The sequence below is a fragment of the Pinus tabuliformis genome, chromosome 1_2, assembly GCF_031772625.1.
Source record: "Pinus tabuliformis cultivar Carrire ecotype Pingquan chromosome 1_2, CPIR1, whole genome shotgun sequence".
NCBI lineage: Eukaryota > Viridiplantae > Streptophyta > Pinopsida > Pinales > Pinaceae > Pinus > Pinus tabuliformis.
Genome location: NC_142298.1, coordinates 441,736,766 through 441,808,854, shown reverse-complemented (window position 1 = coordinate 441,808,854; position 72,089 = coordinate 441,736,766).

The window sequence follows — 72,089 nt, the reverse complement described above, 5'->3', positions numbered from 1 at the left end:
CAAAGATATCTGCGCCAACAAAGTGACTCGAGGGTGAGTCACAATTTTTGTTTTGGGGGCCTGTTGGGCATGGAATCCCCCCAAGGCATGTTTTGGGGCTCAAAGCCCAATTTTTGACCAAATCTTGTTGTAAAATCTCCCCGAATTGTGGGTGTGAAAGTATGATAGAGTCACAGGGTTGTTCGCCCTAGTTTTGTAATGTAATTTCGGCTGGATAGACCTACCCATGGTTTGCGGACCATGGGATTGTATAAATAGAGTGAGGCTCTAAGTGTAAAAAGTGAGATAGATAATAGAAGAGAAGTATAAGAAGTCTAAGTGATTGAATCGCAGTGTAAAGTGTCTTTGGGTCGTAGGGTAGGAGAAGGCTCTACAGTTGTGTGCGCAGAGGCCTAATAGTCTGCAGCTGAGTGCGCGGACCCCTGCAGTTGAGTGTGCAGCGCGAGTCAAGTCTGTAATCATGGAAAGAATCAATAAAGAGAAGTTTGGTTATAATTATGTGTGTTTGTTCTTGGGTTAATGCATGATTGATATAATTTTCAAATATATTGTTTATTTACTGCGCGCACCTGTATGAATGTTCTATGTGGTTAAGTATAACTTAAAGCACTCAAGTAGGTAAATATAATTAACTAACATTGGAATATAAGCAAGGTCTTTGGTAATAACGCAGAACGTGGTGCACAGCTCCTGGGTAGGGTTGCACGAAGGCAGTATATCAGGCCGCGAGGAACAGGAAAGTGCGTGAAGCCACCTACACGCAAGGACAAACTGCAGACCAGTCGAACTCATTAGACATCTCCACGGTGCGGAAACCTGGTTCTAGCACCCTCCCATACTACTTCGGGTGAGACCTCATTCCACGCCCCACGAAATGTTGCCAAAGGGGCCAATGGTACTAGGATTTGTTTGGCTAATTAACTCTGAACCTAGGTCAGGCCACAACAAGCCAACACCACAATACCTCTAGGTGAACCCATGCATGCCCCCATGCATGACTCACATGACTCTTAAAGGGAGATTTAAACCTCGAGCCACACACTCACAAAGACTTCATATTACAATGATCACAAATTGAGCTTCCCCGCCCCCCCAAGGGGCAAAGGGGAAGGCAATGTTATAAACATAAATATGTATAAAATAAATATAAATGGTATAATGCAATATAACTAATAATTATGATAGGAAATGTCCTAATAGACTTGACTCTTTATAAATGGATGCTCCCAATTAGGTATATATATAGGACCCGAATTATCCTCTCATCATCATTTGTTCTTCTATCAAATACTTATATACTATTTATATATAATTTTCACATGGATTTCTTTTTATTCCATACATTTTGAATATTATGTGATAACAAACTTTGTTTATATCAACAATCCCCATTGTGCCCACATTATCAATGACAATAGGCCCTAGCTCTAAAGCCCTGAATACTTCATACTAAATTCTTTGTGGATGAAGGAGAGTGGCCTTTATCCTACACTACTAGTATCCTAGGAGAAATTTTCCCCTTGGGTGCTTGTTGTGCAGAATAGCTACACATATCTTTGGTGTAAATTTCTGAGAAAATGAGCCAGAAATATTTTTTATGGTTGGTGATGTATCCACCTAACAAGGAAATAAATATCAAAAAAGATGCTAAAATGATACAACCTTCAACTTCAATCCTTAGATCTACATAAAATTGTTAGAAACCTACAAAAGAAACTAAGAGGATCCAAAGATATATATACCAAAGTTTTGGATATAACACCTAATGTAAAGGAATTAAAAATGTATTAATAATGTTCAACTGAGGAGAAGAATGTAGACACGGATCTCTGAAGTCCTCCTTCATAGGAGAGTTCTTTTGATATCCATGTGCTTTAGTTGGTTATTTCTCTCTCTTGATTGCAAAAGAATACAATGGAAGTTGAACTCGCAGTGGGAAGATCAAAGTGATGACGATGATAATGATCATGTGTACGAAGTGAGGGAAAAACCTCTCTATTTATAATAAAATGCTAGGATGGAGCTAGATCTAGCCAAACAATAAAATATTATTAGTCTAAATAAAGATCTAACCATTAGGAGTATTTTATTATATTTAAGAGAGGAAAAGATTAATGAAATGGTTAATAATATTTACTTAGTAAAGTAACTCAAAAAATAATGATTAATTGAGTTAATTGAGAATAGCAGTTAAACTAATTAATAAATAAAAATGATTTATTAATTACTTTAAGGAGATATGGTCAAGGTAAGTTAGAAATAATTACTAAATAGTGATTTAATAATTATTTCATATGAGAAATGTGTAATGGCTAAGGAATAATAAATAAAGAATGGTGTGTTTAATTATTCTTGGGTAAGGTGGTCAAAATGGGTTAGAAATAATTGTTAAATAGTAATTTAATAATTATGTCAAGGGAGAGAAGTTAAGTGATTAAGAAATAATAAATAAATAGTAATTTACTTAATTATTCATATGGCTGGGTGAAAATATTTTTATTTATTTTCATAAAATGGGTAAATATGAAAATAACATGAAATTAATTAAATGGGTTCCTCTGTTGTTTTCAAGTGGGTAAATAGAAATAATTTAGGAAAAGTGGTTCCCTAAACTATTTCCTAAGGTGAAAGTGGGTTTTAATGTGTAAAACCCATACTATATGGTGCATTTTGATCATCCTAGTGGAAAATGTCTAGGTGGTCACATTTTAGGTGATAACAGATTTCCCCCTAATATGAGTGTTAGGAGCACATTGTATGACTGAAATACATTGTAGGTTCACTTTCGCTAGACACTAAAGGGGTAGTCAATGGAGAGAGAGAGAGAGAGAGAGAGAGAGACATTGCAGCATAAGAAAGAACTATAATGGAGGAGTAGATACCTATTTGTCATAGAAAAGTCTCCTTTATGGTGTGTACATGACCTCAATGAAGAGAGGGAGGCATACCCATACCTGCCAAGATAAACCAATATAAAGAATAATGGTGCATATAGCAATGTGGGTCTGAGAAAAATAATACATGATACATGATGTGCTGGCATCAATGGGCCAGATAATAATACAATGATACAGAGAGTACCATATACATGTGCCTAGAATACAAACGTCATGACTAACAATGAATTTTGTTGAACTAATTACATAGGACCAAATGACCCCAAGTTGATGAGAGGAGGAGATCACAACCAAATAAGCATTGTTGAATAGGAAAGGGCACTAAGTATCTAAATGAGTTGGTTAAAGGAGGGGTTAATGTGATGGGATCTACGATCAGTGGAAATTGAACCAGACAAATCCATTGAACTGCATATGAGGTTGGATCAGGAACTATTAAGGGTTAAGCATGTGAGGGGCTACTTGAAGGGCCACCCCTAATGAGGTTTGAACATATCACACATATCTGGTACATGTTGGGACAACTTATTGGAGCAATGGACCATCAAGTGTCTTATTATCAATCATGCGATAAGGAGTTCGATTTGAGAATGTGAGAAAAAACCAAGTCAAAGGGAAATGATGGTCTCCTTTGCTTGATCTGAGGCACCCAATAATGAAGAAGATGGATCCAAGGTGCACTACCCTCTAGGCCACTCTCCTGGAATAAATGTGTTGAAGTTAATAGAGGAGGGCGGCCCACCAAAGTTGAGGCAATAAGGAGTCCTCAACAAAGACCGAGGAACATAGTAATGTGACAAATAGATATTGACACCAGGGAGTATGATGGAGAATGCTAGAATGGGTGGGCCTACAACTTCCCTTGCCATAGAATAACATAAAAGGTTGACCTGGCAACGACTGATACGATTTATAGGGGATGGTAAATTACTTAGATAGAGGCTTTTCTGATATAGATCGAGACATATGGAGATCAAATCTCAGTAATACAAGATGAATATAACAAACGGAGAGGATTATATATTGTAACAGAACTTGAAGGGGTGTTGAAGAGACTCCGTGAGACATAAAGGTGACTCATCTTTGATGATATGAACAAGGGTAACTCAATAACTCTAACACTAGGGATAAACCCCAAAGGGGATCATGAAAGCATGAGTAAAGAGTGGTTACTCATGATGAAACTTGACATATAAGTCGACAGGTGAAAAGACAAAGTGGTGCCAAAGTACAGGCAACAAATATGAAGAGATTTGATTTTAATAAGGGAGACTTGACACTTCATGGAAAAAATGGCTTTGTGATGAAGTATTAAATCAATAAAAATGGATGGAATTAATTTTTCATGGAAAATGTTTGGTGATGAAGAATTAATTTAAGGAAATAATATGGGAACGAACTATTAGATGAGGTCTAGAATCATCCTCGCTCAGCAAGTCAAACAGGTGGGACTAGGAAGTAAATGTGGCATCACATGGAGTAGAATGTTTGAATATATGGTATCAATCATTTGTTATATGTGAAGTGTATATGGCTTGTCAGAGAGACTAGTAGGACAAACTATCGAAGGAATGAGAGGAAAATAATTATTATCTAGACCACTGGGGCCTGGTGATAATCAATTGAGAAGGTGGCCAAGGAGCCAACATGATCACAAGCATGAGATATTGACCCCTAGCATATGATGATGGAGGGGACTAATTGGGTATGAAAATGTGGGAATGATGCCCCCCACTGGATGTATATGTGGCATGCTATGGACATGTCATATGTTGTAACACCCTCCTCCCACATCTACCCTAGTAACCAGCCAGTTGGGGTAAAAATGTGGCGAGACGCTACTATGATGGGATTCAACCTCCTATGTGACCTTAAGGAAGTGGAATTGATAGAAACACAACATATAGACCTTCCACGTCAGCATGAGAACTCCCAAGAACCATCCCAACCTTTTCGGCAACCAGCCCCTAGGTCCCACTAAGTTTTTAGACTAATTAACCATGGGCTCTCCCATGATATGGGCATGTCAGCGTCCAAAGAGATTTGTACGCTCCCACAGCATGTCATGCCAGCATCCAGGGACAATTTTTCTCAGTGTTGTGCCAGAGTCCCCGAGATTTGAGCCACTTTTTCAGGCCCAAATCCCATGTCACTACCCAGAATGAAATGACACCTTCATAATAGAAAGATAACAAGGGAATGATTATACAAATTAAATTACTTGAAAAAGCCATTAACTAGACCCCTACTAGCCATGATAGGCATTTTGTTAAACATATCACAAATATGTAATCTACAGGTATAAACAACGTATTTAAGCATAGGGGTCTCATACTTATCTGAGAATCAATAAGAAGCATTGTTCCCTTATATCATTAGCTACATTATCATTTATTAGGTCATAGATACATTTTTCATTCATTTACAAATAAAAACATCAGGAGATCCATACATCATCATTGTCATGGTACATGCTTATAACCAGCATAATAACAACACAAATTTCAGGGGTACATCATCCATAAAATCCACATATAAACCAGTACATTTATACATAGATATCAAGGAGAGAACTTCTTATTAATGAATGCAAAATCCAACCCAAGATGGGACTGCGATGTTCCACCCGACCATAGAATGGTTGAGCCAAATATCTCTTCATCTATTCACCCCCATACCATATTCCAAGCATGAATATGAGACTCAAACCAAAATAACCAACCAGGCATCCTGAGGCTAAACCACCTCACCCTCATCAATAGAAATCGGGCTTTACCGCAATCCACACCACATCACTAGGCCAACACAATAAACATGTAATAATAGGATTTACCATAACCTCCCCGGGATCACTATGCCAAAAAAAGCATGGATGCCACCGGATATCTCAACCTACACTGTGAGGAATTTTCCTATCTCCTAGTCTCTCAGGCTTTACCACAATCCACAGTCTGATCCAGGGATCACTAGGCCCTAAACCGATACACCACCCTCTATGCTTTACTATATATCTCGTCATTCACCGGAAAGGATTCCTAGGCCTAATCAAGGGCAACCACCTCTAGGCTTTACCGTATATCCTTCCATTCACTGGTCAATGATTCCTAGGCCCACCAAGGCAACACAAAATCCGAATTTACTGTAGCCCAAAGTCTGGTTCAGGGGTCACTAGGCCATGCGATCTGTCATTTGGAGATCCACCTCATTCAACTTCGAATCCATCAGGCAATCCAGCTCAACCAAAACATGATGACCCCGTCACACCATGGCTATCCGAAAATGGCAAGGCTAGGCTAAAAACCACTGTCACAAATGGAAAAACCCATGCCATAACAGCAAAAGAACCACATGCAATTCCAAGCATTCCAAATATAGCAAGTAAAACACACACTCAAATTGATACCTACAAAGAATATTGTTGTAGCTTCTTGACCTTACTCTTCCTTTCTTTCTCCTTCCTTCCTCTTGCCTTCTTTGCCTTTCTTGATCCAATGCCAAAGTGCTCCAAGAAAACTCTAAGTGTCCAAGAGTATGAGAGAGAGAGTGAGAATAATGAGAGAGCTCCAAAACTGAACTGGCAAAAGGTTCAAATTGATCCTCATAAGATTTTTTTATCAATTAGACCTCTATTTTCTTCATTTTCCATTATTTTCCTTCATTTTCCTTCATTTTCCTCCTCACATGCAACATGTGACCTTTCACTTTACTTTTCACCTAATTTGCATTATTTTCATAAATAAATGTGTGGCACAAATTCCATTTTGTCTCTCCAAATCCTTAGTCATTTCCTTTGTCAATTTCCTTAGCCATAATAAAACAAATGAACACTCACTAGGATGTTTTTCCCAACATTCAGCTTGGTATAAGTGTTATGTCGAATTTTGCATCTACGGATAAACACAACTTCCTTAGGTGGGTAGCTACACCTAGAACAATAGATTTAAAGAGTTTAACCTTTTCCTATAGAAGATAAATAAGACCAGGGACCTACTTGTTATCTTTTGCTTCCCTTTGTCTCCTTTGAATAGCTCCCGTTGCTCCTTCTCGAACTAAATCTGCTCGATAAGTACCTGCAATCATAAACATAGGAAAAAAACCAATCAAAGAAAGATATCTATCTACTATAAGCAAATGGAATTGAAAGAATTTACACATATAATCATCATACATAAAGAAAAGAATATGGGAAAAGGTCTAAACAACTTTATTAAGTAGAAGGAAGAGTTACAACCAAAGAAGTATGATCCCATGTCACTCATCCAGCTTGAGATCCATCCTTCATCACACCAAAATCACAACACTCTGGTAGCATAACGATACTTTCTTATGATCTCAAACCTCAAACCAATAGTATCTCCTTACAAATTCTCAAATTCCAGCCCTTGATCACTATGATGAGTGCTCAATTTATAAGGAAATGGGGGTGGTTTTTTCATAAATTAGGCATTGAATAGCTTTCCAATTTGGGAGTTAGTTTCCATGGAGGAAAGGATGAGAGGATAGGAGGTTATTTGATTCATTCCATATCCAATTTCAAGCTCATAGGAGAGGATAAGAGATGGCAATCTTCTAGACTGGTCTAGAATGTAGGAATATTCCCAGAACCCTATAAATATTTCGTTCAATCTCGCCTAGCATAGGTCAAAGTGGGCCCAGGTGCTCTACAGAGTAGGATTGAATGGACCTAAGTGCTTTGCAGTGCAGTTACCCCTGAACAAGGTTATGTTGGTCCCTCAAGGAGTCATTTCAGGAAGGCTTCAGGCCAGGAAACTCTCAGGAATGAAGGCATTCAATGTGATGACTTTTCTAGGGCATGTAGCAACTGAATTAGGTTTGAAGAGCCTTAATAGTACTGACCTTAATGTTGGGAGTGATGTGCCCAAATAGACTTGTAACAGCTACCCACTAAAGCATGAAGTCGAAAATGATAATGTCGAGTGATATGCTTTTCATTGTGATGAGGAGGTGTTAGTTCCAGTCTTCGCAGCCTATCACCAGAGATCAACATGAGCTCTTACTATGTCTAGTTTTGTTAGATGTTTTGCACATGATTTTCAGCACAAAACATGTCACAAGTGTGTCCATCAGAAGAAGCTCGGAAAAATATTTCCAACGGTATATCATGCTTCCATAACCGGTTTCTAGATTAGAAGATATGATCGAAATGAATGAGTGATTCTTGGTTATGCATGTTTTGAGGTCAGTTGCTGCGCACAATGACAAGTTTAGTACAAAATCAGTTTCTGAAAGAATGGTAAGGAATTTTTCAAAAGTGAAAGAGTTTTTTTTTCATAACATATCAAATAACAAAAACCTCCTTCAGTTTATGCACAGGTGCTACTATGTGGGAGATATACAGTGATATTTGGAGCCTACATTTAAACAAAGCAAAATTTTCATATTTTTTACTGTTTTAGTCATTTTAGTGTGGGGCCATTTTACAACAGATGGAAAGTAATTTTGAGAAAGAAAAAAAAAAGAGGTTTTTGTTAATAACGAGCCATATAACAAAAACCTCTTTCATTTTATTCACAGGTGTCACTAATTGGGATATGTGACTAGATCTTTACAACTCATTTTCACATATTTAAATTTTTAATGATTTTCTATTTTAGAGATGATTTTGTGGAACATATTGCAAGAAACTGGAAATGAATTTCCAAAATTTAAGAGAGGTTTTTCTCCAAAATGACCTTATCTACAAAACCTCTTTCAGTTTTGTAACAGGTTCTATTTTTTAGGAGATACGAGTTCCTCTTCAAAACCTATTTTCAGAAAATCGGCCCAAGTTTAATGTAACTGATTCTATTTTGAAGAAAATGGTTGAGCTCAATCCCTTAGTACAAGGATGAGAAAATGTATATATATTATGAATTTCATAGTGTAGGGGTTGGATTTTGGCAGAAGGTTTGACTTTTGAGAAAGCCTTGAGCTTCATCGTATATTCATATCAGCATTTTGGTTAAGGAATTGAGACCAGGATTTGCAACACTCTTTGGGATCCATGTGGCAATTTGTCTTGGTACAGTGCTTTTCTTTGTAATTGTGAATTTTCTTATATGCCATGTATTCCATTCTCTATCTTGTTTCTTTTGAACTAAACAAACAAGAGTGTAAGTAGAATCCATTGAAATTGCAGTTCTCTACTTGAGGTTTGCTTTAGTTTCTTGATGTTTTCAGCTGTTTGGAGAGGATCCATGGTTGCTCTTTCCCTCTTCAGCTCCTCACCTATCTAATCCTTCCATCTCATTCAAATTGAACTGCCAAAAACAATTTCCTACCCTGCCCCATTGAGATCTCTGCAGGACTAAGCCTCAATCCCTGCACCCAAAATCTACCTTTCCATCTGAGCCAACAAAACATCATTTTATTAAATCAAACTCTCTTGTACATATACCTAGCCTAAGATTAGTAGTTATATTAGTCATCTCAAGCCTTCATCAATCATAATTTGCTGAGATTGACCCAGATAGAGCCCTCTCCTGACCTAGTAGGGCTAGCTACCAGGTTAAGCGTGGTTTGATGTTGGCCCTGGATCCTACCTTCCTCGGCCTAAGGTAAATCTAGGCACTAACAGGAGGAACTAAAATGAATGGTGCCCTGCATCAATTACAATTGTTGAGGGAATGCATACCCATGCTCAGTATATAAACTTTTCATTACATGTACATAAATCAGATAGTCATCTACAGATATAGACCCATGATAGGATGACCATCTGTGTAAAGCCATCATATATATGATTTAGTACTCTCCTAAAATCGCAGCCCGGATGGATGAAACTAGATCCAGGGTCTTCTATCTCGTTCAATCATTCGCTCAAGTACGAGTCTAACCATGTGAATATGTGATCTAGAGTCGAACATGGGAAGACATCGTCTGATTACTAGCCAATGATGTAAGTTGTTAACAAGCGCGAGAGAAATCACCGATAATGATAATTATCCTCAAGGTACTGCATTAAATTCTGCATGGTCTGAATGGACATTTTGATGTTGAACACCATACAAAGTATTTCAGTCGAAGGCCAGTGATGTCAACCTATCGCCGGAAGCGAGAAACTTTTCATTGATGTGTGCAAGCCTCAAGGTACTGCAAGGGTGTTTCTAAGTCAACTTCTTAGATAATGCAAATGTCGACAAGAAGTGACTCATCGCAAGAGATCCTTGATGTATCCCACATCAACGACACGAAATGAGCGTAATGATTTTTGGAGACATAATTTGACTGACGACACAAGGTTCAGGAATGGCGGTCATGAAAATGAAGGTTTATGAGTATTGCAAAGGATGAATTTTACTGAGTGACTTCTCTTGAACATATGGGCGACACTAAATGAATTGGCAGCATTGACCCAAAACCAAAGTAATGGATGGTGTGATGGACCATAGGTATGATAACCATCAAGAACATAACCCAACCCAAATAGTCTGAATGAATTGGTAGCATTGACCCAAAAAAAAAGTGATGGATGGTGTGATAGAACATAGGTATGATAACCATCAAGCAGATAACCCAACCCAAATAGTCACAGTGATGAAGTGAAAGTGTCATGTTCAAGAGCGACCTGCTACCATAAAGTGGTTTACCCCTTTTCCAATTTTCCCCAGTCATTGCTAACTAGTACCTCTTTATTTTTTATCAAGCTTAAGGAGGATAACATATGCTTGTTGTATAATTCCACCTTCGAGTGAATCCATTGCTATGTGATGTTTTAATGAGTCTAGCGAAGGTGAAACTTGGTCTTGTCATGATGGACAAGTTTGTCGCTATTTGATGTTTTAACAAGTTTAATGACAATGATAACTCGGGCATTTTCACGTTTAGAGAGTTTGAAAAGGGACAAAAAGAAAACTCCACGAGTTATTTTTCGTAGATTTGTCTCTCAAGTCCAAAAACCGTAAAATAATACGAGAGATAACCTATTGACCATGTTCGATCAACGTATTTATTTTTCGTAAGTAATCTATCTCAGTCCGGAAAAGGGTTAAGCTTATACTAAGAATATGTCATTTCCAATCTGTTTACGAGCAGAAAAGGACAAGCACTCGGCAATATTTTCATATTTCGAAAGTCTAAAAAGAGCTTAAAGAGGACTCTGCTTTGAGGAACGAGTGGTAGGATACAAACTAGTTCGGGTGATGTAGGAACTTCTCAAAACATGTTGGTTTATGTGAAGAGGTTGGCTAATAAGACCACTCATTGCAATTGTTCCTCAAAAAGGGTAAAACAACCAAGTGAAAGTGTATGATTGGCCAAGCAGATAGTGACAATGGAAGGAGAAAAAATCAAGTCTCATTTGATGGAAGAGGCTGATAGAATGGCAATCACAAGGGTTAAAATGGAGATGGGTTCATTTTTACAAAAGCTTCAACCATAGGGAACTATGCTTGGATTCAGTTTCATGTTTACACAAGCTTGGAATGAAAAACTATGCTTGGATTCAGTTTCATGTTTACACAAGCTTGAAACAAAAAACTATGCTCGGATTCAATTTCATTTTTACACAAGCTTGAAACAAAAATTATGCTTGAGATTGGTTTACATGCCCCCAGCATGATGACTCGATTCTAGGTGCATGCCCCCCAAGCTTCATTGCATTCACCCAAGTAGACTACTTGTGGCTATGAGGTGGATGGAATGAAGGTTCATATACGAGATCAAGTGAAAGACTCGACTAGGATTTTACAAGATGTACTCAAAGACTCGAATTGGAACTTTTCTCCAGGGGACCTTGTTTCATTTTTTAATGAGCCTGACACAAGACAAGGAACTCTACTCACATTCCTTGCTTTATTTTTTAACAAGCTTGACACAAGACAAGGAACTCTGCTCTGGGCCCTGTTTCATTTTATAATGAGGTTGACACAGTAAAAGAACTATCCTCATATTCCTTGTTTCATTTTTTAACAAGCTTGAAACAAGACAAAGAACTATTCTCATACCCTTTGTTTCATTTTTTAACGAGGTTGACACAAGACCAGGAACTATCCTCGTACCCTTTGTTTCATTTTTAACGAGGTTGACACAAGACAAGGAACTAACCTTGTATTCCTTGTTTCTTTTTTTAACGACTTGACACAAGAAAAGGAACTATGCTCTTATTCCTTATTTCATTTTTTAATAAGCTTTACATAAGACAAGGAACTATGCTCACATTCCTTGTTTCATTTTTTAACGAGCTTGACACAAGACAAGGAACTATGCTCATGGGACCTGTTTCATTTTTTAATGAGGTTGACACAGTAAAAGAACTATCCTCATATTCCTTGTTTCATTTTTAATGAGCTTGACACAAGACAAGGAACTATGCTCATACCCTTTCTTCACAACCCATAAGAGGTCATGAATTCTAAGAGGTTCTCATTAGATGGGAGAACATTAGAGAGATTTGGTTCCAATGTCCCCAGTACATATTGCACAACATCACAAAATTGATCGTCAGTTGATGTAGACATGGAACAAGTTGCCACATAATTAACCCGTGGCAGGGAAGATACAACTGGGATAAAAGGACCATTTAGGGAAGATGGTTGATTGGAAGCCATATTTGGACCAGGAAATGAAAGCTAGTGAATGGTGACAATTTTGCCTTCATGTAGGAAACACATCACTCGAAAGAGTGTTAAAACAATATCTCACATGTCATAAACATATTCGTGCCCAAGAAGTAAATTGTAATCTAAAGGGCCCTGGACTATCATCACATTGAAATAAACAATTTTTCCTCCCAAAGTAATAGGTAACTGAGGAAGGATACCTAATGGTTGATTGGTTCCTCTAAAAGCCAACAGATTCTGGCTAACAGGCACAAGTGGTGCGAACTGATCACTTGCCAATCAGTGGAGGAAAGGATACTCGCAGATGCACCTTCATCTATAATAGTGCCAGGTACAATCATATTACAAACATGTACTATGATCTGGAAAGCCACATAAGAAGGAAGACGGCATCCTACCAATCGATTCCAATCAAAGGAATTGACCAGACTACTTGGAGGGGGTACCATAAGAACGAGAGAATTAACCCCTTGAGCTACGAGAACGGGAGGATTTTCCTCCTGTCTTGATGGAACAAGAGGGTTGCCTCCAAGCTCATTGGAATCTGAGGAAACGAAAAGAAACTGAGTGGTATCAGACTCACTCTCTACGGGAAAGGTACGATTAATTGAAGGTGAAATCAGGTCAGCTGTTACCTCGACTTGTGATTGGTCAGGGATAGACTCATGGGATTCACATTTAGAGAGAGTGGGTTTGAACGAAGATTGATTTGGGTCAGTCAATTTATCAACTAGTGAAGGATTAAGGGAGAGTCTCTTGTAACTAGATGGAAGTCATTGCAGAGAAGCAGGACGGTTATCCAACACTTTTTTGGCTTCATCCAAATAGGGACAAAGGTGAATGGGGTGATTCCCTTCACATAACCTACAGGGAAACTTAAATTTACCCTTCTTTCCATGAACTTTACTACCACTAGTTGATGGTGTGTCACCAGCATGATCTCCAGAAGTTGATGACATATGAAGATGTGAACGAGAATACCATTCTTCAAAGATCTGAGGAATATCAGGACAATTTTGAAGAAGATGGTCTCCCGTACAAAGTTTGCATGGATATCAAATTTTGTGAGGCTTATCGAACGGTTTCTCATCAGAAGTTGCATTCAAAGCAATGGTTGCTTGGTTGCCCCCCTGCTGAATTTTCTTCTTATTCTTCTTCTTACCTTTATTCTTCTTCTTAGCCACCTGGTTACTAGTGTCAATACTTTCACCAGGAGAAAAGGAAGAAGGGAAGGAAGAAAAAAACTAAGGAAGAAGGCAAAGGGTCAACTTTAGGATCAACTGGAGGTTGATTTTGTCCAGTTAGAGGAGTACTCGATTGCAGAAAAGTCACGACATTTTTAACAAAGGAGGTTGAAAATAATCATACTGGCAAGCCAATGGTAAATCTCGGAAGGGACAATGTAGCCATATAAGGAGCACCAATGTTTCCGAAAGGAGGAAAAGGACTAGGATTCCCATCAAAAGGAATTCCTTGATCGGTGGACTCCGGAGTTGTTGCCATGTGTCTCAATCTAAGATCAACTAAGTAGTGAGCGTGGAGGATGATATCCGCAGTCAATTAATTTTATTTTAATCAAAATAACATAACAAAACAAAAGAGAAATAATGTAGGAAAAAGGATTACCAAGAAACTGTGAACTGCAATATACTGCCTCAGTAAACCAAGAACTTAACATATGTGCAGGCAATCTCCCTGAATGTTGTGTTCGGTGTATCACAATGTACAATTTGGCCAAATTGATTACCTAAGGATGGATATCAACCTAATGTAGTCCTCCTATATATACCCGAAAGTACGTGGAGGCCCAATCTGTGTTAGCGCTGTCTAATGTGAAACCGCACAGTGAGAGCATTCCTTTATAATTTACGTACTGTAACGCTGCCCTATATACCCGAAGGTACATGGATGAGCTACGATATACCTACATACTCGGAATGTATCGCAAACAAGTTAGCGACAGCTGCTATGTTTAACGACACCGGAACACGTCTCTAGCCTAGACCTCTAAATGTTATGCGTTAAGTTACAATGCTCCATTAGGTTAATTGAGATAAATCTTAATTTGATCTTCTTAAGAATTTTCCTTTCAAGGTTCACCATGTGATGTATGTTTGCAATTCCTAGAATGCAACTAATATGATAAGCATTCTTTTCATTCAATTTGAACAATGAAAATCGTAGCTAGTAAGGGATAGAGCAATCAGACCTTTGACAAAGAGAAAAGAGCATACCTAATGCAATTTCCCTAGACATTCCTATCAAGAATTCACAAAATAATATGCACAATGCAAGTTTTTACTTTTAGTCCCTTTAGTGTTTAAATGAACAAAAAGGAACTAAATGCACAAACAATCAATCAATACTTTTCACAAGAAATGAAGACTTTACGACAATTTCTTTTTCAAAGAAATGAAGACTTTACGACACTTCCTTTTCAGAAAAGACTAATCGATATAAACTAAATTTGAAAATGAATTGATAATGATAAATAAAACTCTTAAGAAACACTAAACAATCAAGGTCAAAGTAGGGCTAGGAGAAGAGATACAAGTTGATTTCAGAACCATAGAAACATTGATCTTTAAACAAACAACTTCAGAAGAAAAATTGGAAAAATCCAAGCCAAAGATGGGTTTTTAAGCTTAAAGAGGATCATCGTAGGTCAGAGTGGGAGTAAATGTGCTGCAAAGCATTGTCTCTAAGCCAAGGGTGCTCTGTAGAGCACTGTCCCCTGACAAAGCCTGCGTTGGTGCCAGATAATGCCAATCAAAAGACATCTAACCTCAATTTTTTGACAAAAAACACTTCAAAAAGACTAAAATAAGATCAATGAAAGTAAGTCTACTAGGGTGTACTATGATGAGGATAAACTACCCAGAATGATGGTCGATCCCCAGCGGATTCGCCAATTTGTTATGTGGAATTTTGCATCTACAGATAAACACAACTTCCCTATGTGGGTAGCTACACCTAGAACATCATATTTAAAGAGTTTAACATTTTCCTATAGAAGATAAATAAGACAAGGGACCTACTTGTTATCTTTCACTTCCCTTTGTCTCCTTTGAATAGCTCCTATCACTCCTTCTTGAACCGAATCCTCTCAATAAGTACCTGCAATCATAAACAGAGGACAAAAACCAATCAAAGGAAGAGATCTATCTACTATAAGCAAATGGAATCGAAAGCATTTACACATATAATCATCATACATAAAGAAAAGAATATGGGAAAAGGTGTAAACAACATTATTAAGTAGAAGGAAGAGTTACAACCAAAGAATTATGATCCCATGTCACTCATCCAGCTTGAGTTCCATCCTTCATCACACCAAAAGCACAACACTCTGTAAGCATAACAATACTTTCTTATGATCTCAAACCTCAAACCAACAGTATCTCCTTACAAATTCTTAAATTCTAGCCCTAATCACTATGATGAGTGCTCAATTTATAGGGAAATGGAGGTGGTTTTGTCATAAATTGGGCATTGAATGGCTTTCCAATTTGGGAGTTAGTTTCCATGGAGGAAGGGGTGACAGTATAGGAGGTTATTTGAGTCATTCCCTATCCAATTTTGAGCTCATAGGAGAGGATAAGAGGTGGGAATCTTCTGGAATGGTCTAGAATGTATGAATTTTCGCATAACCCTATGAATATTTCACTCAATCTCGCCTAGCGCAGGTCAACGTGGGCCTAGGTGCTCTGCAGAGCAGGCTTGAATGGGTCTAAGTGCTCTGTAGTGCAGTTACCCCTAACCAAGCCTGTGCTGGTCCCTCAAGGAGTCATTTCAGGAAAGCTTCAAGCCAAGAAACTCTCAAGAATGAAGGCACTCAATGTGATGACTTTTTTAGGGCATGTAGCAACTAAATTAGGGTTTGATGAGCCCTAATAGTACTGACCTAAATGTTGGGAGTGATGTTCCCAAATAGACCTGTAACAATAAGTGTCCCATCAACTGTGATTATTATTTTTCCTTTATTAACTTTTATTACATGGAATTTTCACCAGGGTTTTTACAGAATCGTCCCCCTTGGGGGACACCATACTCAGTGTTCAACCACACCTATACCTCAGCAAAATTGCTGAAAAGAATAAATACTACCCATGGAGCTTTATAACATAGCTTGATGCAGTATTTATAATGATCACCCTGCTGAAAAGAAAACAAACATGATAAAAAAACAACATAACAACTATAATGGAATGACATTGATACTGCTTATTAGAGATTTATAACATTCCTCGTGGTAGTATTTACATCCATATACATATGTACGTATATATAAACATCACCAAAGCATATACCAATCATCATACCAAAACTTCTTTGCCTTAGCCAGTAAATAATGAAGGATACATAACCCGCATCCGATCTTCCATCTCCCATGTAGCTGCAATGGGCCCAAAGTGCTTCTATTGCACTTTAACCTGCTTGATTGCTCAGTTTCGGAGCGTGAGCACCTTTTTCTGCAATATACATTGAAGCTCCGGCAAGAATTCCCCATATGGATCTACTTGCAATATAGACTAGTCAATCACGTGATCAACATCTTGAACATACTCCTTAAGCAATGAGACATGAAAAACATCATGGATTTCCACAATCGGAGGCAATGCAAGTTGATAGCCTATTGGCCTAATTCTCTCAATAATCCTTAAAGGTCCACAAAATTGTGGTGTCAGCTTGGCACATGATCCAATACACAAGGCGATCTTCTTCAGTTTGATGCACAAGTACACTTGTTCCCCAACCTAGAACTCCTTAAAAAACATGTTATGATCTACATAGCTCTTCTACCTATCATCTATTGCTTTCAAATTATTATTGATTATCTGCATTTCCTCTTCCATTTCCACTAACATGTTCAGTCCAATCAACACCATGTTAAATTGGATCACTCCAACTGATGATAGTATTGCAACTCTGCCCATACAATGCCTCAAACAGACTTATCTTCAAAAATTCCTGATATCCATTGTTGTAAGTGAACTCTACCAGTGGAAGATACTCTTCCCACTTTCATTGTTGATGCATCACGTACATCCTCAACATTTCCTCCAATATCCAATTGACCCTCTCAATTTGTCCATCTATCTGCGGATGATAAGTTGTATTGAATGCCAACTATGTGCCCAAACCTGCAAACAACTCCTTCCAAAACTTGGAAGTGAACTTTGCATCCCTGTCTGACATAATATTCTTTGGAAATCCATGCAATATGACCACATCTCTAATGAATATTTGTGCTATATCGCTAGCTGAGAATGTAGACTTCACTGGAATGAAGTGTGTAACCTTTGTCAACCTGTCCACAACAACCATGATGGACTCATGTTGTCTCAATGTCCTCAATAATCCTGTGATAAAGTCCATGGAAATGACCTCCCACTTCCATTCTGGAATCGCAATCGGTTGTAGCATTCCACCTGGATTCCTATGCTCTTCCTTCACCTGCTAACAATCAAAACACCTAGCCACAAACTCAGCTACATCCTTCTTCAAATTAGGCCAATAATAAAACTACTTTATGGTCATCAACATCTTTTGATAACCTGGGTGACCTGAATATGGTTTCACATAAAACTCCTTCAAGATCACCTTCTTGAGCTCACCATTGTCTGGCACATATATCTTGTTCCTAAATCTAACCAATACATCTGTCGTGAGACAATATTACACATCGTCTGCACTGCACCTATACATGTACCTATACTCTGCTACAACTTGTGCACAAACCCCATATACCTAACATCCTATTGACCTTCCTACAATATCCTATCCTATAGATTTGTCCCATAGGAACTCATAGTTTTTATATGATTTACCTGTATCCGCCTGCTAAGAGCATCTACCACCATGTTCTCTTTACCTTTGATATACCTGATCTCAAAATCAAACTCACTAATCATGGCCAACCACCGAGCCTGCCTACCATTCAGATTTGGTTAGTCAACTAGATATTGCAAACCACTATGATCACTCATCAATACAAACCTCTTGCCCAGAAGATATTTCCTCCACATCTTCAATGCATGTGTGATCGTTTCCAACTCAAGATCGTGTGTCAAGTAGTTCTGCTCATTCTCATTCAGTTTCTGTGACTCATAGCATACCACATGTCCATCCTACATAAGGAATCCACCAAGTCCTCTCTTGCAATCATCTGTACATACTACAAACTCTTTTTCTGGATCTGCAATCTTTAATATTGGTGCATGTGTCAACAATCGCTTGATCTTCTCAAAATTAACCTTACACTCTATTGTAGCGGCTATAACCACCCTCCAAATTTTTTCCTTTGCTTCATTTTGGAGCCTCCCAACTAAAATCTCAGCATCTTGTCTTACACTACCCATGTGCTTATGCTTTCATTTTAGTTTTATCTTTCACTTTAAAGCTTGTGTTTTCTTACTTTCTTTGTTGTCTAACCACAAGATGACCCCGTGACTTGGTTGCAAACTGGTTCTAGCACTTCCTTGATGCACTGCACAATCCTAAAGGGAAACCAACCTTTCTCTTAGTAAATGTTCAATTCAGCCCAACAGTGAGCTTTGGCTCCAAAATTGCGCATACCTAGCTGACAGCTTGTCTTCAGCTGGGAAATTGTGCATACCATGAGAGGCAGTCGGAGCCACAGAGCCAAGGAATTGTGCAGAAGCAATCCCCCAGTTGTTGTCTAATGCATGTGCCGGTGAGTTGCCCATTTCTACCTAGAAATACAAAATTTCTCCATGCATGCATGGCATCCTTTCTTGGAAAAATAAAAAAATAAAAAAGCGAAAAAAACATCCCTAAAAAATAAGGATCTATTTTTAGCAAATTGGAGTTACCCTTGTGTTATTAGAAACTTCTGCCATGTGTCATTTTTTCCTAGATTTTTGGACTTCGCATCATAAACCCTAAATCAATGAAATCTATTTAACGGGCACCGCTAGAGCTCATTTACACATTCGATCTTGGAGCTCTGGCAATTCCAAGGAATCTAGGAACCTTCGGCACAATTGGCACAACTTTTCCAAGTAAGTCATGCTTTTCTTGTCTTTTGTTTCTTTTTCTATCACTTTTGTTTCCTTGGCCTGTGAGAGTGTTATTTTACTCATTTTATTGAATGATCACTGATGTTTTGATTTTTTTTAGCTTGTAGAAGTGTTGTTTTATGTTTTTCATTGCCTTTCCTAAGCATCGCATGCATAACCCATTTTTTGCAATAACAATCGTTGTTATGGCGACTCTCTCCATAAGATTTTTTGCTGTTCTGTTTGAATGATACTTGCATTTGTTTTGATTGCATACATCACCATTCACTCATATCTAAACCAAACATCACACACACATTTATATCTACTCATTTACAAGTCACCCTTAGGCAGCTCTGGGTTCTCTTGGCCCAGATCTAGCTCTTCCCAGCATGCACTATTCATTTCTGGATCTTAAGGCTCTTCCTTGGCACCAGAAATTGTGCAGAGGCTATCAGTCATTGGCTCTAACTACACACTGTGTAGTTCCAGGAGCCAGTTCGGGAGTCTTTCCCATTGGGATTATGCAATGTGCAGTCCCATCTAGCATCACAGTCAGACTAAATTGCGCATTACACGGTTCCAGTCATCAGCAAGTCACACTAGATTGTGCATTGTGCAGTTCTAGTCATCATCACCTCTCACTGGCAATTGGGACTATGTAATGCGCAGATCCAACTAACAATCCCTCACCTCTGAAACACAAATTTACGCAATATTTCCTAGCAGTTGCCTAGTTTTTTGCATGGTCTGTCTTGAAGTGCTTTCAATTTCAAACTAATATTTTCATGCCATAAGTGTCCTCTATGTCTCCAGGTACATCAGTTATTAAGCAACTTCTCAGTGGTACAAGGAGCATGGCTTCCAAGGGAGCTAGATTAAAGGATACTATAGAGAGAAGCACTCGAGATGTAGTTGAACATGTGTCAATGAACTTTCCAGTCTATGCAGACACAATTGTTCATAGAGAAAGACATGAAGATTACATGGCAAGAAATTAAAGACATATTTGCAAGCAGCTTCAAGGAACATATGGAATATCGACGAGTCTATGTCAACATCCGCAAGTCAAGCTTGTACAAGGTTGCATGTGGGTACTTCTTCATCCCATGTGCAGACATAATTCAATGGATTGTCTCACATACTGATCCCAAGATGATGAAATTGAGTAGTGCCAGCGGAACACATCTTGTTACCTTCAAGTCGGAAAACTATCATTAGATGTATCGCCTAGCATAGTTGGTGAATCACATGGATGCACTCTTCCATACTCCCAATAGAAATGTGAACACTAGAGACATCATGAAGCACTGGGTAAAAGAGCCATCGAAGTTTACGTCAACATCAAATGAGGTGTACAAGACTAAGTCACTCAGAAAGGCCTACCAACTCTTGATCATATTTTCATGTCGCATGTACGATGAAGAGAGCATGGAAACGTTTCCATAGAATTGGATGGTTGTGTTGGATCAGTTGGAAAATGAAGGAAGGTCATCCAAATGGTCAGATATGTTGGCTCTTTAGCTAAAAGTGCATATGACTAATGCCCAGAATCTGGCTAAGGATGAGCAAGCGAGATTCTATATGTCTGTGTACCTTATTGATGCAATCTATGCACAGCATCAGTTTCCTAGCATGGGTTGGACATGGACACCATCTGATGATGTTGTGAAAATTTATTGTAAGTTTATTTCTGAGTTCAGCTACTGAGGAGTCATGATGAAGTTATCTGACCACTTCATTACCCTGGTTTACAATATGATCTTTGATGAGGATCCACCTTGCATGTCTTAGGAAACGATGCAAGTAGTGCTTAATGTAGTAGATTGGTATGCCTCACCCGGTGGCACCTTCATCAAGATGTTTGGTGGAGAGAAGCCTCTGCATGTGTTTCCAAGGTTTGCCACATATAATTTGGTCATGCAAGAGGTTGCATATCACATCCCCACAAGGTTAACACCAGGACTACACAGGAGGAAGAAGGCACTATGGACTGCTCTTCCTTTGTGACTTGGATTGTATGAGATATTAATCTTGAAGGATGCATATGCCGAGGCCGAGTACTTGAAGAAGTTTGAGTTCAGCGCCAAGGATTTCAATTCGTACAATCCCCGCTACATATGCAAGAATCAATGTAAGAAGGGAATGTCATTGGACAGAGGAGGACCCTTGGAGCTATTGCTACAACTCCTCTAAGCTCAATGAACCGGTCATCATGGCTATAGAATGGAAAGTAGTTCTACAGGAAGCAGCACCACGGGAAGCAACAACAACAATGGCAGTGAGCACCAAACTGGTACAGGACAAATGCAAGAGGAAGATTGCCGAGAACCTAGAGGCTGAGAAAAGATACAAGTTCAAAAAAGATCCTTTTGTTCAAAAATTAGCTTTGGAAATAGAGGCAAAGAGGCAATATCTTGAAAGGAGAGTAGAACAGAGGAAGAGAGAGAAACAAAGGTTGGAGGATGTAGAGAGAAAGTTGCAGGAAACAAAGAAGAAGCTTAAACAAGAGCATGAGCTAAGAAGGAGAGAGAGGGAAGAGAAGAATAAACAGGAATAGGAAGAGAGGAAAGGCACAATGATGGAGAAAATTGCACCTATAAAGGTTGAGGAGTCAAAGTAGCCAGCGGATGAAGAAAAGGGTGAGAAGGTGCAAGTTCGGGAACTTGCTTAGCAGATTGAGAGATTGGTTGAAGCAATGGACATGGAGTTGGAATAGGAGCCATAGGACCAAGATACTGACCTCATGTTATAACATCTAAGGTCGCACCTCAGTCTCCACCACCTCTAGAATTAGAACCAATCCTAAGCGAGCAAGAGAGAGGTAGTCCTCTTTTATTATGATCCTATGTTGGATGTGTACAATCTATCATTTGATGAGTCACCGCAAAGGATTGTATAGGAACAAAGAAAGAAGCTCTCGGGTGATCACGCGTCACCTGCACACATAGAGAAAAGGGTGATTGTGTCAGATGTTAGAAGACATCCAGCTACCATGGTCGATGATTCTAAGGCTTATGCAGAATCCACGAGTTCAACTATCAAATTCTTGTTAGCAGAGAATGATCAGATGGAAAAGGACTTGTAGGAGGCCAAGTAGAGGATAGAATAATCTAAAGGATCCACTATGGTAGAAATGAGAAAAGTGATACTTGTTGAGACCACCATGGGAAAATTGTATGACAAATTTGTCACCGTGCACAAGGAGACTATCCATCTATATGGTTTTCAAAAGCAGTGCATGAAGATTGTCCAAACTCTCAAATACATACATGTTGTTATTACACATGTATAGGAATGGACAATGAGGTACAAGGGAGCCCCACTTTACTTGCATAAGATAATGAACTTGCAGGCTGAGCTAGAAAAAGCATGGATTTGGATGTTGATCCGGAACTATGAGCAGCTCCCTCTGCGCATCACCAGCATTGAGGCTTCATATGCACAGTTTTTCAAGAGTCTAGTTGTCATAGTGAGGACACATAGGATCCCTTCAATTGGATCCCTCAATCAAGCCATGAAGAAGAACCAAGTCCTTGTGGAGGTTGACAGGTACATGGAGCACTTGATGCGAGAGGCCACCAGCAATGACTTGCAACTGAGTGAAGAAAACATGCAGAAGTACATCAGTGGGTCAGCCACACTCAGGGAATTGTTACGCATGATCTAAGATGAGTTGGATAGAGGTTCCAGAACCATATACCCAGAAGTCATGAAGGCAAGAGTTTGTTTCTAGAAATACATCACCAAACAGTATAGGGACACAATAGCACAGTACCAAGCTTGGTATCAGTTCATCACCGAAGACCATCAAGAGGATGTTGCCAAGTTGGTATTTCCCCAAGCTTCTAAGTGATGGTGTTTGTCTTGTTAGTCTGACTCAATCCTATTTTTTCCCACACGGGTATATGTGGAAATTGTATTATTATTTGTAAATATATTGTAAGTGAAATTCCAAGTGTCATTAGTGGAATGTGAATAGTCACAATGTAATGTAAAGAGTTATTTGTAAAGGAGTTGAAGAGTCATGAGGGTAGTAAAAGAGTCAAAGGGGAATTTCAAGGGTCACCCAACCCTTTGTTATATCGAACCTCATAACTCATAGACCAGGATTTTTGGGAGCCAAGATTTTGGCTAGCCATTGCTTATAGAAGACTTGGAGAGTATTGTGACGAGCCTTGGCTTCTCCACAGCGTAGAGCGAGTACATATATTTTGAGGAGCAGGCGGTGTTGACTGTAATGTTCCACTATTGGGGCTAGTAGTTGTCAATGGCGTATGTATGGATGGAACTTTCGCTTAATAATATAACTGAGCCAACACATTTGCATGCATATGTTGTTATTGTAGTTCAATTAGTCTAGTTACTTTAGGGATGTATGTTATTTAACTCACGCATTTTTGTATGAACTATGTTGTATGAAATTGTATGAATATTGTTGAAGACGTGTTGTTGTATTAAACCATCACTTTGGATTGTGGACTATTCCACTTCCAACCTATGATGTCATTCCGCTCATGTGTTCCTTTCAGGCTATGTACTATTACATACTTCTAAGGGACACACTTATTTTTCCCCTCTTTGTGTTAGAACCCCCATGCATCTCACTTTACTCACTACAAGGTCACACACTTGCTTCCAACAAAGCTATCATACTTACCTCTACATGCTACCATAGTCAAGGCACTACTTTACTACCCACTGTTGGCACTCCTACTCTAAATGGTTTGAGTTCTAGTTGGGACTTCTTACCAAGGAGATCCCTTGAAATGTTTGCGAGTCCAACACCGTCAACATTTCTGGCGCTAGAAGGAGGGCCAGGTGACAAGTTGAGACCTCAAAGTCTATTTTGAATCTTTGCATGTCATTCATGACTTACATTACAATCTCAACTCCGGCATGTTTTTCTCGTGCACATGATTTTGAAGCATCGGAGGATGTCATCGTTGACTTGTCATGAATTAAATACAATGGTGAAGGAATAATGGCCCTGCTAAGACATGGAGTTGCCTTCTTAGGCTTCTGTGAAAGGAATGAAGTCCCCTCGGACGAGGTTACATGTGGGTTGTTTGCTTACATGTTGGAATGGGATATTGAGAAATGGTGTCGCACATTGCTTGCAACCTCTATCCACTCTTTTAATCATATGATCAGAGAGTTATGTGATTATTTATTTTGTTATGACCGTAAATCCATTATTTAAAAAATTATGAAATTATGGAAAGCACCTGATGAATCTATTGCACAATTTTTGGATCACTTTTGTAATCTTGGTTTTCAAATCCCTGAAGATGAAATTGATTGGAAATTTCTCAAATAAAGATTTCAATATCTTCTTCATGTATCTAAAAATCCACATGAGTTAGAATCATTCGAACCCCTCCCAGCATACCTCGATGTTATATCTTCCAAATCTAAGATGGACAAGGTCGTTGTCACAAGTGATCCACCGTCGTCTGCTCATCAAATGACTCTAGCTCTGAAGGACGAGGTGGGAGAAGTTGCGAACCAATTTTTTGAACTGTCACCTCCTCCCACCCAACCTGCTCTAGATATCTGTGCAAATTTGGACTACAACCTTAATCTTTGTCACATGATCTCATTTTCTCAATTTTCCTCCTCTGGTTCCTATGATCCTCTGGATTTTACTGTGTTGCGTTCAACTATTTCGAACTCCACATCTGTTGTTCACGAGGATCAGGTTATCAACGGAGCTGGTGTTGAGTAACCAACCTATGTTGTCATTTTTTATGAGTATCTGTGGGAATATAAAAGAACCTGTGATGAAGAATGACCTCCTTTTTTCTACACCTCATCCGCTTTATCCTGACATCTTCTGTGATCCTGCCATTTCTTATTTTTCTTGTGAAAATTCATTCCTGGATGTTTCTACTTTTGATTATTCACAAGACACATAGGATGTTAGTCTGTCATTTGATTGTGGGGAGGACAAATATTTATTTCCAAATCCACCCAATATTTCATCTTTCATTTTTGGAAATTCAGAGGGTGAAAAATTATGTTTCTCATCAACCACTCTATATGATTCGTCATATCATGAGGATGTCGATGCGCATCTCGAATTTTCTAATCATGGTTTTCGTGATCTTTTCACTCATTCATTTGATCATGATTTTGATTCACTCATTTTTGATCTTTCTAATCCATTGGTCTTTGATGAAACATCTTTCGATGAAGTGGACACCCCTGAAGCTGTCGAGACACATCAGCCTAAACTGATGGTTATGTCATGTTCTTGCAGCCCTGAGGTCAGCTCCACTTCTAATCATAAAAATTTTGAATCACCCTAGGCTCCTCATCACTCTCTTGTTTACATTTAAAATTAATCTGATCTACAGTGTCCACATCCTCCACTAGAATCTCACAATCCTATTGCTCATGCATTGGAGGATTCATACATAGCAAGTCATGTTGCGAAATGAAAGTTTTCTTCTTTCTGCATGTTTTCTCGTGTGTCAAGGTCGAAAGAGTGTACATGCATGTTATCTTTGCAATATGTGATGCAACACCATGGTATGTCCATAGAGTGTCTATCATATGATTTTACTCTTTTATTTTCTATGGATGCATTCAAACTTAGAGCGTGGTGGTTTTCATTGCTATATCTTTCTTGTTTGCTTGTTTTCCTGAATATATTTCTTGTCAAGCATTCCTTCATTTACATGGGTCAACCGATGCGATAGTGGGTGCATTGGAAATATCACTTCACGAGAGGAGTACCAATCACTATTTAGCTTAGGAGTAGGAGTAGTGTTTTATTTCATATTTGTTGTTTGCTTTCATGTTTTTCTTTTGCTTGCTTGTTTTTGCTTTCACTTTACTACTTTCCTTTGCTTGTTTGTTTGTTTATGCACCTGTAGGATTAGCTTCCCACGAAACCATGTTTGGGTTCTTGAGACAAGCAGGGTGAAATACAAGAGGACTTGTACAACTATCAACATTTGGTTGTTTGTTTATTCCCTCTCCTTATGTATATCTTTCATTTCTTTTAATTGATGATACCCTAGTGGAAAATACATTCCTTTCATAGTGAGCCTTGGTGAAGTCACAAAGCTTGCACTTTAACTAGTACCACCTACTCTAATCATTTTTCTATTTTCGGTTAACCCTTGTCAACTCAGTCAAGTAGAGTAAGGTGAGGGCGAAAACCTTAACAAGAATATCAAAGGTATATATAACATCCTTTTCTAAAGGGACAACCTCTTATGCTCTCAATAAGTCGGGATCTCACTTCCGCCTCATGAAATAAATAAGTGTCTATGCACATTTCTTTGAAAAATAAAAAAAAAATGAAAGAAAGAAAAAAAAAAGATGAAAAAAGAGAAAGGCTTCCTGTGCAGGGAGGTGAAGAAAGTAACTCCACTAGGGTACTATCCAAGCTCACTGGCAGTGGATCAATGCTTGTGTTCCTGAAGTGACTCCATTGGGGTAATGTCCAGGACTACTGGCAGCAGAGAAATGTGAGAGATGAAACTTAAACTCTGATAATTTATATTACTTGTGCACCAATATACCCCTCATCCCCATTTGAAACAACTCAGTTGACTTGGCTTGGTATGTGTGATGACCAATAAAGAGAATGGCAGCGACTATATTTTTAACTCAAGCTAGTGAAAGGAACCATGATGATAAAGAATCGGACAATACTTCTGGAGGAGTTAGACTCGCTTTACACAAGACAAGGTCCATAAAGAGAGCTAGAGTTCTACCAATGTGTTTCCAATGTTGTAGTGGCTACAACCACCCTCCAAAATTTTTCCTTCTCTTCATTTTGGAACCTCCCTACTAAAATATCAACATCTTGTCTTACACTGCCCAGGTACTTGTGCTTTCATTTGAGTTTTATGTTTCACTTTACAGCTTGTGTTTGCTTACTTGCTTTGTTTTCTAACCACAAGTTGATCCCGTGAATTGGTTGCAAACCAGTTCTAGCACTGCCTTGATGCACTACGCAATCCTAGAGGGCAACCAGCCTTTCTCTCTAGAAATGTGTTGTTCAGCCCAATAGTGAGCTTCATCTCCAAAATTGCGTCGACCCAGCTTTTAGCTTGTCTTCAGCTAGGAAACTGCACAGATAATGACAAGCAGGCAGAGCCACTTAGCCCAAGAACTGTGCAGAAGCATTCCCTTGGCTGTTGTGCGATGCATGTGTTGGTGAGTTGCCCAGTTCTCCCCAAAAATACACAATTTCTCCATGCATGCATGGTAGCCTTTCCTAAAAAAGAAAAAGAAAAAGAAAAAATCAAAAAAGCATCCCTAAAAATAGGGATCTATTTTTAACAGTTGGAGTTACACTTGAGTTAAATTAGAAACTATTGTCATTTGTCGCTTTTACCTAGACTTTTGAATTTCGCATCATAAACCCCAAATCGATCAAATATATTTAATGGAAACTGCCATATCTCATTTTCACATTTGATCTTGGAGCTTTGGCATTTCCCAGGCATCTAGGAACCTTTGGCATAGTTGGCACATCTTTTCCATGTAAATCTTGCTTTTCTTATCTTTTGTTGCTTTTCTTATCTTTTGTTGCTTTTTATGTCGCTTTTGTTTCCTTAGCTTGTGAGAGTGTTGTTTTACCCATTTTATTGAATGACCACTGGAGTTTTGATTTGTTTTAATGTGTATAAGTGTTGCTTTAAGTTTTTCATTTCCTTTCCCAACTATCGCATGCATAATCTAGTTTTTTTACTAACAGACGTCATTACGGCAACTCTCTCCACAAGCTTTGTTGTTCCTCTATTTGATTGATTCTTGCATTTGTTTTGATTTCATGCATCACCATTCACTCAAATCTGTACCAACCATGAAACACACATTTATATCTACTCGTTTACAAGTCGCCCTTGGGCAGATCTGGGTTACCTTGGCCCGAATCTAGCTCTTTTAGGCATGCACTACGGATTTCTGGATCTCAAGGCTATGTCTTGCCTCCAAAAATTATGCAGAGGCTACCAATGACTGGATCCAATTGCGCACTTCACAGTTCCAGGAGCCAGTCTCGAAGCCTTTCCCACTGGAATTGTGCAATGTGCAGTCCTCGCCAGCATCAAAGCCATACTAAATTGTGCCTTGTGTAGATCCAGTCATCAGCAAGCCACACTGGACTGCTTATTGCATAGTCCCAGTCATCATCACCTCTCCCTGGCAGTTGGGATTTTGTGATGCATAGATCCAGTTGACAGTCCCTCACCTCTAAAACACATATTTGCACAATCTTGTCCAGAAGTTTCCCATTTTCTTGCATGGTCTGTCTTGAAGTGCTTTCGATTTCAATATAACATTTGCATGCCATGAGTGTCCTCTCTGTCTCCAGGTACATCAGTTTTTGAGAAGCTTCTCAGCAATACAGGTAGCATGGATTCCAAGAGAGTTGGATCAAATGATACTATAGAGAGCATCACTAGAGATGTAGTTGAACAGGTGTCAATGAACTTGCCAGTCTATCCAGACACAGAGTTGTTCATAGAGAAGGACATGAAGATTGCATGGCAACAAATTAAAGACATATTTGTATGGAGCTTCAAGGAATATCTAGAAGATCGACAGGTCTATGTTAACATCCACAAGTCAAGATTTTACAAGGTTTCATGCAGGTACCCCACCTTCCCATGTGCGGACATCATTCACTGGATTGTCTCACATACTGATCCTGAGACGATGACATTGAGCAGTGCCAGTGGAACACATCTTTCTACCTTCAATTCAGAAAACTATCATTAGATGTATCACCTACCATATTCGGTGAACCGCATGTATGCACTCTTCTATACTCCCAACGTCAATGTGAACAATAGAGACATCACGAAGCATTGGGTAAAAGATCCATCAAATTTCAAGTTGACACCCAATCAGGTCTACAAGACTAAGTCACTCATAAAGGCCTACCAACCCTTGATCATCTTTGCATGCCTCTTGTATGGTCAAGAGAGCATAGAAACCTTTCCACCGAATTGGGTGGTTGTGTTAGATCAGATGGAAAAAGAAGGAAGGTCATTCAACTGGTCAGATATGTTGGCTCTTTATCTGAAAGTGCATGTGACTAATTCCTAGAATCTACCTAAGGATGAGAAAGTGAGATTATATATGTCTGCATACCTACTTGATGCAATATGTGCCCAACATCAGTTTCTTGGCATGGGTTGGACATGGACACCATCAAATGATGTTGTGAACATTTATTGTAAGTTGCTTTCTGAGTGCAGTTACCGAGGAGTCATGGCGAGGCTATCTAACCACTTCATCACCCTGGTTTACAAGATGATCTTTGAGCAGGATCCACCTTGCATGTCCCAAGAAGTGATGCAGGCATTGCTTAACATTGCAGATTGGTATGCCTCACCCGGTGGCACCTTCATCAGGATGTTTGGTGGAGAGAATCCTCTACATGTGCTACCAATGTTTTCCATGGATAAGTTGGTCATGCAAGAGGTTGCATATCACATCTCCACAGGGTTATCAGCAAGACTGCATAGGAGGAAGAAGGCACCATGGCCTGATCTTCCTTTACATATTGGATTGTATGAGATCCGAAGCTTGAAGGATGTGGATTTTGAGGCTGAGGACTTGAAGATGTTTGATTTCAGCACCAAGGATTTCAATCCATACGATCCCCACTACATATGCAAGAACCATTGTGTGAAGGTGTATTATCCATGGATCCACGGGGCATGTAATTGGCTAGAGGAGAACCCTTGGAGATATTTCTACAACTCCTCTAAGCTTAATGAAACAATCAACATGGCTATAGAATGGAAAGAAGCTCTGCAAGCAAAAGGACCATAGGAAGCAGTAACAACAGCAGCAGTGAGCAGTAAATCAGCGAAGGACAAAGGCGAGAGGAAGATTTTCGAGAACCCAGACGTTGATCAAAGATACAAGTTCATAGAATATCCTTTTGTTTAGAAAGTAGCTTTGGAAATAGAGGCAAAGAGGTGATAGCGCGAAAGGAGAGTAGAATGGAGGAAGAGAGAGAAGTAAAGGTTGGAGGTTGCAGAGAGAAAGTTGTAAGAAATAGAGAAGAAGTTGAAAGAAGAGAAGGATCTAAGAAGGAGAGAGAGGGAAGAGAAGAAAAAATAGGAATAAGAAGAAAGGCAAGGTGCAATGACAGAGAAAATTGCACCTATACAGGTTGAGGAGTCAAAGCAGCCAGTAGATGAAGAAGAGGTGAACAGGTGTAGGTGTGGGAACTTGCCCAGCAGATTGAGCAGATGGTTGAAGAAATGGACATGGAGTTGGTACAGGAACCACAAGACCAAGATATTGACCTCATGTCGAGAACATCCGAGGTCGCACCTCAATCTTTGCCACCTCCAGAATTAGAACTAGTCCCAAGTGAACAAGGAGATGTTGTTCTCCTTGATGATGATCCAGTGATGGATGTATACAATCTGTCATTTGATGAGTCACAAAAAAGGATTGTACAGGCACAAAGAAATCATCTACGGGGTGATAATGCCTCACCTGCACACATAGAGGAAAGGGTGATTGTATCATATGTTAGAAGACATCCAACTGCCATGGTCGATGCTTCTAAGGCTTATGCAGAATCCACGAGTCAAACTGTCAAGTTCTTGTTAGAAAATAATGATCAGATGGAAAAGGACTTGTAGGAGGCCATGCAGAGGACAAAACCATCTGCAGGATGCGCTATGGCAGAAATGAGAAAAGTGATACTTGCTGAAGTATCGAATCTTGAGACCACCATGTGGAAATTGTATGACAGATTTGTCACTGTGCACAAGGCGGTTGTCCATCTATATGGTTTTTAGCAGCATTTCATGAAGATTTTCCAAAATCTAAAATACATACACGTCGTTATTACGCATGTACAAGAATGGACAATGAGGTACAAGGGAGCCCCTCTTTACTTGCATAAGATAATGAAGTCGCAAGCAGAGCTAGAAAAATAACGGATTCGGATGTTGATCCGAAACTATGAGCAGCTCCCTCCGCTCATCACCAGCATTGAGGCTTCCTATGCATGGTTGTTCAAGAGTCTGGATGTCATAGTGAGGACACACAGGATCCCTTCAATCGAATCCCTCACTCAAGCCGTGAAGAAGAACCAAGTCTTGTTGGAGGTTGACATGTACATGGAGCAATTGATGCCAGAGATCACTAGCGATGACTTGCAGATGAGCACAAAAAACATGTAGAAGTACATCAGTGGGGCCCGTATGGGGACACAATAGTGTAGTACTAAGATTGGTATCAATTCATCGTCGAATACCATCAAGAGGATGTTGCCGAGTTGTTCTTTCCCCAGGATTTTGAGTGATGGTGTTTGTCTTGTTAGGCTGACTCAAACCTATTTTGTTCCACATGGGTATATGTGGAAATTGTATTATTATATGTAAATATATTGTAAGTGAAATTCCAAGTGTCATTAGTGGGATATGAACAGTCACAATGTAATGTAAAGAGTTATTTGTAAAGGAGTTGAAGAGTCATGAGGATAGTCAAAGAGTCAAAGGGGAATGTCAAAGGTCACCCCACCATTTGTTATATATAGAACCTCATAACTCATAGATCAGGATTTTTGGGAGCCAAGATTTTGGCTAGGCATTACTTAGAGAAGTCTTGGAGAGTATTCTGATGAGCCTTGGCTTCTCCATAGCGTAGAGCAAGTACATCTCTTTGGAGGAGCAGGCGGTGTTGATTGTAATGTTCCACTATTAGGGCTAGTGGTTGTCAATGGTGTATGTATGGATGGAACTCTCAGTTAATAATATAACTGAGCCAGCACGTTTTCATGCATATGTTGTTATTGTAGTTTGACTATTCTGGTTACTTTAGCTATGTATGTTATTTAACTTACACATTTGTGTATGAACTATTTTGTATGCAATTGTATGAATCTTGTTGAAGATGTGTTTTTGTATTAAACTGTCACTTTGGAGTGTGGACTATTCTGCTTCCAGTCTGTGATGTCATTCCGATCATGTTTTCCTTTCAAGTTGCATACTATTACAGGCTTTTAAGGGACACATTTCCTTTTCCCCTCTGTTGTTACAAACCCCATTCATCTCACTTGACTTGGTGCAAGGTCACACACTTGCTTCCGAAAAAGTTATCAGACTTACCTCTGCACGCTACTATGGACAAGGCACTACTTTAGTATGCACTTTTGGGACTCCTACTCCAAATGGTCTGAGATCTAGTTGATGACAAGTGGATTAGAGGTCCATCTATGTTGAGACCAAAGTAACTTTAGAAGGTGAATCTAAAGAAATGCACTCAACGTAATTTAGGTCAAGGAATTCATTGAATTATGTCCTTCCATCAAAGAAATGACATTCTGAGGGGATTTCTTAGACTAGGGATCGTATATTGGTATATGAAAGGCATTAGGGGGAGGAAGGCAAGGATGATTCGAATTGTCAATGTCAACGGAAATCATGGAATCATTGGAAGGATCCACATTGCCCAAAGTAGATAGTAGATATTTTATTTGAGATGGGCACATCTAGAGAACTTCTAGCTTTGACATGGTAGTAGGAGATCATGTCAAGTCCTATACTATGTTGTAAGTATGGGTAGCCTGGGAATCGATAGTGTTTCAACGTAATGGACCTTTGGTGATTCTTGAAGGAACCTCTACCTTAGGTGGAGGGATATGTAAGGTACCATTGGGTGAGGAAAGAGGCTTTTTGGATACTTTCGGTTGCACCTTGTGGACAATTTATCAAGAGGTGAATCATATTTACGCGGTCGAGTTTGAAGGTTGACTTCTTTGGAATTCATCATGAGAATTTCGTAAGACCCATTCCCTAGTTTTTGAGAAGGAGGAATAGGAGAATTTAGGACATCCTAGGTGGCCACATATCCTTGGGCATGGAAATGGTTTTTAAGCACTGTCGATTGTGTAAATGGATAAATGAAGGCCTAGGATGCTTTCCTTCAGAGGCAGCTTCTTAATCTTCGTGTGCTTTCACATCTAAGGGAGAAGGGGCCAGTCATGAGTATAGTGTCCATAGGTACCACAAAATGCACAAGGTTTGTTTGTTTGAAGGGCCTTGTTCGACTTGGGTTGTGCTCCATGTTCTTGGGTTGTAGTATTAAACTAATCAACCTTATTTGCATTAGGTTTATGACCTTGATTGCCTTGGTTTCCCTGAGAAGGATGGTTTTGGTTACCCTTCCCCTTATTCTACCTCTTGGGGTTAGGTGAAGGGGAAACATTTTGCTTAGCGTACACCTTCCCCTGTGGAGGTGGTGATTGGTGTGGCAAAGGGGGCTAAGGCATGGGAGGTTGAGGTGTTGATGCCACTAGGGCTAGAGCGCTAGGAAATGCATATGGATAGTATGGATTCGCAATAACATTTTGGTAACAAGGTTGAGTACTAATTGGCACTAGCATTTTTTGATGTGGGTGGAAAAATGCATAAGATGTACTCATACCTTGGTAGGAGTTAACTCGTGAAGGGTTAGGGGGTGGGTAAGTGTAGGTGGAATTGGGCCCCCCTTAAGGTTGGTCATAACCTATAAATTTGTACGGATATGGGGAAATTTTTTGGTAAGATATTGATCCAATTACAATGTTGGCAACGTGAGATGCCCCCCGGTGCAGAAGAAGCACTGGGTTGAGGGTGATCGAGGAGAAAATTATAGACATAACGCAATTGGGCATAGATCAAATCAAATTGTAAAGCTTTTTGAACGGCTTCTTCTTCAATTTGATGGAAATGAGATGCGAAATATTTACCAATTGGAGCAAGTAGGGATCATGAGAACCAATCCATGTAAACTCGGTCTTCGAATTCTAGAGATTTTCACAAACTCTGCCTTCTGCATCATTCCTAGACATGATCAGAAAGATGAATCATAGAGGTTTAAATTTTGGTACATGTATCATAATAGATAAGTAGTTGGAAGTAAGATAAGAAGGCATTGTTAAGGGTCACAAACACCTTGTGGGATTCACGGGGTTGGTATACAAAGCACTTTGTGGCAATGTCAATGAGGGTGCATTAAAATAGGCATAGACAAATGGAATCCTCTATTATAGAGTCAGAGTAACACCACATGTGAAAAGATTGAACGTGATTAGTGGAATCCTCTCCATACTTCCCTTCAAATTTGGAGATATCGGACAGGAACTTGGTTGTCATCAGTGGACAATTTAGATTATGGTGAAGAGGATCATTAATGAGTTGGTTCAAATTAGGCATACTCAAACTGGCCATGTAGGGAAACGATGCTTGATTGACAGTCATTCCTTGTGAGGTACCAATGTTACCTCCAGGAGGGGTACCCTGAGTATTACTAGCAATACCATCATCATTTCTTCCACTATTGGTGCCTTAGTTGGGACAAACATTACTTCCAGCGTTGACACCAGACATGGTAGCGGCTCAGGGTTGAGAGGACTTGAAATCTTAGAACTAATTGGATGAATCAAAATGACTAGAGTCTAAAGGTGGACTAGGGAGAGGGATCCTAACTCATCTAGCAAGTGTTAATGGATGTCCCAATGGAAATTGAGGATGAAGCCCACAAAGTCTCCATGACAAATTCCAATGGGGTGAAATGATGTTAAGACAAAGATAACACTAAAGGCTAGAGGAAAAGGATGAAGAAAAAGAACAACAAAGAGAAAGCAAACATTATGTGCAATGGTGCAGAGTGTAAGCTAAATACAATGTATTGTTACTATAATTCAAGCAATCTCATCCTACAAATAAAAAATTACTCATATCCTAATGGATAACTACACCTCAAACAAATCCTAGTTCTATATTTCGATGGCCTTCTAAAAAAATTCTTACTTTCAGGATTTCATGTCCGTAAGGAGCGCGTTGAGTGAAAGGTAGGGTAAGATGGATGGTTTCTTCCCACAACTAGCCCTATAGGGTGTTTTAATCCTTGGAACGGAAACTACATTTACCTTCATCCAATGGGGGAAAGTGAATCTTAGCTTATGGGTGACAGTCGTGGACCCATATTCCCGACCATGTAGTGGGAGCTTCAAGGAGAACCGCCAGTATCCTTGGCCTAAGTCTTACCCCTCTTACAGTTTCTATCTCAAGCACAAATTTTTACCATTATATGGTGAAGTATTTAAAGCTCCCTATTTGGAAAACCACTATGTCTCAATGTAAAGTGATTGGTGAGCGTTATTGGGATGCCTACTCCACCAACCCTAACCTAGCTAATAGATTTTTTTCCCTAGTCCCCAAGTGGGCTTAAATCTATGTGGGTTAGAATAATATGGTTGCTTTTAATAGTCTTGGCTTGGAGGCTCTAACCAAGTGCTCATTCACTTATGGTGTGAAATGTGTGCGAAAAGATGTGTAATGTCACTGGTTTTGTAAAAACATCAAAAAAATGTTACTGGAAATTAAATGATAGAATTGGAAATTAAATTGAAATGAATAATAAATAGACAACTTCAAATACACTCTACTTCCCGCCCAAAATAGGTTAAAAAGAAACACAAATAATACAAAAAGAAGGTAAGGAAATGGGGACAAAAGATCAATTTCCAAATGGGCTGGGATCTAAGGGCTATAAGCCTACTTTATGCAAAAATTACTGGAAAAGAAAGTCTAATATCTAGGCTTAAAATGGCAGCAAACAATAGACCAAGAAAAAATGCAACTAATGAATATTGTAAGGGAGAATGGAGAAAAATCCAAGGTGGGGATCAAATGAAATTTCTAAGTCTAACCAAAACTCTGAAATAGTGGCTAATGTTTCAAAAAAAATAGTGGTTTACAAGTCTGACCAAAAGACTTCCAACTCAACGAACCCATATTTAATGTGGTGGAGGTGTGCTTCAAACGCTAAAAGGTTTTTTTCTGTCCTCCTAAAGTAGGGAATGTGAGAAGATGAAGGCCTTAACTAGGCTAATAGGACAAGTGATAACCCTCCTAACAGACAAGCAGAACTAAACTAGAGCAAGAAACAAGAAAAAGTTGTAACGTAGTTTTCTAACCTGTTCTTATGTTATAACGTAGGTTGTGGCCCCATTCCTGTGTTGGCCACCGCAATTTCTCCTCTTAAAAGTTCATTAGGTCTATAGAAGGTCCCACTCCGAGGATCAAACTATATTTTGTCATCTCTTATGTGGTTATGTAACCTACGGAATAGAGATGCAAACACAAAAACAAATGTTGTTTGCAAAAACAACCACTAATAACTAAAAATAGAAATAAGAAAGAGAGAAAAATAAAAACAAATGTAATCACTGGGGATCTATAGATTCATCTCAATGGAGTCATCATTTTTTGACGACCAAAGACCAGTGAAGTCACCATTTTTAGGTGTAAATTTCTGAACACATGAGCCAAAAATCTACTTTTATCGCTAGTGATGTATTCGCCTAACAAGGAAATAAAAATAGAAAAAGACTCTAAAACCCTATAACCTTCAGCGTAAATCCTTAGATCTACATAAAACTTTTGAAACCTGCAAAAAAACCTAAGAATGTCTTTATATATATATATATATATATATATATATATATATATATATATATATATATATATACCAAAGTTGTAAATTTAATACCCAATGGAAAGGAATAAAAAATTCATCAGTAATGTTCACTTGAGGAGAAGAACGTAGACACGGGTCTCTGAAGTCCTCCTACGTGGGAGGGTTCTTTTGATATCCCTACACTTTATTTGGATATTTCTCTCTCTTGATTCTAGAAGAAGACAAAGGAAATTGAACTTGTGGTGGGGAGCTCGAAAGTAAGAAGATCAGAGTGACAATGATGATCATGAACATGTGTAGAAAGTGAGGGATAACCCTCTCTTTTTATAATAAAATGCTAAGATAGATATAGATCTAGTCAAACAATAAAATATTATTAGACCAAATCAAGATCTAACCATTAGGAGTATTTTATTATATTTAAGAGAGGAAAATATTAATCAAATGGCCAATAATCTTTATTTAGTAAAATAACTCAAAAAAATGATTAATTGAGTTAATTAGAAAAATGGTTAAAGTAATTAATAAATAAAAATGATTTATTAATTACTTTAAGGAGATATGGTCAAGGTAAGTTAGAAATAATTACTAAATAGTGATTTAATAATTATTTCATAGGAGAAATGTGTAATGATTAAGGAATAATAAATAAATAATGGTTTATTTAATTATTCTTAGGTAATGTGGTCAAAATGGGTTAGAAATAATTAATAAATAGTTATTTAATAATTATTTCAAAGGATAAATGTGTAATGAGTAAGGAATAATAAATAAATAATGGTTTATTTAATTATTCTTGGGTAAGGTGATCAAAATGGATTAGAAATAATTATTAAATAGTGATTTAATAATCATTTCAAGGGAGATAAGTTATTTGATTAAGGAATAATAAATAAATAATGATTTATTTAATTATTCCTGTGGATGGGTGAAAATATTTGTAATTATTTTCACAAAATGGGTAAATATGAAAATAACATGAAATTAATTAAATTGGTTTTTAGATTATTTTCAAATGAGTAAACATAAAAAATTTAGGAAAAGTGTTTCTCTAAATTATTTCATAAAGTGAAAGTAGGTTTTAATGTGTAAAACCCATACTACATGGCATATTTCAATCATCCTAGTGGAAAATGGTTAGGTGATAACAGGAACCACCCATAATAGCTAAGAATCTTCTAGGATGTGCGATATTAAGGGAATTTATGAGATTTCTTTGATGAATGAGAATGGCCATCTCGACTCGACCCTATTATGCTAATTTATAATTTCCTCATGGTTTCATGGTGTATATTACAGGTGGCTAGCTATAAGAAATACTAGAGTATAACTAAGAATGTGGTGGGATGGAACACAATTCACCCTTCATTAGTTGTAGATTAAATAAGTAGCCTTGTGGATTTCAGCTCTATAATGTAAACCATGTTAATAAGAAAGAAAAGAGAATTGAGGAATAATCTTACTTGTGTGTTTGTTTATTGCATGGATATTGTGATATATGTAATGCCTATTTATGTTGTGAAATTAGTAGATATGATCATAATGGTTGTACAATATCATCAGCAAGTTAACATACCTTTAATATGCTCTTGTGTTATGTCTCTTATGTTTATGGATAGGAATTAACGATTCACTTTAAGCATGGGAAGAATGGACTTCTTGTCCTAGCTATGGCTAGTGTACATGGTCTATTATTAGATATACTGGAGAATCTCTAGGTCTGTTGAAATGATCATGGGGTCCCATGAATTAATGTGGATATCAAAGCAAGGATAAGACTCTTGATTGCAAAAAAGGAGACTCAAATGAAAAGTGTCTTCTTAGAACATCTAAGGATAAGTTTTGAAGAGTTCATTGAAGGACGTTTGACTTGGTGGAAGATATGATAGAGAGTTTAGGTGGCCTTGAAGTGAATATGTTTGGCTCTTACTAGGCCAAAAGGAGGATTTAGCAGCCTGGATGTATATCTTCATGGACTAATTATCAATTTGAAGGTTTCCCTAGTTGGAAGAAGAGGTCTAAATACCCCAGAAGAGGCAAAGTTAAGTACAGTGACTTCATAGGCTTCCTAGAAGAGAGGTATAACTGATGGTGGAATGGTGTTTGGGGAATTTCGTCATCAAGTGTAGATTTCAACATCATTAGAATTCTTCTTGTTAGGTCTAATACCTTGTAAAATTCCTTACATCTATTGGGAGAGGCTAAATATTTCTCTCTACCCACATGTATTTCCAAGTACAAATTTAAGGATTGACCCCTTTTATTTTGAGTCTCAATGAAACTTGGGGGTTGATTCTATTGAAACATAAATTATGGAAATTTGAGGGTTATAATTCCTCAGCATTATCCTCTAGACATATGGCTGAAAAATGGGCCATGACCAAGAGATATCCAAAAGGAGTTTCGAGCAGTCAAGCTATTGGTATTGATATAACAGGATATCAAGCCCTGGGGGTCGGATATTTCACCAAACCAACCTTGTGAAATGTCCAATAATAATAGAATATGAAATTTCCATCAGTTAACAAAGATGGAAAGCTCAAGTGATTTCAAATGACATAATAGCAGCTTTAGAATATGGGTTTTCAACCATCAAGTAATACTCCAAGTAGTTATCGGTGTGAAACCATAACACTAATATAATCTAATACTCTCATCAATCAAAGAAATGGATCTGACATCTAACAAAATGTTTGACATCGAGTGTCAATCATTCTTCTTTTGATAATCAAGAGAATGTGATGGATTCTACTATAAGAGACCCCCCAATGCAAATCGGACCACACTTCCCATCACTTAACGAGAGTTCAAGATCCATTATTTCACATGATTATGTGTCAATTATTAGGTTTTGAAAGGTCAAGTGATCAAGACCTATTCGTTGATATTTCCTTACAATACATGTAACTCTTGGTATTATAAAGGATGAGGCATGTCAAGTAGCACTGACATGGATACGGTGTTTTAGCTACATGGCATGACATGGGGATGATGTGGCATTGACATGGAGATGACATGGTGTTTACATGGCCATATGGCATGGCATGATGACTTGGATCAGAGTACGCAATAGCCTAAGTGATCCAGGTGGATTTTGGTGGCCACCCACCTATCCCACTTAGACCCCCATAACTTTCTCTTTCAATTTTTAAGTTTCCTTAATTGTAGCACAGTTTACTATTTTTAGCAGTTTTTCGAGTCCTAAACTTCCGAAGCCGTTTTGAGGCCCTAAACAATGTTTTTTTGGGAAAACTAAGAGCAACATGGGTCCTTGAATCAATTTTTCACTTCCCAAAGTTGTAGTCCTCAGATATATCTTTCTAACGAGGTATTGTGTTCGTCAAACGGAGATCATATGCCAAAGTTACGACCCCGGGAAGTTGATATACCAATTTACCCAAAACGGGGCCCATAGTTTGGCACTTCATTTCCTAGTGTTAGGTTTTTGGATGTTTAGGGTTTTCCATTATTTCTCAACAATAAATATTCCTTTGAGTCTCATTGTAAGACAGTTCAAAGGCATGTAGCCACCACATCTCTTCTTAGATTTAAGCTGTAGAAATTTTGAATAATATGACACATATTCAATGGAGATTATCCTGATCATGTACTATTGCGGAATACATACACAATACATAAGCTCCTCTACGTTGATCATCAATTTACAGAAGCAGAAACATTCACAGGCACACATAGAAGCATCAATCAAACTCATAAACACAGTATGTATCCCGGGGAAAGCATCTCGCTAAAAACCCCACACTATCTGTATATTATATTGATTGAATCATGTAACATTACAAAGTACAATGCTTATCACAAGCAATCCAGTACCAGCTCCACCTGTTACACACAATACAGCTCAGATCTGATCTCCAAATCTCCTCCGCTGCTTGCCTGCCTCCACAGCTCAATACCTGCTCAAGAACGGATGAGAATGACTTCCCAAACTCGTATTTCACCTAAAAATAATCACTCACACTTTGTTGGACGTGAGCAAAGGCTACAATACTGGGCAAATACGTGAGCAAACTCATTGGCATACTCAATCCCTTGATTGTGCAAGATCTGGTGCACAACTATAGTCACAACTGATAGCAATCTGATTCTCTACCACCTGTCCCTGTTGAACTGAACATGCACTGACATGCAACTGATTTAACTGATGTATTCATTAGTTGCATCATGAGTTAATAATTAGTTTAACAACTCATCATTAGTCTATCTGCAGTTAGACTAACTACAACTAGTTTAACCAAGTCAAACTGAACACAACTCCATCAACTCCACAATCAACTCCACCAAACTCAACTAATTGAGTTCTAACTGAAGTCATGCATGCAACAACTCAACTGACTCATAAGAAAAGTGTATTTCCTTCTGACAGCTACATGTGCCACCTCTGTAGCTCAAACTGAAGTGCTCCAAGAGAATAAGATCAAGTTTATAGTCCAAATATTATTATGAGACAATAATATTTGACTTTTCTATTTTTGACAGGCAGTCTAAAAATAGACTTTGATCACTCACACTTTCATCAAAAATAGAAGTCCATCTATTTTTCCCAACTTGACCAATCATCCATAAACAGCAACCTGCAATCCATAGACATGATCCATATGTCTAAAAATAGACATATTATAAAAATAGACTTGCGCCAAAAATAGCCTGCAGGCCCACTTAGTGAAGGCGACTCTTTTCACTAAGCTCCATCATCTTGTTGCACTCTCAACAAGCATTTCTTGTTGCACACTTTTCAACACTCCCTCTCAACAAGAAAGGCTTCCTCTCAAACCCGATCCTGTAACTCTGGAATGTTCTCCATGCAACACATCTGGTCGGTCCACTTGCTCTGTCATCAAAGTCTCTGACCACTATTGCCTCTGTCGACTGAAACTCTGCATCTCTGTGCTCTTCAGTATCTGACTGCTCTAGCCTCTGTCACTTTGATCTCTGACTGCATCCGTGCTGCTGCTGGTTCTATCTCCCAGCATTGCATCCGCACTGCACCTCCCAACTTACCTCCCTGTTGGGATAGAAACATCCTCTGATGCTGAAGCTCTACCTGCTGCTGACAAGTGCTCCCTCTCTGACATCTGCGCTACTGCAACATCTCCATGCATCTCACACCATTGCACACCTCTCTGTGCCACCTAGCACTATGCAAAACACTTGTGCCTCTCGCATTGCTGCAGCCTGCTAGCTATGCGTTGTCCTAGGATTCCCTGCACTGTCGCTCTCTCTGCCGCTCCATCTGCATCTGTCTCTACCCAATCAGTCAGTTCCTGCTACTACACATCTGGGGCTCCCGTAGCAAGGTCTCATCCAAGAGGTTGGGTACCCCAAGGATCCTGCCCCTCCTCCTTGGGACAATCAATCCACATCAACCCACCTCCTACCTAGAGGTATGCCTGCATGCAATCCTTCAGCCCATCTGGCTCGAAGTTTCCCCCTACTGGAGGTCTCTGGATGAGTAGATGTCTCTACTCGATCTCCTCTCAGCTTCCCTTGTTGTGGCTCCTCCACAACCTCCTGAAGCTGCTGCACCAATCGTGGCTCCTCCACAATCGTCTGAGACTTCTTCTGGCTCTGCATGTTGAAAGGTAACATACCTTCCCTCTCAACCACCAAGTCTCCATCAATTGCCTCGCTGCTCAAGGCTTTGCATGCATCTTGAACCTCAAGAGCATACAGGTTCTTGACCCGTGAACCCTCCTCATGACAACGAAAGCATCACACTTTCAATTTGTCAACCTTCTTCCCACCACTAGAAGAACTAGATTTAGAAAGAGAAACCTTCTCCTTCCCCTTCTTCACCTTACTCGCTAAGGCACGGTTCTCCTCATCATGCATAGATGAAGAACCATCTCTGGTGCTTCGTCTAATCTCCTCTTGCACAAGATCTGACCACAGTCTCTCCCATCCTGGCAGTTTCTCCCTTCCATTCACCGAGTCCTGGTAGCTATGCCAACTCTTAGGAAGGTCAAGGAGTGCTAGACTCACCATCCTCATCCGACAGTCACCCCCACACTTCCCAGTTCAACCCGGCATTAGGTGAACTTCGTGAGATACTGGGGCATACTGTCTCCATTCTCACACTGAATGTTTCTTGAGTTTATCTCTTGCTTTGGAATTAAATTCGAATTCCACCAGCTCAAAACTCAACCGCTTCTGATCTAAAATTCGTTAGAACAAAGTATTTCTTGTACAGAGATCGACTGTATGGGCATTCACCAGATATCTCACCTTCCAAAAGAAGGATGAATCCAGAGGCTACCTGGCCCGATTACAAACTCTGCCTGAAGAAATAAAATGTAAACACTTTCTGAATAATAGATCCGATGATCAATCCTCGCTTGATATCCTGTAAAAATCTCTTCTACAAATCAAGCAACTCTGATACCATGTAGAAACTTTTTCTACAAATCATCTAGCTCCGATACCATGTAGAAACTTTTTCTACAAATCATCTAGCTCTGATACCAATAGGGTTTTCCATTATTTCTCAACAATAAATATTCTTTTGAGTCTCATTGTAAGATAGTTCAGAGGCATGTAGCCACCACATCTCTTCTTAGATTTAAGCTACCATCGCCCTAGCTAATTTATTTCCATTTCTGTTTGTAAGCATATTTCAGTATTTTACATTAATGAAATGAAGTATTATTTCCACTGCATCTTTGTGTATATGGGTATTTCTGTATTTTGTTTCATTCCTGCTTAAATCCAGATCAGGGGTATCAGAGCGGTCTGCTCTTTCTCTATTTTTCTTTGCATGTCCCCAACGACGTCGGGATATAAGGAGTTAGGGCTTGAAATGGTCGATCCTTTGCAAGACCAGCCTTGTAAATCCCAACAACCTCCCACGGTGGATGAAAATAAAGATGAGGGGGCAGTAGATCCTATCATAATCTTTCTCGAAGAAGCCCTCGAGCGACAAAGGAACGTGATGATGGAAAAATTTGCCCAGATCCTTCAGCGGTTACCTAGAGGCAACGCATCGGCTTCCAACAGCTACTCTGGAAACGCCACGCCCTTTAAGGTCCAAGTTAATTTTGAAATCCCCATCTTCGAGGGTAAAATAGATGCAAATGTTGTAGATAAATGGTTAAATCTGCTAGAAGGGTATTTTTCTCTTCATGATTTTTCCAGCCAGCAAAAGATCACTTTCGCTCTTCTCAAAGCCGCCCCCCACATCAAGGACTGGTGGGAAACCTACTGCGAGTAGAAGGATGAAAGTACAAACTCACTGTTTTCAGTCACTCCCACTTGGAATTCATTCTAAGGTGCCATCAAGGAGCAGTATTACCCTGTCATAAGCTATGAGGACAAATACATAAAGTGGACCACACTGCGGCAGGGAAGGGACCAAGATGTGACAGAGTTTACAAACATTTTTCATACTCTTCACACACAATTGGGTATCAAGGATTCTGAGATGCATTTGGTACTCAAATATCGCGGCTGCCTACACAGATACATCCAGGACAAAATGGAGTTCCTCAACATCTCCTCACTCAGCACGACGTACCGATACGTTGTCAAAATCAAGCAGAAGTTTAAACAAAATAAGCAAGACTTTGGATTTGCGAATCTGAAGAATAAAGGACAAAGCCAAGACGGGGCAGCCCAAGACAACCCGTCGAAGCCACAAGAAAATAACAACACCACAAGGTCGAAGAAGGACACAGGAAAGTGGTGTGAGTTCCATAAGAGCCTCACTCACAACACAAGTGAGTGTAGGACCAAGCAGTTGTTGGTGGCCAAGTTGAAGGCTTCAAAATTAGATGCATGTTCTGACCTTGAGTCAGAACCCGACAAGGGGAATGGCAAAGGGAATCAGATCATTCATGTGGAGCCCAACGCCACTGTTTCCACTGCCAAGATCCAAAAGAATGAGCCCAAAGATCTAGAGGAGGGGGAGCGTCTTTTCCACTCACAAATGTGGGTAAAGGGTTTGCCGTTGCAGTTCATTGTCGACAATGGCAGCCAAAAGAACCTCATTTCAGAAGAGGTCATGAAGTGGATGGGTCTACCGACTACACCACACCCGCAGTCATATAGTGTTGGGTGGCTTCACTAAGGATGAGATCTCTGAGTCTTCCAGCAGTGTCACCTTCCCTACAGCATCAAGCCCTTCATAGATGAGGTATTATGTGATGTTGCACCTCTTGATGTTTGTGATGTACTATTAGGCCAACCATACTTATGGAGGTGACATGTTGTGTATGAGTCAAGGTCTCGTGTTATTATTATTTCTTTGGATAATTCATTATACAGGATACCGGAGGTAGCCCCACCTACTGCCACCCCTTTGATCACTGCTAAGAAATGCAGCAAGCTCATCTCCCAGACTAGGAAATTCATTTTCTGTTTGATCTGCTCCCAAAGTAAGGGGAAGATCGTTGCCACATCCATGACCCCCGTGAAGGGTTCCTCCATGCAGTAGTAGCAGCAGATGGGTACGGTCATGAAAGAAGATAGGAACATCTTCTCCTCACCCACAGGGGTACCATTGCATTGTCAGGTCAAACATTCGTTCGATCTGAATCCCAGAGCACCTCTACCCAACAGGTCGATATATCACCACTCCATTCTGGAAAATGCCAGGCACAAGCAGCAACATGATCAGCCTCAAGTACCACACAAGTTTCAAGTGGACGACAAAGTCTGGTTGCATTTGCAAAAATAACGCCTTACCAGAACCCATCAGAAGCTCATACCACTCCGACATGGTCCTTACACCATTACCAAGGTTGTGGGAAACAATTCTTTGGAGCACAGCATTCCCCCATTCCTTCGCTTGCACCGAGTGTTCAATGTGGATCTCCCTCGACCATGCTTCCCACCATAACCGGGCACATCAAAGGTTGCAAAACAGCTCACCAGGGACCAATTTCAGCAGAAGTTTCCTCATCTCATGGAGGGACTCAACGCAATGGGGACCATTTGATCCAGGTGGATATTGGTGGCCACCCGCTAATTCCACTTCGATCCCCTCTAGTACTTCTTACAGTTTTTTTCAGTTTCCTTAATTATAGCACAATTTACTATTTTTAGCAGTTTTGCGAGTCCTAAACTTCCGGAGCTGTTTTGAGGCCCTAAACAACGTTTTTTGGGAAATCTACCGCCAGCAATTTTTCTAATAAAAATCATCTTTTTTGTCGTAGTCCTCGGAGAGATATTTCCAACGGGCTATCCTGCACGTCAAATGGAGATAGTACGACCAATTCGCGACCCCATGAAGTTGATGTACCAACTTACCCAAAAACGGGGCCCACAATTTGGCGTTTCATCTTCTAGGGTTAGGTTTTGGAATGTGAAGGGTTTTCCATTGTTTCTCAACAATAAATAGGCCTCCGAGCCTCATTGTAAGACAATTCAGAGGCATGTAGCCACCACATCTCTTCTCAGAGATAAGCTACCATCGCCCTAGCTGGTTTATTTCCATTTTTGTTTGTAAGCATATTTCAGTATTTTACAGTAATGAATTGAGGTATTATTTCCGCTGCATATCTGTCTTTATGGTTATCTCTGTATTTTATTGCGTCCTCGTTTAAATCCGGATCAGTGGTATCAGAGCGGTCTGCTTTTCTTCTTTGTTTTTCTTTGCATGTCCCCAACGAGGTCGGGATATAAGGAGTTAGGGCTTGAACTGGTCGAACCTTTGCGAGACCAGCCTCGCAAATCCTGATGGCCTCCCATGGTGGATGAAAAGAAAGACGAGGGGGCAAGAGATCCTATCAAAATCTTGCTCGAAGAAGCCCTCGAGCGACAAAGGAACGTGATGATGGACAACTTTGCCCAAATCCTTCAGCGGCTACTCAGGGGCGACGCATCGACTTCCAACAGCAACTCTGGAAACGCCACACCATTTAAGGTACAAGTTAATTTTGAAATCCCCATATTCGAGGGTCAGATAGACGCAGATGTCGTCGATAAATGGTTAAATGTACTAGAGGGGATCCAAGTGGAATTAGCAGGTGGCCACCAATATCCACCTGGATCACCATTTCTTCCTAAGGGGGGAGGAATGATCTAGGTGGATTTTGGTGGCCACACACATATCCCACTTGGACCCCCACAACTGTCTCTTTCAGTTTTTCAGTTTCCTTAATTGTAGCATAATTTACTATTTTTAGCAGTTTTTCGGGTCCTGAACTTCCGGAGCTATTTTGAGGCCCTAAACGACGGTTTTTTGGGAAAACTGGGAGAAACATGGGTCCATGGATTGCTGATTCTCTTTGCAAAGTTTTAGTCCCCAAATAGATATTTCTAACGAGGTATTGTTTGCATCAAACGGAGATCATATGCCAAAGTTACTACCCCAGGAAGTTGATGTACCAATTTACCTAAAACAGGGCCCATAGTTTGGCGCTTCATCTCCTAGGTTTAGGTTTTTGGATGTTTTGGGTTTTCCATTGTTTCTCAAAAATAAATAGGCCTTCAAGCCTCATTGTAAGACAGCTCAGAGGCATGTAGCTGCCACATCTCTTCTCAGAGATAAGCTACCATTGCCCTAGCTAGTTTATTTCCATTTCTATTTGTAAGCATATTTCAGTATTTTACATTAATGAAATGAAGTATTATTTCCACTGCATCTTTGTGTATATGGGTATTTTTGTATTTTTTTGCATCCTTGTTTAAATCCATATCACGAAGGTAGAAACAAAATGGAATCTAAGGTGGTAATTGATGTGGATTCCAGATATCAAGAGGTCAAGAGTCAAGTGTCATGATTTTGAGAGGCTTGGGCCTCTGTGTCATGCCTACCCTTGATACAAATGTAATCTACATTTTTCATCAGTTAAAGGAGATGGGAAGAGTACAGGAGCCATAAAATGACATATGTATCATCTGTCAAGTGGAAAGTTGTTGGATGTTGGGATTTTGAATAGAAAGGGACTCAAGTGAGTTTCACCAATGTTGTTTTGGTCGAGGGTTAGTGGACCAATATGATTTCCAGTGACCAAGGATGGTCAATGTGTTGGTGAACATGGTATGTGTGAGAGTGACACTTGGGCAATATCTACCACATTTCTATCACATGGATATGTACAAACGTTGATGTAGTTCTCAAGGGTACAGATCTTCAAAGGGGCGTAACATTGTGCCCAGAGCTCAATTTGAGATGAAATTTATATCAACGAAAATATCTTGAAGAGTAGAATATAATAGAAATATCATAAATTATTTTTTAAGTGGTTTCCCAAAGAGGATTTTTTACTAACGTAATATCTATAATCAAACCTTGGAGGTCAAGTCTAGACACCCCACAACCCAAATCAAGCATTAGGGGGGTTGGGTACATTATAGCAGGTAAATGTCCATTGGACATGCTATAGCCCTAAAGAAGTGACATGGGAGATAGAAGATATTATGTTGGAAGAATTATTTTTGAATTTTTGATGTAAAATTTGTAAATATGTACACTTTCATGGTGTTGAGCATTGAGGATGATGTTGAAATAAAGGGGAGGGAATGTAATACCCAAAGTTTTTACCCCTATATCGATAATATATATTTTCATGTGATGAAAGGTTGAATATCCTAGCAATGTAATATTCTTTAAACAATATTCATAAAATACATCGCTAACTTTCAAGGAGCAAGGACAAGAATTATAATGGACCATGATTCTATGAGAGAGTTGATAGTTAAAGAGGCTAGAACTTTTGTTTATAGTTTATTGTACCCATTTTGAATTTGGGAAAAGAATATGGTTAAGTGAGCTTATTAGGGGAGCAATATGGTGCTTTCAGAGCATGCATATTTAACCTTACCTTCATGGTTGTTTGGGATTAGTTGATCATTTCTCATTCATTCTTATTTCTTTGAGGGAGGAAGAGAAAATGAAATTATGTGAAAATATAACCATTGTTAATTGGTTGTGTGAATAAAATAATTATTATTCTAGCATGTGAAATGATGCATAAGTTCATGAATGTATTGGCATTGTTGGGGAAACTATCCATGGTTGAGAGTCTTTGGAGTTTCTAGCATTGATATTTCCTAACCGATGACATTGAAACCCTAAAGGGAATTATAATATCCTAAGGGGCCACATTTCAAAGAAAGGGATATTTCCTTGTGTTGTGTAGACTAAATTGGAAAGAGGGTTAGAAGTTTATATTTATATTTGACTAGTTGAGTAAATATGATAGTTAATATTGTTGTATAACTATGCAGAAAGAGAAATCTTGAGATCTAACTGTGTGTTAGTGATGAAGTTGGCCTAGGCATCCCTTCATACAACTTAGCTCAAGGTGGCTTGTTATACTGAGTGAATGTGGAACAAAGACTAAGTTTGGGTGGAAGGTCCAACATTTGCAGTGACTAGGTGATGATAACTCCTTAAATATAAGTTCTTTTTGTGTTCTTTGTGTTAAAATTCCATTGTGTATTGATGAAGTATTTATTTCCTTGATGTTTTTTATATTAATGAGCTTTCAATGACAAATATCATTATATTCCATTTGATTAATACACATGTTTTTATCCTCAAGGGACTACTCAAGAAACAAGGCTCGAATCCATTACAAGAAATACTCATTATCAGCTCAGCTCAACATGTCAATTGTAAGAATATTTGAACCCTAGAGGGGAGTATAACAACATTTATTCCAATCACCTAAGTTAGCTCAATTGACATAATTAGCTTCCATATACATATATAATGAGCTTCCATTATGTATATAACATCCATGGTGAAAATTCTATGTAAAAATATATAAGACCCTGGTTAATGGGACACATTCTAAGCTGAATGTTGGGCAAGACATCCTAGGGGATGTTCATTTGGTTGTTTATGGATAAGGAAATTGGAAAAGGAAATGGATAAGGATTTGGAAAGGAAAAATGGCATTTTTGGCACATTTACTTATGAAAATAATGGACATTAGGAGAAAATGGAGGTGAAAGGTCACAGGTTGCATGTGAGGAGGAAAATGAAGGAAAATAATGGAAAATGAAGAAAATAGAGGACTCATTCATCAAAAGGCTTCTAAGGATTAGTTGGAAAGCTTGGTCAGTGTAACCTTTTTGTCAGTTGAGTTTTGGAGCTCTCTCATTATTCTCTCTCTCTCATATGGACACTTAGAATTTCTTTAGCAATTTTAGCATTGGAGCAAGAAAGACAAAGAAGGCAAGAGGAAGCAAAGATCAAGCAAGGAAAGGCAGGATAAAGTAGCTACAATAGGCTTCATTGCAGGTATCAACTTGCATATATATTTTCCTTGCTAGATTTGGCATGCATGGCATTGCATGTGGTTATTTTCTATCATGGAATGGGTTTTTCCAGGTGTAACATTATTTTCAACCTAGCCTTTCCATTTCCAGATAGCCATAGTGTGATGGGGTTCTCATGTTTTGGTTGAGTTGGATTTCTAGATGGATTCGAAGTTGAATGGGGTGGATCTCTAAATGATAGAGCACATGGCCTAGTGGTCCCTGAACTGGATGGTGGATCACCGTAAAGCCACTGGCCTAGTGACCCCTGATCAAGACTGTAGGTTGCGGTAAATCCAGGGCTTTGTTGCCTCGGTGGGCCTAGGAATCCTTGCCAGTGAATGGAAGGATATAAGATAAATCCAAGAGGTGGTTTTCTCTCTGTTGGGCCTAGTAATCCCAGGTTTGGGATATGTGGTAAAGCTTAGAGAGTGGGTCTCGATTTAGGGCTTATTGATTTGGGTTTGGATTGTGGTAAATCCTGAGAGACTAGGAGACAAGAAAGTTCCTCATGGTGTAGGTGGATAAATACGATGGCATCCATGCTTGTTTTGCCTAGTGATCAGGTGGAGTTCAAGGTAAATCCTGTTATGATGTGTTCATTTTGTTGGCCTAGTGATATGGGATGGATTATGATAAATCATGGTTTCTATTGATGAGGGTGAGGTGGTTTAGCCTCGGTATGCCCTGATTTGTTCCTTTGGTTTGAGTCCCACATTCATGCTTGGAATATGGCATGGGGTTGAATGGTTGAAGAGAAATTTGGCTCAATCATTTTATGGTTGGGTGGAACGTGGTAGTCCCATCTCTGGTTGGTTTATTGCATTCATTAATGAGAAATTCATTCCCTTGATTTTCATGTGCAAATGTATTGATGTATATGTGGATTTTGATGGTTGATATGTTTATGGTAATTTTGTTCCTATTATGTTGGTTATATGTATATTTTATGACAGTGGCTATGTATGTCTCTTAGCGTGTTTTTACTTGTAAATGAATGGATAGTGTATCTATTGCCTAATAGATGATAATTCAGTAAATTACATGAGGGAACAATGGTTCATAGCAATCCTCACATAAGTATGAGATCCCTACACTTAATTCCATTATTTACACCTGTAGGTTACATATTGATAATATGTTTGACGAAATTCCTGGCATGGCTAGTAGGCGTCTGATAAAGGTCTTGCTCAACTTATTTCTTTTGCATCATTGTTTCCCTAAATTTTTACTGATTTTAAGCTATCACTCCATTCTGGGCAGTGGCTTGGGCTCTGAGCCTGAAAATGTGTCTTAAATCCCGGGATCACTGGCACAGAACTGGAAATTTTTGTCTCTAGTCACTAGCACGCAAGCCTATGAGACCGACTTTAGGTTGTTGGTCACTCCCTTGCCCATAACATGAGAGTGACTATGGACTAAGAGATCCAGAACAGCAATGGGACCCTGGGACAGGCTGTCTGAGTGGCTGACTTGTCTCTTAAGGGTTTTGTTGATGATGTCAGATGACTATGTGCAATGTTCCATCGATTCCACTTCCTTAAGGTCACATAGGAGGTTGAATCTTATCATAGTAGCCTCTCATCTCATGTTTACCCTAGATGGATAGTCACTTGGGTAGATGTGGGAGGGTGTTACAGAGTGGTATCGTAGCATGGTTCAACTCTCAGACTGGATGGGCGGTGTGTGTTGGTCATGCATTCATGTCAATTTCATGTGTGTCTTTTACACTTGCATTCCATGTGCTTGTTGCATTTTTTGGATGATAAATTATGGTTGTAGTAAGGAATGTCAAGAGGGATTTGATGTTGATTTTGTGGAATCCATCGTCATGAGTATATGATTGGTTACATATTGTTATGTGTCGCTTACATGTTGTTCTATGTCACTTGATTACATCCTTGTATGTCAGGTTGCATTCTTGTAGGTTTGATTATATGTACCAGTCTTGTAGGTTGGTTACAATTATTGATCGCTTATGCTCGACTACATGCATTCATGTGTATTTGTAGTTGATTAGATATTGCTTATGCTTGTTGATGGTCGCATGTGGAAATGTGTACAAGGGATTAATGGTTGTTGTCATGCATGAGGTCATGGTTTGTGTGGTTGATATGGTCTTGCATTGATGATTGGACCCTACCTAGAATGATGTGAATATGTTTTGGTACTCAGGTGTTATACGTCCATATGTAGTTGTTATGCATGTATGGTCTTGGTTATAGTATGCATGAATAGTAGGTCAAACATGCCTTGTGAAGTCATTGAATGCAATTTAGGTCATGATGATGCTATTGGTTGTTATGATGCTAATGTGTTGAATGAGGTAAATCAGGAGATCCAGATCATCAAAGTGAAGTTGCAGCATTGGAACTCGGGGCAAGAGCATGTCGTCATACAGGTTTTTAGGTTGGGCATGCAGGTATGTAGGTTAAGGATTGTTATATTATACATTAGGTTTATGTACATGTCTTTTGATGTTATGGTTATGTACATGATAGATGATATTTGATTAGCATAGCCATATGCACATGAGTCGGATAGTCAAGAATGATGGTAACTTGTGGTTGTATGATAACCTTATGATTATGCTATATTTTGTTGATGAGAATGATAGGTTAACTTGTTGTTTGTATATGCTAGTAACTTGATGATTAGATGTATTACATTAAGCTATTGATGTTATATGTATCATGCTAAATTGGATTTTCCTATGCAGATGGTTAGGGTTATCACATTCAAGTATGAGCCGACATATTTGTGATATGGCATTGTACTAATATAGATTGACTTTGCATATGTGGGGATGATAACTGTGTATGAGCTATGATGTAAACATGCTAGCTAGTAACTATTTGGATATCATGATCTTATTTATGTTTGAGTGTTTGATTACGTCATCTAGTCGATTTAGTTAACATGGTATGTTTGCAAGTTGTTTGAATGTTTGATGAATTGCATAATATGAGTATGTGTTCCAATGATCTTGTTTTAAGGTGATTGTACTAACATATATATGTTGAGACAATTGATATGTACTTGAGTGTAGTAGGTGATGGTTGTAGCAATATGTCTAATGACTATGAGTTGACTATGGATTATGACATGATTGTCTGTAAATATTGATTTCAAATTGATAAATATGATTGTCTTGATGTTTGGAACATGTGATTGACATGTGTGAATAGTTGTAAGGAAACATGCTTTGTGTTAGCATGCTAAGGTAATAGTTTATGTGTTTATATAAATAACAGTTGGGTGATGTGGCAGTACATAGTAAGCCTCGATTGCAACAAAGTAAAAAGGTAAAAGAAAGGAATTGGACAAGAATCCCTTTGGCTATGTTTGGAAACCCTAATTCCAAAAGAATGTGTTTTTTTCCATACATGAAGTCTTCTTAACCTTAATCTTGTCTGAAATTATGTAGATACATGTTATATTCATGAACATATACTTGATAGGTATATTAGCTAGTATTTAGTTATAGGTGGATCTATCAAAGGATTGGAGTCCCTTGAGAGATGGTGTGGATGTGTTCAGTTGAAAGAAACTTGATTAGAATAACAAGATGAGATAATTGGTGTATTGTTATGTTTATTTATGCACTGACATTATGTGTTTATGGCAGTATAATGCAGGGAGTTGCATGTCAAGAGAGATTTCCATGGATTTTGAAGAAGGCTCAGGTTGAGATTTCCCTTAGATGCATTGGGAACCAAGGGGAATGGGTCATGGTGTTTGTTGCTAGTCTAGTGATTTTTGTCTTTTGGTGCTTTATGTACTTGATTGATGTTTTGTTTGTGTCTTGTGCAAGGCCTTGCCACTTTGGTTTTGGTGTCATATTGTTGTTATTGGTTTTCATGATCCTCCTTGTTTGTTTCTTGGTTCTTGCCTTTTATTTTTTGAGTCTTGGGAATTGGTTGGGAAAGGAGAAATTTAATGGAGCTCAGGGAGAGTTGTGGGATACCCAACAGTTAATGTAAGACACAGATGAAGCTTTGTGCATTAGTAAGAGTAGCAAAAGGTAAGACTATGATAGCTAGTTGGACTAGTTGGGTCCATTGGTGTAAATGGGTGATGGTAGAGAAAACATGAGAAAGGTAACCAGAAAAGGTAAAGTAAAGGGATCTAAGGTATCGAATGCTTTGGCTATGTTGGGAACTGTTGTTCTCAACGATGTGCAAGTTGTGCACAAATAAGGAAGTTCTCTTAACCTAGACCTTATTTTATCTGGTAATTATGTTATGATCATGATTATTCTTATGTTTATATATGTATACAGAGTATGTATGTATGTATGTTGTTATCTAACATGACCATGATTGTTTTATGCTAATGTTTATAGGTACATGTGTATGTATGTATGTTGTTGATTGACTAGCTCATTACTATTTTATCTTATGTTTATATGTATGTATGTATCCATGTATCTATGTCACTAGCCGACATGGATTGTCAGGGATCGTTCTTGTGGTGGAATGATCTCTTATGCAAGTGAATGGCATGGCGAGGTTCCTGGCCTTACGAGGAAATCAAGTTGGAAGAGTATCCTGACAGATTTATGAGGTTAGTAGCATGTGGTTATGAGTTGATATTATGTGATTATATTATGTCTATTCCATGGACAGATAACTCGAGGGATACATCAACAAAATGAAAGCAGTGTGGTCTACGACATTTTGGGATAAGCATGGATAAGACACTGGAAGCAAGGTTTCCTGGTAAGAATAACGTGGTTTTGGATGTGTGGTACTATTGTTGTGCATATGTTGTATATGTTGTAAATGTTTCATCTGTGATGTTGTGTGCATGTGGTGTGGTGTATATTTAGTGTGTGTACATGTTGTTTATGCAATTTTATGTACAATATGGTATATATAGTGTTGTGCACATGTTTGATATGCAGTGTTGTGTACAGATGATGCTATGTACATGTGGTGTTGTGTGCACGTTGTACATGTGGTGCTATGTACATATGGTGTGGTGTGCATGATTGTACAAGTGGTGTTGTGTGCATGTGGTGTTTTGTACCTGTTGTGCAAGTGGTGTTGTCGATATGTCGTGCATGTGGAATTGTGTACATGTCATGTTGCGTACATGTAGTGTATGTGGTATTTTGTACATGTGATATTGTGTGAACATTGTATAGGTGGTGTAGTGTACATATGGCGTTGTGTACACGTTGTGTAGGTGGCATTGTGTACATGTGATGTTGTGCAGGTGGTGCTTTGTACAGGTGGTATTGTGTACGTGTTGTACAGAGGGTATTGGTGTACATGTGGGATTGAGTGCATGTCATACATGTTGTGTTGCAGGCATGTGGTACTATGTATGTGCATTGTGTAGTCACGGTATCGTGACATGTGTATTCATTATGTTGTACTCTTTGTGGGTACATGTATCGTGTGGTGTTGTACATCAGGTATAGACGTATGAGTTGTGTTGTATATCGGGTGTGTATGCATTTTGTGGTGTCTCATGTTGTGTTTGGATGTATGTCTTGTGATGTACATTGTGTACGTATACTTGTTGTGTCATCGTGTAAACCGGACGTAGGAGTATGTATTGTGTTGTGTTATGCACTCGATGTAGGTGTATGTATTGTGTATTGCATTGGGTGTAGGTGTATGCGTTGTATGTCAGGTGTGGATGCATGTATTGCATGGTGTTGTATGTCGTATGTGGATTGTACAGGTGTGATGTACACTACGTGTATGTGCACACGGTTGAGAAAATGCATTGAATGTTGTCAGGTGTGGCAATCAATCTGGTGTGTGTACAGAAAGAACAAACGCAGAAGTAAGGATCGATTAAAGGATAAGTATCGGTATATAATTTCAGTTTTATTATGCATGTGATTTATGATTATGGTATATGATAACCATATGTGATCTATGATTTTGGTTTATGATGGTTGCATGTGATCTATGATTTTACCTATGATGGTTTTGTTTTGAGCTAACTTGATCTTATATATTTATACATGATGATTTGGTCAAAGGTGCTAGTTTGACTTGTAGTGATAAGAAGTAAACAGGATCGCAAGTGTACCTTATTGACGAGCTACCAATGAGGTATGATGTGAGTTTATTTCAATTTATTTTAGATCTAATGGAAGTTATGTGCTTGGTATAGGAAGCAGGGAAATTCTTGGTTGGGTGGTTGAATCGACTACAAGAACTGGCTACAGCAGTGAAGGAAATTGAAACAGGCAGCAGTACGATGGTAAAGCATTCAGGAGCAGAGCCATTGTGGGACACTAGTACCCAATAGTCTCCATTGATTTCCATGAGCATGTTATGATCGGTACGATGGTTTTGAGGCAGGTGTAAGCCTTGTTTTTGTATCTTCCAATGCAAGGAATTCTTTCCAAGGGATGGATCACCTTGGATAGGGGACGTCGGGGAACTTGGAAGGTGAGTGACTGCACAGAAGGGGGTGACCAAATTTCCCAAAGGACTCTATAGCAGAGAATGGAAGGTCACATATATATTAGTTTTGGTCATTAGCATTGTCAGATGGAATCAGCTGCACATTGGGAGTGCATCCTGGAACAATGAGTCGGTAACTATTTGCTAAGAGGACAAGTGGCGCTGGATTATAGTGCTGGACACTGGATGCAGATTTGATTTGCAGTGGATTTTGTACTTCCTAGGAAGGAGGTGAATCCTGGTATTACTTTGAGGGTGGAGGTGTCAGCCTCTGGATTCCCTTGTTGCAGATGCAGGAATCATATCCTTTATTTTCTAGTTTAACAAATGTGCATATGTGTATATGTGGTTATTGTAAATACCGTAATTGTTGTGTATATGTTCAGTATCACTTTTGTAAGGGATAAGTTTGAGGACAAAAAGGTGTTGCTGGTAAAGGTGGACACTTTGAAGAATGTTGTAGATGCATTGACAAAGTTTGTGAGCACTGAGAAGTTTTCTTAGTGTAGAGAAACAATGGGTATTGCAGGGTTGGACCAATGACTAAGCTTTCCTGTGGTCCCCCCATGGAAAGAAAACAACAAGTGGGAGAATCTTGGGTGTGTGTTATAATATTTCCACGACTAGCCCCATGCACGGGTGGGTCACAGGGGGGGCGATAGACACCCCTGTTCATTGCATCAAGCGCAGTAGGGGGGTCAGAAGGGGGCGGAAGCTCCCCTTGTCAAGGGGTTTGAGGGGGGAGGTAGCCCCCTCTACAGGGTCTAGGGTAGTGCCCCAGGGAAAAAAAATTGGACCCTATATTAGGTGGGTAGACCTACTTATCGTTTTGTGTGTGGTTTTCTCACATGGTTTTGGGCATGATGGTTTTCTTCCCATGATATTTTGTAGATTCGTTCAAGGGAACTATGGTTATGTTCTAATCCAGTGTTAATGGATTGGGGTTTATGGATGCTTCGGCATGTATATATATGTATTGTAACATTGAAAGGAATATAATGAAAAATTAATCTGGCAGTCTCGATTTTGGGATCCAGGGGAAAATGTTTTATGCTCTTGCCATTGTTTATTTTCTATTTTTTAGAATTTTTATGTAGGCAATTTCTGTACAGGGTTAAAACATACATTTGGTATCAAATTTATTTTAGCTTCAAGGGGACGCCTTTGCTACTGAGGGATTTTCTCAGGCCTGTGGTAGACCCTCTTCGGTGGGAGATCTATGGGATCGATTCTTGTGGTGAGAGAAGATGGCGAGTAGTGGAAAGATAAATATCAAGAAATTTAATGGTCAGAGTTTTGAGTTGTGGAAACTCAAGATGGGGGATCTGTTGGTGGATAAAGATCAGTGGATTGCGGTAGATCTGGGTAATAAACCAATGGAAATTTCAACTAAAGATTAGGCGAAGTTGGGTTGGAAGGCAAAGATAACAATACAGTTGTGTATCTCAGATTCAATATTATTGAATGTATCAATGGAAGCTTCGGCGAAGGATTTGTGGGACAAGTTATGAACTTTGTACCAATCTAAGTATCTGGTGAATAAATTGTTCCTACGGAAAAATCTGTATAACCTGAGGATGAAGGATGGATACTCGGTGATAGAGAATCTGAATGCCTTTAATACGGTGGTAAGCCAGTTGTTATCTGTTGATATAAAAAATTCAGATGAACATAAGTGCATTAGCTTGTTGTGTTCTCTACCAGATTCGTTGGATAGTCTGGTTATTACAATAGATAGCAATGCGACTGCATTGCAGTTTGATGAAATAGTCTCATCCTTGTTGTTGGAGGAGATGAGACGGAAAAATACAGAGGATCATAATGGTGATGCCTTGTCTGTATGAGGATGGTCCCAGAACAAAAAACAAAAAAAACAAATCCTTGAGTGGGAGCCTAAATCTCTAGGAAAACTTGTAAAGGTGTGTTGGAAATGAGGAAAGGAAGGACACTTCAAAAAGGATTGTAGATCTAAATCTCCTGAGAAAGGAAATGGATATGATGATGCTCCTTCTGCAGAAGTGAAAACCACCTCAAATGAAGGTGGGGATATGTACTTGGATTCTTCTTCAAGTACACATGAAGATCATGAGGCATGGTTGATTGACTCAGGTGTATCCTTTCACTTCACTCCCCATAATGAGTGGTTCTGCGAGTATGATAAATATAATGGTGGTCATGTCTTCTTAGGGGATGACAAGAAGGATAGAATTTTTGGTCGCAAAAAATTAAAGTTGAAGTTGCAAGGTGGAAGGATTAGAACACTTATGGGTGTTCTGCATATTCCCGCATTGGCCAGAAATCTTATTTTTTTAAGCAAGTTGGATTATGCATGTGTAAAAACAGTGTTCGAGAAAGATACCTGGAAGATGGTTTGGGGAGAACTAGTATTGATGCAGGGAGTTTGGATTGGAACTCTGTACAAGCTTCAAGGTAGCATTATTATTGATGGGTGCAACAGTTTTGTGGTTCCTGAAAGTGGAGCAGAAAATATAGTGGTCTCTGCAGAAAATACCATGTTATGGCATCAAAGGCTTAGACATATTGGAGAGAAGGGCCTTTGTATGCTTCATGGTAATGGTATGATATAAGGTATGCCTAATTCCTCTCTGTATTTTGATTTCTGTGAAAATTGTGTATATGGGAAGCAGAATCGGGTGAGTTTCCCCTCTGGTGCTAAGAGGGAAAAACAAATATTAGAGCTTGTGCACAGTGATGTGTTTGGACCTATGTTGGTTTCATCACTGGGTGATTTTTTGTACTATGTATCATTTATAGATGACTTCTCAAGGAATACATAGATATATTTCCTAAGGAATAAATCTGAATTCTATGACAAGTTCAAAGAATTTAAGGATCCAATGGAAAACCAGATAGAGAAGAAGATAAAGGTGTTGAGGACAGATAACGGTGGAGATTTTTGCAAGAAGGAATTTGAAGAGTTATGTAAGAAGTGTGGTATAGCACGACAGAAGACTACTCCATAAACACCTTAGAAAAATGGAGTTGCAGAAAGAATGAACAGGACATTGATGGAAAATGAAAGAAGCATGCTTAGTGGTGTCGGGTTAGGACAAGAATTATGGGCTGAGGCCACGAAGATTGCATGTTACCTGGTTAACATATCACCTTCATCAGTGTTGGAGGATAAGGCTCCACAAGAGGTATGGACTGGTAAGAAACCCTCTCTTTTGCATCTGAGGGTATTTGGATGTGATGCATATGTACATGTTCCAAAGGAGAAAGGAACAAAGTTGGATAGTAAATATAAAAGGTGCATCTTTATTGGGTATAAGGATGGTTTAAAAGGTTATAATCTTTGGAACCCAGAAACAAGGAAGGTTTTGTATAGACACGATGTGGTGTTTAGAGAGGTGAAAGATGTTATTAAACATGAATTCCTACCAAAGGAACCTGAGAAGATAGAGTTTGAGATAAAGGAGGAGGAATCAGACTCTACAGCAGAAGAGGAATCAGAAGATAAAGAGCCACAAATTCCAGTTGTGAGAAGATCAGTTCGAGGAATAAGGCAGCCAAAAAGGTTAGTCCATCTTCTTTCTGTTCAAATTTTTCTTTATGTATTACTGGTGATGATCCCAAAACTATTAGGGAAGCAATAGATTCATAGGATGGAAAACTCTAGAAAGAGGCCATGGTTGATGAAATGGCATCTTTGCACAAAAATGAGGCTTGGGATCTGGTGGAGTTTCCTGCTAGAAGGAAACCCATTAGCAGCAAATGGGTGTTTAAGAAGAAGATGAACGCAGAAGGCAAGGTGGAGAAATACAAAGATCGGTTGGTAGAAAAAGGTTATTCCCAGGTGTTGGGAATTAATTTTGGTGATATTTTTTCTCTTGTTTCCAAGATATCTTCTATTATATTACTTTTTTTGTTACTATTGCTTTTGATTTTGAGGTAGAACAGATGGATGTGAAGACAACATTTCTTCACAGGGAACTGGAAGAAGGGATCTACATGAAGCAACCTGAAGGCGTTGTGATGAAGGGTAAGCAAGAATGGGTATGCAGGTTAAAAAAGTCTTTGTATGGGTTAAAACAGTCACCAAGGATGTGGTATCATAATTTGATACATATATACAGGGACTTGGCTTCACTAGAAGCAAAGCAGATCATTATGTGTGTTTTAAATTAATTAGTGATCGTGTTATTTATTTTGTCTTGTATATGGATGATATGTTGTTGACTGGAAATAATAAAGAAATTATTGAGGAATTGAAGACCCAATTGTCCTCCAAATTCAACATGAAAGATCTTGGTGCTACAAACTATATTTTGGGCATGGAAATTAAACGTGATCGAGCAAAAAAAAAAGCTTTGGTTAAACCAGAGGAAGTATGTCGAGACAATATTGCAAAGGTTTAATATGTAGGATAGTAAATCGGTGAAGGTTCCTATTCTAGTCGATGTAAAGTTATTTATTGAAAAGTGTCCCAAGATAGAAGAAGAGGAAGAGGACATGTCTCGTGTTCCATATGCAAGTGCAGTCGGTAGCCTGATGTATGCAATGGTATGTACTAGACCAGACATTGCACGTGCAGTGGGAGTATTGAGCAAGTTTATGCAAAACCTGGGGAGGAGCATTGGACAGCAGTGAAGCGGGTTTTTAGGTATTTGCATGGCACTAGTGATAATGGTTTGTGCTACCAAGGAAGACTAGGATTGGATAGATTTTTGGACATCCGTGGATTTGTTGATGCAGACTGGGTTAGAGATCTGGATCAGAGAAGATCTACAAGCAGGTATGTATTTAACCTGTTTGGAGGTGCAGTCAATTAGATGAGAAAGAGACAGTCTATAGTGGCACTTTCAACTACAGAGGCAGAATACATGGCAGCCACTCATGCAAACAAGGAAGCAGTTTGGTTGCAAATATTGTGTTCAAGTATGGGGTTGGTACAATGAGCTATTAGGATAGATTGTGATAGTCAAAGTGAAATTTTCTTGGCGAAGAACCCTGCTTATCATTCAAATAGAAAGCACATTGATGTTCAATATCACTTTTGTGAGGAATATCGTTGAGGAAAAAAGGTGTTGCTGAAAAGGTGGAAACTTTGAAGAATGTTGCAAATGCATTGACAAAGTGTGTGAGCACTGAGAAGTTTTCTTGGTGTAGATAAATAATGGGCGTTCCAGGGCTGGACCAATGACTAATCTCTCTTGTGGCCCCCCATGGAAAGGAAACAACAAGTGGGGGAATGTTGGGTGTGTGTTATATTCTTTCCACGACTAGCTTCACGCACGGGGGGTCAATAGGCACCCCTGTTCATTGCACGGGGCACAGTAAGGGGGTCTTTCGGGGGGTGGGGGGGGGGGTTGACAGCCCCCCTTGTCAGGGAGTTTCCCCCTCTACTGGATCTGGGGCATATCGCCCCCCTCTACGGGGTCTGGGGCAGTTCCCTAGAGGAAAAAAAAAATAATAATAATAATAATATATATATATATATATATTTGGACCCTATATTAGGTGGGCGGGCCTACCTATGGTTTTGTGTGTGGTTTTTGCACATTGTTTTGGGCATGATGGTTTTCTGCCCATGGTATTTTGTGGATCCGGTCAAGGGAACTACGGTTATATTCTAATCCAGCGTTATTGGATTGGGGTTTATGGATGCTTCAGCATGTATGTATATATATATATATATATATATTGTAACATTAAAAAGAATATAATGAAAAATTAATCTGGTAGTCTTGGTTTTGGGATCCAGGGGAAAATATTTGTGTATATTTGTTTTATGTTTTATGCTCTCACCATTATTTATTTTCTGTTTTTTAGAATTCGTATGCAGGTAATTTATGTACAGGGTTAAAACCTACAGTAACGAGCTATCTTATAAAGCTATAGTATGTGGTATGGTTGTTATCTGGTCAGGTTGTCATGATGTTTTTCTTTTGAGCAGATCATTCATTTAAAATACCGCAACGAGCTATGTTATAAAGCTATGATGTTTTTCTTTTGAGTGGATCATTCATTGTAAATATTGCAATGAGGTATGTTATAAAGTTCCATGGGAAGTATTTTTTTCTTTCAGTAGTCTTGTTGGTTATAGGTGTCATTGAATGTTGATGACAGTGTTCCCCCAAGGGGGAGGACTCTATAATAGCCCTGGTGAAAATTCCATGTAAAAATATATAATACCACAGTTGATGGGACACGTATTCCAAGTTGAATGTTAGGCAAGACATCCTAGGGGGTATTGATCATTTGGTTGTTTATGGCTAATGAAATTGGAAAGGGCAATGGCTAAGGCTTTGGAAAGGAAAAGTAGCGTTTTTGGCACATTTATTTATGAAAATAATGAAAATTAGTAGAAAATGGAGGTGAAAGGTCACAAGTTGCATGTGAGGAGGAAAATGAAGGAAAATAATGGAAAATGAAGAAAATAGAGGTTTCAATAAAAAGGCTTACAAGGAACAGTTGGCAAGCTTGGTCAATGTAACCTTTTAGTCAATTAATTTTTGGAGCTCTCGCATTATTCTCTCTCTCTCACATATTCTTGGACACTTAGAGTTTCTTGGAGCAATTTTGGCATTGGAGCAAGAAAGGAAAATAAGGTAAGAGGAAGAAAAGATAAAGCAGGGAAAGGTGGGATCAAGCAACTATAGCAGGCTTCATTGCAGGTATTGACTTGCACGTGTATTTTCCTTGCTAGATTTGGCATGCATGGAATTGCATGTGGTTCTTTTCTATCATGGCATCGGTTTTGACAAGTGTAACAGTGTTTTCATCCTAGCATTTCCATTTCTAGATAGCCACAGTGTGATGGGGTTCTCATGTTTTGGTTGAGCTGGATTGTCATATGGATTCGAAGCTAAATGGTGTGGATCTCCGAATGATAGAGCATATGGCCTAGTATTCCCTCAACCAGACTATGGATCACGATAAAGCCACTGGCCTAGTGATCCCTGAGCCAAACTGTGGGTTGCAGTAAAGCCATGATTTTGTTGCCTCGGTGGGCCTAGGAACCCTTGCTGGTGAATGGTTGGATATAAGGTAAAGACAAGAAGTGGTTTGTTGGGCCTAGTAATCCCAGGTTTTGGATATGTGGTAAAGCCTGGAGAGTGGGTCTCAGTTTAGGGCCTAATGATCCGGGTTTTGATTGCGGTAAAGCCTGAGAAACTAGGACACAGGAAAATTCCTCACGGTGTAGGTGGAGAAATCTGGTGGCATCCATGCTTGTTTGGTCTAGTGATTGGGTGTAAGTCACGGTAAACCCTATTATGATGTGTTCATTGTGTTGGCCTAGTGATCCGGGATGTATTATGGTAAATCCTAGTTTCTATCGATGAGGGTGAGGTGGTTTAGCCTCGATATGCCCTGGTTGGTTCTTTTGGTTTGAGTCCCACATTCATGCTTAAAATATGGCACAGGGGTGAATGGATGAAGAGAGATTTGGCTCATCCATTCTATGGTCAGGTGGAACATGGTAGTCCCATCTCTAGTTGGTTTATTGCATTCATTAATGAGAAATTTATTCCCTTGATTTTCATGTGCAAATGTATTGATGTATATGTGGATTTTGATGGTTGATATGTTTATGGTAACTTTGTTCCTATTATGTTGGTTATATGTATATTTTATGACAGTGGCTATGTATGTCTCTCAGTGTGTTTTTACTTGTAAATGAATGGATAGTGTATCTATTGTCTAATAGATGATAATGCAGCAAATGACATGAGGGAACAATGGTTCATAGTGATTCTCAGATAAGTATGAGATCCCTACACTTAATTCTATTGTTTACACTTGTAGGTTACATGTTGATGATATGTTTGACGAAATGCCTGGCATGGCTAGTAGGGGTTTGATAAAGGTCTTGTTCGACTTATTTCTTTTGCATCATTGTTTCCCTGTATTTATACTTATTTCAAGCTATCACTCCATTCTAGGCAGTGGCATGCACTCTAAGCCTGAAAAAGTGGCTTAAATCACAACGTCGCTGGAAAAAAACTAGAAATTTTGGTCTCTAGTTGTTGGTAGGAAATCTTGTGAGAGCAACTTTAGGTTGTTGGTCTCTCCCTTGCCCATAGCATGAGAGCGACTAAGGACTAAGAGAACCAGAACAGCAGTGGGACCAGGGAAAAGCTATCTGAGTGGTTGAATTGTTTCCTAAGGGTTATGTTGATGATGTTGGATGACTTTGTGTGATGTTTTGTCAATTCCACTTCCTTAAGGTCACATAGGAGGTCGAATTTGATCATAGTAGCCTCTCGTCTCATGTTTTCCCCAGATGGCTAGTGACTTGGGTAGATGTGGGAGGAGGGTGTTACAATATATATATATATATATATATATATATAATTTAAGTTCATGGCCAAGAAAGCACCAAATTGGTGTACAAGACCCACTTGTTTGTGAGACAAGTATCAATTTGATTGCTAAAGTCTACAGAGATGTACATATTCTACCCTCTCAGCACACACACACCGTATATGTCCATGTATATGTTTGTGTATGTGTTTGTGTGCATGTGTGCATGCGTGTGTATGTGAATTAGGTTTAGCTTGGGAAGTTGGTATGTATGTTGTTATCCTCCCCACTAGTTCAATTCTCACATGTAACATGTTGATCTCATAATGAGTTTTTTTTTATGGCTTTGAGCCTTGTTGTCTAAGTAGTCCCTCGAAGTTTGAAATGTGTATATACCTCATATGGAATATAAAGATATTTCTCATGGTATGTGTGTGTAGCATTTCTATCCTTCCATGCATTGTTTCTTGATTTTCTTGATTTTAAAAGATGGTATTAGAAGTTAAAATTCACCAAAGAACATGGAGTTTTTAGGATATCTGAGTGTGGGTTATCTCACGTGCCCTTTCCCTTTTTTGATTAGATGAAATAGTCCATTGTGTGTATGGGATTCCTGAAACCCATTAGTGTATGTGGTTTCTATGTAAATGGACGATTTAGCATCTCTAGGAACCTGGATTTTATCACTAGTTCCTTGTCTTGTCTCTTGAAAAATCATTTTTCTTTCTAGCTAATATCTCTCTGCAATTGTGGGATTCTATTCACTTATTAGTTTTGTCTCGTTTACAAAGTCCATTTGATACTTGGGTTGGCTTGAAGTTGATCACTCATGTTCGCCTTTTTTTCTCCTATCATACCCTTTAGAATCCCTACAAAAATCCATACGTGTTAATGCAATGTAGAAACAAGTGATGTAGGATTTAGCTTAAAAATCAAATAAAATGCTTAGTAGCTATCTTCTAGAAATTTCAAAATAGAAATAATCTTTAAGAATTATGATGTCAATCTTGACCTTGGGTGCATTCCATCATAGCAAAGATTTTAATTTAGGTAGAATTTATAGTTCGAACTTGGATATCCCAAGAATCAATGTGCGGGAAAAAAGACAGAAAAATATGGATCATGAAAATAGCTTCTATATTCAAAGTGAAGTTTGAATTCATATAAATATCACCACCAAATAAAAAATCCACCTGCCTTATTTAAATCAAAAAAATTCTAATGGAATAAGAGGGTTTTGCAACCAAGTACTTGGTTAATAAAGTTGAATGAAAGGCAACCTTTCCTAGGCAATAAGATTCCTTAGTTTGATTCACAATTTTGAATATTACGAGGGAAGTCTACTTATCTCATTAATGCATAGTTCAATTGGAAATTTTGAGCACCATGAGGATAGTCTAATTATCTCATCAATGCATACAATACTTGAGAAAATGAGCTCAACAACTAGTTAATTAATATAGTTGTGAATAAGCATTGGACATTAAGTTCATTTAAGTAATTATTACAATATTCTTTAAGTAATTAACATGTTAAAATTATTGATAAACATTGAACATTACATTAATTTGAATAATTATTAAAATATTGTTAATATGTTAAACTTATTAATAATAAGTAGACATTACATCAAATTGAATAATTATTATGATATTATTTAAGTAACTAATATGCTAAACTAGCCCTCAGAGGGAGCTTATTTGGCAAGGCTATGTTATGAAAATTTAAGTGAGTGATGAGTTCCTTTAATCAAATAGCTTGACTATGAAACCCAAGTGTCATCCTAGAGGTCAGGGTAGATACACCTAGAGTTACAGTAGTAGCGATTAGAATCGACCATGTGTCATGTGAGTACAATTCCAACCCAATTATTGATTCCTATAGCATTTTAAAAAACTAATGTGCTAAATAGACCTCGAGGTATAGAATAGTCAATGAATGGGTGCATCAATAATTCACTTCAAGGGGGAATTCTCCTTTTACACTAAATATAATGAACAAGACAATATTTGATGCTCCTAAGACTAAGTCTCCTTAGTATATATATAGGAGACAAAGGGTACAATTATAATAAAATGGGACCATGAGGGGTTCTAGCGTACTTAACAATATAACAATAAAATGTAATCTCTTAAAACCTATAGCTTATAAGTGGTATTTTGGGTTAGAATGGGCCTTATATAGGGCTTAACATACTCCTCCCCTACGAATAAATGTTGTCCTCAACACTTGACTATTTATGTGTGTTTTTGAATGAATAACTCATCTCCCATGTCATCTCTTTCACTGGTAGTTTCTTATATTTGATTAGGTACTCAGTAATTGCTCGATTTCTCAATTACTTAGTCCTTGTTTCCAAAATTGTTTCTAGTTCTAATATTATTTCCCCTTCTTCATTAATCTCTAGTAAAATAGTTTGGACCAAGATCTTATCATTGATTACCTTCTTTAAGTAAGAGACATGGAAAAATAGATCTACATGTGAAGATGGAGGTAGCTCCAATTTGTAAGCCAAACTTTCAATCCTCTAAAACACCTTATAGGGGCCACAATACCATGGTGATAATTTATCGTCCTTCTTTGTTGCTTGAGGGACATATATTTATATGGTTATAGTCTCTCAAATACCCAATACCCCCTTTCAAATTCCTTTCCATTGTGATGTTTATCTACTTGTTGTTTCATCCTATTTTGTGCCATAACCAAGTTGTCCTTAAATAGTTTGAGAACCTCTTGTTGGTGTTGTATGTGGTCCTCTAATGCTTGAGCCTTTATAGTCCTTTTCAAGGGTGATTTGATGGATCAAAGATGATATCGATAAAGTTCCATAAATTGTGACATTTTTTATGAAATATGGAAGGATGCATTCTACCACCATTTTTCCAAGCGAAACAGGTTGACTCATTGTGTTTTTGAATCAAATGCAAAGAAACGTATATATCCTTCTAAACATTTACTCAAAAACTTAGTTTCCCCATCAAATTAAGAATGGTAAGGTGAGTTGTGAGCCATTTGAATACCCAAAAAAGAAAATAATTCAATCCAAAAATTTCCAATCACAATTGGATCTTTGTCACTTACAATAATATTTTGTATTCCATGTAGATTTTGATTTGTTTTCATGAATTATTCTACCACAGTACTTGCTTTAAAAGGATAAGAAAGAGATAAAAGGTGGGCATACTTCGTCATTAGATCTACCACCACCATAATGACACTCTTTCCTTCTTGTAATAAAACCCATTAAAACATCTTCCCAAGACTAGCATGACGTGGCTAATGGTTGAAGGAACCCTGGGGTCTTGCTAGTCTCTCCTTTATTTTGTTGGTGTACAGGGCATTCTGCCACAAATTTTTTCACATCTACTTTAAGACCTACACAAAGAAAAAGAAAAAAAATATTTATCCTATGGTATGTCTTCAAGAACCTTGAATGTCCTCCTATAGGAGAAGTGTGTAATTCCAATAGGAGCTTCTATTTGAGTTGAGAATTCTTACATAAGTATAAGTGATCTTAATACCATAACAAAAAAAAAATCCAAGTAATCTTTTCTACTGCATCAAGGTCCTCTTGTAGTTGTTGAATGATCTTGCATATATTTTCATCTAGTTTCCCTTCTTTTTATGATTCTATCACTCAATCAGCTTACAAAATGGAAATGGCACATAGTAAGCCATTTGTGTCTTCCTATTTTTTTGAGAGTGCATCTACCTCAATATTTTGTTTTCCATTTTTTATATAATTTCAAAGTGTTGACAGTGTTGGACCCGCCAACATGTCAGGGGATCTCCCTGGTAAGAAGTCCCAACTAGACCTCAGACTGTTTAGAGTAGGAGTCCCAGCAGTGGCGTTGACGGTGTTGGACACGCCAACATGTCAAGGGGATATCCCTGGTAAGAAGTCCCAATTATACCTCAGGCCGTTTGGCATAGGAGTCCCAGTAATGGGTCGTAAGGTAATACCTTGACCGCGATGTCGCATAGAGGCAAGGAAGATAACTCTATCAATAGCAAGGGTGTGACTGTTGCAATGAGTCAAGGAAGATGTATGAGAGGTTCTAAGACAAAAGGGGGAGAAAAGGGTGAATATGATTTCCAGGTTGAAAGGGATCAGTCCCAACTCGGCTAGGAACACACAACACAAAAGGACATACACAAATTTCTGTGGAGCAGTCACTTGGATGCGGTAGTCACAACATACAAGGTAAGATAACCCATACATCACTCACATATCAGTCCGAACGAGTGCAATGGTTGTTACAGCAAGGTTCATGTGAAAGGTTTGTCTGGTGTGTAGCAGAGAAGTCGACACGGACGATGACAGCATTTACAGCATATACAAAACATTTGCAACAAGATTCATATAATTGCATGTGAATCAGTTCATACAAAAATACATAAGTTAAACAACATTTATCATTAAGGCAACCGGAGCAGTCCAACTACAATAACAACATTTACATGAAAATGTGTTATATCTTATTATATAAAATTGTAAGTTCCAATCATACAATACATCCATGTAAACCTGCTAGTCCCATCAGTGAAACGTTATAGCCACATCTTCCTGCTCCTCCAAAGAGATGTACTAGTTGCATGCAATGGAGAAGCCAAGGTGCGTTACAATACTGTCCAAGCCTTCTTCAAGATAGTCTTAGTAGTATCTTGGCTGACCAAAATCCTTTACAATGAGTTATGAGGGGCTATTTATAGCAAAGGGTGGGGTGACCCTTGACATTCCCCTTTGGTTTCGTTCAACTACCCTCATGACTTTCACCTACTCTATGACTGTTACATCCAACTATTGACGCTTGACTTACACTTCACATGACTCAACATTACAATGCACATGTACTCATGTGAGACAACATGGCTTGAGAAAGCCTTGCAACACATCACTGATGCTCAGTTCGTTGTGATGAGACCAACTCCTTTGACATGTTTGTGATGGTGAAGGTGGTGAGATGATTCGAATCTTGGTCATCCGTGATGGTGTGCATGCACCTTACGGTGACATCTTGTTGATGCAAACTCTTGCCTCTGTTGCAACCAATGCATTGGTTTGGCTCCTTCATCCAAATCATCTACTAACATGTGCATGGTCTTCTTGGGTGTGGCTGAACCGGCGACACACTGATGCATAGTGTCTGTGTTGATCTTCAAGTCTGTGCTGGTGGTCATGCGCATCAACTTGCCGAAGTACATGTTCAGCTTTAGTTGGACTTGCTTCTTGTCTTCACTTTGGTGAGTGTGCTAAGTGGGTTTGATTGCATGCATGCACACAATTACATGCATGTTGTTGAATCCCTTGCATGCAATCAACAACACTGCCCACCATGTCTGCTCCTTGTCAACTATTGGGATGGATCTTTAACTTGTACAGGCGCAGTTTCATTCGTGAGTGCACATTGCGCCCACTGTTGTTCCTAATCCTGCTGCAACTCATTCGTCTGTCTATGTAGCTTCATGTTCTTCCTTGAGTTTCTCCTTTGGCACATGTGACTCCTTCTTCGTTCCATTCTCTATCTTTGCGCGACCTTCATGTCGCGCCGTCACCTCATAGCCTGAGTCTCAAAAGTTGCTTTCATTATCAGTGGATCTGCTTGATCTTGCAACTTTGTTCCACCTCTGTGTTATCAACAACCTTCCTCTGCATTCGTTGCGTTTGCTGCATTCGGTATGCTTCCTTCAGCTATTGTTCATGATGTTGTGATGTTGTTGCTTGATGTCCTTGTCTACGAACAACTTGATGTCTTCATGAGTAGGAAAGCTCATAGACACTTGATCGACTGCATCTCCAGGTGTGCTTTGAATGGTATCTTCAACTCTACTCTCTTGGAAACCATTGTACCTACACTTCTAAGAGGCAGATGAGAACCTGCAATACCTGGGGACATGGCAACACTCATGGAAAGCAATTTTTTAGTCAAAAACCAAAATGAAATTTGAGAACTGACTTGCAACATACTTATGTGACTAAATGACTTCACAAGGCATAGTTTGGGTTGTTGGGTGACTGAATGACTATTGGAACTGCACAATGCATAGTCTAGTCTGACTACTAACTGTTGGGATTGCGCAATGCTCAATTCCAACTGGGAAGGACTATTGGCCTAGGGAAAAATTTGTGCAATTTCTTGGGCCAAGCAGCCACTGTCCTCTAGAAATGCGCAAAAAAATCCTAGAGGCCAGTGTTGGGTAGGAATGCACAAATTTGGAGAGGAAGGTGAGCCTTCCTTCCCCAGATTGTGCAATGCAGCCTTGGTCAAGGCAGAGTCCAGGACAAGGTTGGCCCGACTCACCGACAGGCAACTGAAAGAAACTAAGACAGTAAATACATGGTGACACTAAGTGATAGCAGAAGTGATTGACTATGCATGAAAAACATGAAAGAATGATTTAGCAAACAGATCAACATGCATGTGGGTGAGGCAGTTCATCAGTTGGGCGAACGTCCGTGCAAAATAGTTTCATGCATGCGAAAGCAGTGAGATAGCAATGAAAACTAAAACAGAGCTAGGACAAGCTAGTATACATGTAAACAACAGCAAGTGCTCAAAGAAATAAAGCAAATAGTACTCCCACAGGTGACAACAAAAAAAAGCGACAGAAATGCGGCACAAGGCATGGGAAGCGGGATTACCCCAAAACAGTTGAGTTGAATGTGCCGACTAATCCTAGATGTGATGTGGGATGTCAAAGCTACAAGGTTGATGTTAAGAATGAGCTATGTAGTGTCTGGTTGATGAGTTTTGATAACACCGAAGTTGTGACGCGCATGCCACAAATCTAGTGGAAGCGACACTTGGTGGGAGGTTTTTGAATTGCTCCTTGCATGTAACCTCCAACTGCTAAACATAGATCCCTGAGACAAGGGATGCCTTTGCATCATGCCTTAGGAGAAGTAGCCTATGCATGCAAGACTGCTTTGCTCGGTCCCGGAGGGAACCGGTCAACTCAGCTGCACATGCAAGAGGTTGTTCGACTTCTTGAAGGAAATGCGCATTTATGGCTAGGAGCTGGGCTGATTACCCAGGAGATTTGTGCAATTTCTAGGTATAACAGCTGACTGCTGCTAAAATTTATGCAAATTCTGGGTTGAGCATCCTTGCTGGGGAAATTTGTGCAAATCCTACTAAGAGTGTTGGCAGGAAGGATTGAGCCATCCTGGAGCCCAACAGATTGCTAGAGAGGATTGCGCAATTTCTGGAGGGAAGGTTG